At 38.7% G+C, this 72,089-nt stretch overlaps 2 pseudogenes; one reads left to right on the top strand and one right to left on the bottom strand.

Annotated features, from left to right (window-relative positions):
- Window positions 1-23,413: 23,413 nt before the first annotated feature.
- LOC147525565 (uncharacterized) lies at window positions 23,414-59,945 on the top strand (annotated as a pseudogene).
- On the bottom strand, window positions 35,681-35,774 carry LOC147525566 (small nucleolar RNA R71; annotated as a pseudogene).
- Window positions 59,946-72,089: the final 12,144 nt, after the last annotated feature.

The raw sequence follows: 72,089 nt of genomic DNA, 5'->3' as shown, positions 1-72,089 counted from the left end.
GTGTGGACACTCTATAAGGAGATCGGTGAAAACGATTCCATGCCTAAAAATGATTCATGAGGGTTCGGCCGGAAGAAATGAATCTTGGAAAGCATTTCATCCGTCTTTAGGGGTGGGTAAAATGTTCCATAAACAATTTGAACAAGTTTAGCCCACGAAGTCCACGTAATTTCTAGCTTGGGGCAGTTAACCAAGACGCCGCCTTATCGGCTAATGTGAAAGGAAATACCCTTAGTTTAATCTGTTCCGTACCAACCGTAGGGTGGTGGAATGTTGTAAGGACTTGTTCAATCCTACGCATGTGCCGATAGGGTTTTTCATGGTCTAACCCATGAAAAACGGGTAACTGATTAAATATATTTGGGGGGATTCGAAAATCCCGTTGGTCTGCTAGAACGATGCAAGACTTAGGGCTATCATTTCAAAGCTTTGTAGAAGTCGGAGAGAGGAGTCTCTCTTTTCTTCAGCCATTATGTCGGTATGGGTGTGTGTGATAGTAGTTAGAGGTGTCGTGGGTGGTGTACTAGATAGACTTGTTTGTTGTGGTGTAATTACGTTTGTTGTTTTGTTCGACCCGGACCTTAATCTCATGCAAGACTAAGTTAAGCTTAACTAAACATGCAACACTCCAAACAATTCGATATACTAGTAGAAAACCTCTAACCGAAATGCGAGGTATGGAAGAAAGGAATACCCGATAAGCGTCCTTGCTTCGCTTTATGAATAGCGTCTTGTATCGCGTGTTCAAAGTGTAATAAGAGATTAGAACACTGAAAAACTTGACAATTCGAAGTTTAAATCAAACCGTGGAAATCCTGGAATTTCAGAGGAGCTGGCACGCTCTATCCTATCTTGAGCGGCGCGCCAAGGCAAAGTCGAGCTCGAAGAAGATAGCGGGTCGCTCTCTTTGGCGGGCCTTCGATGTATAAACGAAGTCCAAAGAAGATAGCTGGTCGGCTCTCTTTGAAGCTTTGCCTTCAGTCGCGTTTTCTCGCTGAATTTTTCCAAAACTGAAACGTCAACCGGTCATTTAATCAAACAAGGGTGGGTGGGTGAAATGGGACTTAAAAATAACTAATTATATTATGAAAACAATGCTAAAGTGCAACTAAGATGGCAGCGGCGCCATTTGATAATTGTAAAATGACTAGCTTTACCTACGTGATAAACGATGAATTCAAAACGTACGAGATGAACGATGAATCCAAACGTAAGTAAACTAAACTTCTACTTTTAGATACGAGTCTATTATCAAAGCTTCTACTCTCAATGCGAATTGCACTAAATGGAGTACGAAGTTCGTTCCACTCCTAGTTCCCTAGCATGGATTGTTTTCTAAGTCTAACTAGTCACTCTTAAGTCAATGAGAGCTTTACGAAATATTATACTACGATACTTAATTAAGATGATTACTAGAAATTAACTACAAATGCTATGGAAATACTATTGTTTGACTCTAGATAAAGGAATTAGAGGGGAATTGAATCCACCTCGAATCCAACTTAATGACCTAGTACAGATTGTGGTATCTCGATTCTTACGTTTTCACGGCAAGAATTCCGAGTCTAATCCCTAGTGTTCATGGCATTTCTACCAAGTACTAACTAGCATGTGAGGTCGCCCACCCATTCTCATGGCGAAACGCGACCTTCTAGAGTGGAATAGATGCTACAACGTTTCTATACTAAACAACTAAGGTTTCATCAAGGCTTCATCAACCCCTCTAATGGAGGTTTAGCCTTGAGTCATCAATCTAACATTTACCATTGAATCTAAACTAAACATAATGTGAGAAATTGAGAATTACTTAATTTAGCAATAATGAATCTAATTTAATGGCTGGAATAAAACAATGACAAGAATTGAATTTAGATCTAAAATGGAAATGACAAATTCGAACTTGATAAAAAATACTACTTTATTTATCTAATCTATCAAGAACAATGATTCAAGGATTTAATCTAAAACAAGAATTTAAATGGAACTAAAACTTAATTTAATTAATAAAACTAGATCTAGAATTCTATATCTTAATTTAGGTCTAACTAGCTACCATTAACAAAGAGCTAAGCTTTTGTTTTATACATCCAGATCCAAAATTCGTGCATGGGCTTGGAGCCATGGGTTGGGCCAGAGAATCAGGCCCAAAACCCAATTCTTTCAGTCCAAAAAGGCCTCTTCAGCTGCAGTTAGCTTCCACAGACTTTTCGTCCACTTCTGCTCCTCTGATTGGGTCAAGGCTTGGACCATTGCAAAGCTCTTTCCGAGCCGGTCGTTTTGACATAAGGTAGGCCTCAATCCGAGGTCTGAGTCCAAAGATATGGCATTCGGAAGTTCTGCTGACTTTTGCTCCTTTATCTCGCTAAAGTGGCACATTTTAGCAGATAATGGACTTTGAAGCCTGAAATGCATAAAAACACGTAATCAGTATTAACTCTTACTTATTATTCACATAATTGGTCTAACAGTATGATTATTAAGGGGTTAAAACTACAGTTTTGGGCTCTTATCAATAGCCAAAATCTTTATCAGCCATACTCATATGTTTCTGAGAATACGAGGGACACAAGGAGGAAGAAAGACCACAAAAGGAAGAGTACAAGGAAATATCAGAGAGATACAATGAAGTCCATCATTCTGTTCAAAGTGAAAGAAGCTAGTGGAAAACAAGCATATCCAGTACTAATCAAGGATATACCCGAAAAAAAAAAAAAAAAAAAAGAAAAGTTAAACAGAATGGATGGAAAAACTAAGACAAAGGAAGAATTTTCTCTGCAATATAGAATTTGAATAAATCTTCCAAAAAAAGAAGCAAAACCCTTAGTGTTCTCAGAAACAACCTTAGAATCCATTTTACCTTTCCTTCCTAAACCAATATCCAAGCCAAGTTACAACCCATGACTTATCACACAGTATGGTACGAAGTCTAGAATAGGTGACAGGATGCTAAAGTGAAGGACCCGACACTTCATATGTGATTGACATTCTTTCCATGAGACTACTTTTATTGTAAGTCCGCTTTTTCAAGGTAGTATGTGGGATGTTCGTATGCATTATTCTTTTCTCCATATACATGAGGTAAAATAGTAGACCATCTTCTGAAAGATTCTTTGTTAAGAGTATGACTAGTGAGGATTGAAAGTCGAGATTATCTACCTATAGTAAACTAGGGATTCCATTTCTTGGATAGGAGAGTATAGGAGATTGACTAAGTACACACATAAGCCTTGATTGAGAATTTTATCAATTTTTACTATCTCTCATCATAATCTATGAGTCTTTGCAGCAATGTAGTTAGCAATGGAGATTGTCTATTGGAGTAAGCACTAAGTGGGTAAGGAATTTCTCTCTCTGAAAAGTACTATTATTCTTGAAAATGCTATTGATTGATTTTGTGGGTATATCACCTGAAAACCCTTACGAGACTATAACTCGTCCTTTTTGGGAAACTTAAAGGTTTAAAGCCTTGTTGCATATGGTAAATGCAATCGCGATGCCTATGAAAGTGAGTTAGGATTTTATTTTTATTAGGACGTGATTTTGATCACTTATCTATTTTTTATCTTATTTGCTAAGAGATTAGCAAAAGGCTAGTTGGGAGTTGTGATAAGTGCTCAAAAAGTGCTATTTAACCCTCGATTATACCTCTTGTTTAGCCATCTTAGTGGACTAATAGTGTTTAGAAGTTGTGTTTTAAGATTCTATAGGTGAAAAAGAGAGTTTTGTAGAATATTAGAGAAAATGGGGTAAAACGAAGCAATTCGGAGCATTAAGGATCACATGGGAGGCCCGTGGACAATCATGGAGAAGGCCAAGGAATTAGAGCTATTAAAGATGCGACTTGGACCTATTTTAAAGTCTATTTGGAAGCCCAAGGCCAAAGGATTCGTTGCTTGGACCAAAGCCATAAAAAGAGGATAGAAGGATAGAAGCGAGGAAGAGAAAATCGGCTTATCGTGCGGGGACGATGGATCGGCGATCGAGACGCATTGATTAAGTCTAGGATGCATAGATCGAAAGGCCCGTCGACGCATTCATTAAGTCTGGGATGCATGAATAATGTGTTTAGATGCATGAATCGACACTGTAGCCAATTCCTTCTCAGTTTTGAAGATGAAGTCGGACTCTGGAAGAAGTCTATTTGTATTAGGAAACAAATGACGGTTTGGAATGCTTCTAGAGCTCATTGTAACCCCTATAAATAGAGGACCTAAGTGCCTCATGTAAGGGGCCAATTCACTTATATTCTTGTCTCCAGAACTTGAGGGAGAGAGTCTTAATAAATTAGTCTTTCTAGTCTTATGTTTTTCAACTCTTCTTCTTCGTGTTCTTCCTTCTTTATGGAAGGCTAATCTTCTCCTTCAAGGGAGGAGATGAAGCCAGTGCTTAAGGTTTAATGATTCTTCTGGTTCATGGTGTTCTTCAATTAGGTTAGTTCTTTATATTTGTAGTTATTAGTTCCATTGCCCAAACCAGGGGATGGATGTATAGAATAGGGTTTATGTTTTGCAATATTAATATCATGCTAGTGTTCTTTACTTTTCTTCTAGTAGTATAATTCTTTAGAGTTAGAGAAGTAGTCTTTGTGTTGCCTTGGAAGGGGTAGCTCAGGGAGTGGCTGCCTAGGGGAAGTATTCTTTGTGTTTGCCTTAAGTGGTGATTCACTGAATGGCTGCCCTATTAGGAAGTACTCCTTGATGTTGCTCTTGGTAATACATTGAATGGCTGCCCGAGCTTACATAAAAGGAAAGAAGATATTAATAGCATAAACATAGGAACAGCCTTAAGTAAAGTTAATTGTTAACGATGTTTCGTCCAAGAGGGCATCGGCACTTGCTCGATTGCCTAATTGTAGTCTACTTGTAAGAACAACCATGAAGCAGAAGATCATAGATTAAAAGTATTGGTGGATTCTAATCTCTTGAATTCCCTCTTTTATAAATTCCCAATAGTTTAGTTAATTTAGTTTAGTTTAGCATTAGAATCTAAATCTCTATAATCATAGTTTTTAATCCCTTAAACCCCCTTTCCAGTCCTACCCTTCACATAACATACACTTAAAAGTGGAATGATACCCTACTCATCCTTTACTTATTGAGGGATAATTAGGTTTTGATACGCTTCTATTTGTTCAACGACCATCATCTATCTACATCACCCATACAACATCTACATACACAAAAAAGAGATTCGATGTCGAAGATCATACCTTGAGAAGATGAACTTTACATTTCAGGATGAACAACATACTTCTGTCCAGAAAAATCAGTTACTAGAGAATCAGCTTAAAGAAGTTTTGGAAAAACAACAGAATCTAGAAACTGAAATGAGTCTTCTAAAGCAGAAAGTGGACCATATTGATAAGAAGCATTGCACTGTTGAAGCCTCTTCTACACCATCATTGTCTGAACGAGAGAAGTATGTGAAATAGTCTACCACCCACCTTGAGCGTAGTCAGCCAGATATCTATTATCAGTACTGTGGTGGTAAAGGGCACATCAGATATTATTGTCCTATTAAAAAGAATGATTTTCGTCAATCTTCTACACAGAGGAACCACAAGGCCTATCACACAATCATCAGACCTAAAATAGTTCAAGGTAGAGAAACAACTTCACCAGCAATCTTTCCAGCATATCAAGGAGTATTTTTAACAACCTACAAGGTGAGACCTCCTCGTCCTCCAAACATTCGTCAGATTTGGGTAAGAAAATCTGATCTCCTCACTCCAAATTGATAATACATTACGTCTTGGGGATCGGCGTAAAAGGCCTAAAAATTCGACATCAATGGTAATATCCTACCTTTTTTCTCATCCATTTCATTTACTTCTTTATACATTGAGGTCAATGCATGCATGCATAAGTAGGGGAGGGTGTACTTGAGAAATGAATTTGAAAATTAGTTTTCAAAATTTAAATATTTTTTTTTTTTCTATATCAGCAGCATGAGAAAAATGAATTTTAATGATGAGTCTGGGATATAAATTCTATACTGCTTAGTGTCGAGTTTGATAGATAGTTGATATTATTGATTTCATTACCGCTTAGACTATTTATTATGCTCGGACATAGTTCTTGTTGATAGAATTCTTTATCAAGGCACCACCATAGTACTTTGGTGGAGTTTGTGTACTTTTGCTAGAAGAGAGATTTAAACCCTAGTAAATTTGGAAGTAGAATTTTTAAACTTAGCCTGTGAGACTTGAGCTTTATACCCATTTTTTGGAGAGTTCTTACGAGAAAAATCCGAGTCTTAGTGACTCAACATCTTTCAGTTCTTTATGTCGTTGTAATATAGTCTCATTATTTGTTGATTTGGTTAATCATGAAGTGACATCAACTGGGGAGATAGCCATTAGGTCTTGTAGTCTATTGAAGCAGTATCATCTTGATAAGTCAAGTAGTGAACCCATTCAGCCTTTATCCCACCTAGTAGGACTATCATATTAAACCTTTTTGAGCCTTACAATAAGCCATTTTCTTCCAAAACCCTTTATCCTTTACCCAACTCCAGACAAGGAGTATAGCCAAAATCTTTATCAGCCATACCTATATGTTTCTGAGAATACGAGGGGCACAAGGAGGAAGAAAGACCACAAAAGGAAGATTACAAGGAAATATCAGAGAGATACAATGAAGACCATCATTCTATTCAAGGTGAAAGAAGCTAGTGGAAAACAAGCATATCCAGTACTAAAAAAAAAAAAAAAAAAAAAAAAAAAAAAGTTGAACAGAATGGATGGAAAAGCTAAGACAAAGGAAGAATTTTCTCTGCAATACAGAATTTGAATAAATATTCCAAAGAAAGAAGCAAAACCCTTTGTGTTTTCAGAAACAACTTTAAAATCCTTTTTACCTTTCCTTCATAAACCAATAGGTGAGGGGATGCTAAAGTGAAGGAACCGACACTTCATATGTGATTGACATTCTTTCCATGAGACTACTTTCATTCAAAAGTCTGTTTTTCAAGGTAGTATGTGGGATGTTCGTATGCATTATTCTTTTCCCCACATACATGAGGTAAAATAGTAGACCATCTTCTGAGAGATTCTTTGTTGAGAGTATGACCGGTGAGGATTGAAAGTCGAGATTATCTGTCTAAAGGTAAACTAGGGATTCCGTTTCTTGGATAAGAGAGTATAAGAGATTGACTAAGTATAGACATAAGCCTTGATTGAGAATTTTGTCAATTTTTACTATCTCCCATCATAATCTATGAGTCTTTTCAGCAATGTTGTTAGCAATGGATACCGTCTGTTGGAGTAAGCACTAAGTGGGTAAGGAATTTCTCTCTCTGAAAAATACTATCATTCTTGAACATGCTATTGATTGATTTTGTGGGTATATCACCTGAAAACCCTCACGAGACTATAACTCGTCCTTTTTGGGGAACTTAAAGGTTTAAAGCCTTGTTGCATATGGTAAATGCAATCGCGATGCCTGCGAAAGTGAGTTAGGATTTTATTTTTTAGGATGTAATTTTGATCACTTATCTATTTTTTTTATGTTATTTGCTAAGAGACTAGCAAAAGGCTAGTTGGGAGTTGTGATAAGTGCTCAAAAAGTGCAATTTAACACTCGATTATGCCCCTTGTTTAGCCATCTTAGTGGACTAATAGTGTTTGTAAGTTATGTTTTAAGATTCTACAGGTGAAAAAGAGAGTTTTGTAGAATATTAGAGAAAAAGGGGTAAAACAGAGCAATACGGAGCATTAAGGATCACATGGGAAGCCCATGGACAATCTTGGAAAAGGCCAAGGAATTGAAGCTATTAAAGATGCGACTTGGACCTATTTTAAAGCCTATTTGGAAGCCCAAGGCCAAAGGATTTGTTGCTTGGACCAAAACCTGCAAAAGAGGAAAGAAAAAAAGACCAAATTGGAAAAATAGAGTCTCGCGTTTGAGACGCGACTATCGTGCGTCAGACGCGACCCATGTGTTTGGGACGCATAGATCGAGCGTCCAGACGCATTGATTAAGTCTGGGACGCATGAATAGTGGGTCTAGACGCATGAATCGACACTGTAGCCAATTCCTTCTCAGTTTTGGAGATGAAGTTGGACTCTAGAAGAAGTCTATTTGTATTAGGAAACAAATGACAGTTTGGAATGTTTCTAGAGCTCATTGTAACCCCTATAAATAGATGACCTAAGTGCCTCATGTAATAGGCCAATTCACTTATATTCTTGTCTCCAGAACTTGAAGCAGAGAGAGATTAATAATAAAAGATCGTTTTTAACTAGTTGAGTCTCAATAATTAGTCTTTCTAGTCTTATGTTCTTCGACTCTTCTTCTTCTCGTTCTCCGTGTTCTTCCTTCTATATGGAAGGCTAATCTTCTCTTTCAAGGGAGGAGATGAAGCCGGTGCTTAAGGTTTAATGATTCTTCTGGTTTATGGTGTTCTTCAATCAGGTTAGTTCTTTATGTTTTTAGTTATTAGTTCCATTGCCCACACCAGGGGATGGAAGTATAGATTAAGGTTTTTATTTATTACAATTGAATATCATGCTAGCTTAGGATTTTATTTATTGCAATTGAATATTTGATAGTGACATGCTTTTATTTATTGCAATTGAATATAATGCTAGAATAGGGTTTTATTTATTGTAATTGAATATTATACTATTATTCTATACTTTTCTTCTAGTTGTGTACTGTTTTAGAGTAAGGAAAGTATTCCTTGTGTTTGCCTTAGATAGTGATTCATTGAATAGCTGCCCAAGCTCACATAAAAGGAAAGAAGATACTAGTAACATGAACATAGGAACAACCTTAAGTAGAGTTAATTGTTTAACGATGTTTCACCTAAAAAGGCATCGGCACTCGCTTGATTGCCCGATTATAGTCTACTTGGAGAACAGCATGAAGCAAAAAGTCATTGAATCAAAAGCATTGGTGGATTTGAATCTCTTGAATCTATCTCTCTCATATTCTCTCCCTATTTCCAATTCTTAGCTTTAGTATAAGTTTAGTTAGTTTAGTTTAGTTTAGCATTAGAATCTACTATATCTATAATCATAGTTTTAATCCCTCAAACCCCTTTCTAGTCCTATCCTTCATATAAACATACACTTAAAAGTGGAATGATACCCTACTCATCCTTTACTTATTGAGGGATAATTAGGTTTTGATACGCTTCTATTTTGTTCAACAACCATTATCTATCTACATCATCCATATACACATCTCACACACAAAAAGAGAGGTTTCAACGACAGGTGTTGCATACTAGCATGCGTTGCATTTATGCTATTTGTGAAGATGTGCGGGGGTAAGCAAATTATAATTGAAATAAACAAATGAACCTTCAGACTAGTTATGAAAACCTCCAAAACCGTCAGGATGATCTATTTTGTAGCATGGAGACACTCCTTCAGCGTCACAATGCACAATATGTAGAGATGAAAGCAGCAATGGAAGCACAACGCCTGTTCCAAGTAGAGATTCTATGACGCATGCCACCCCTGGAGGGTTTTGTTTCAGATGAGTCTAAGAGGCATGAGCGTCGTCGCCAAAGGACAGATGGCTTGGGGCCTTCTTCATCCCAGGCCCAATCTCCATCTCAGGGTCCATCTTCATCACGTGGCTAGGTGTTTCAAAAAATTTGGTGTTTCGATGTTATTTGGTTATTTTTATTGTTTTTATTAGTTCGGATCTTAAGTTTTTTAAATTTAGTAGTTAAATTTAAAGTCGGTAGTTAAAATGTTGTTTGAATTTCATTTTTTTAGTATAATATAGTTCTTTTCAAATTTTGCATTGTTTTATTGTTAATCCCACCTTCCTGAATTGTTTGGGGGTCGTATTAGTTAGTATAACATGATTTTTATATGATCCACAAATTTATTATATAATTTTGCGATGATTGTTGGGAATATTGCCGATATGGGAATGGCTATGAATAGATATTGTGATATGATAAAATCTCGATGAGTTAGGCAGTTTCTATCCTAAATTCAACCTAAAAGATATTAGGTTTGTTTTGGAATAGAGAATATGGGTTGTTTCCATTTTCGGTTTTGGAAATTTTTTGTTTCCAGTAATTGCCTTAAAACTTTTTGGTAACTTCCCGATTCGTTTTAGCAACTTAAAACCTATAAAAACATCATTCATTCTACACTCACAACCCACACTACACCTCACTTTCATCTCTCACCTTTCACTCCCACGGTTCCCATCTTTCTTATCCATTTTAGCACTATCGGCATTTCGAGGCCACTTCCTGATGGAAGCGCGACTGCGCCTCTAACCGGGCAATCGACAGAATTTCATCGAGGCGCTAACCTGCACCCTACCAAGCCCTGAGCTAAGCACGACCTGCGCCCACAACACTGGAATTCCAGTTTTCATCTTGAGCGCGACCCGCGCCCATCCCAAGCACAAAGTGAGCGTGCCCTGCGCCCAAGTGCCTGGAACTCTAAAATCACGAAGGCGTACCCCGCGCCCAAACCCCCGTGGCCAAGAAAAATTCCAATTTTTTGTGGGTTGTTCCAGGATCCTTCGCAGCTATTCCAGCGAGTTTATTGGGGATGACATTCCCTCATATCATACCGGAAAAGTCTTTTGAAGACTTGTTCGAAAGTGACACCTATGGTGCGTGGTTTCGCGAAGTGATCATTCTAGCAGGATGGGAGCCACTATTGGTAAGTCCTGATGAACTTTATTCTCCGAGACTTCTCCGCGACTTGCATCTTATTTTTATGATAATTGTAAGTTCTTTGATAGACTAGATGGAGAACAAGTGTTCTCCATCACCATCGGGGATGAACCAATGGAAATTTCCAGGTTCTTGATAGCCTTTGTGCTTGGACTTGCTATGCGGTCGAAATACAAGACTCATGGGCCTATTTGGTAAATAATATGTACATGTATAACTATGATGATTTGCATGAACATTACGGGCAAGAATCTTTAGGATAGAGGACCAAGGGGATTAAAGCGTAAGCCCTTGGTAGCATGTCTATGAGCGTGGAGCCTTTGTTATGTTTTGGATCATGCTAAACATTAGAGGGGAATGACGTTATTTTTCTGTGAATGACGAAACTTGTGATATTTTCCTTGCTTTAGCTGGGGGACGTACACTCTATGATATTCCCCAGACCCTAATGTCTAGTTTTGCCCGAGCCCATAGCATGAGGCATGAGTACCTTCTTATGCCTATTTTAATTTGCCGTATAATGCTATGTTTCTTCCCTGTTTTTTGTGCCTATTTCACGGATTGGGTTGGGGTCGACATTGTGAGTCCCACCAATTGTATTATTCGATCATTCCGTGCAATGACTTGGCAAGGGTGGAGGATACAACCTCATCAGGTTGCACTTTACACTCCATCCGACCAAGTGGCGCTTGACAGGTTAGCTATAGTAGACGATAAGTGGCATGAAGCATGGCAAATTACCATGGCGTGGCAGGATGCCAAGGAACCTCATTTCTTCATTAAGGATGAGGAGGAAAATGTTTAAACGGGAGTTAAGGTTACTTTTTATTTCAGTTAGTGTCTGCTTATGTCCCAAGCAATTTATTTCTCATTAACCCCATAATGGGTGGAACCCTTATAGAGTTGCGTCAATTTTTCTTTTCTATATTAGTATGTTTAACCTTATTTTGTAGATGTTCTAGAATTTCACGCGTTTCAATGGTATTTCTCTAACCTATTTATTTAAATACTTTGAGGACAAAACATGCTTCTTGTTTGGGGGGGGGGGGGGCATAGAAACATGTGTAATTAAGGCATCTGTTAGGATATAGATATGTATAATATGCACTTTTTTTCTAGTTAAAAAATTCAAAAATTTTAAAAATATAAATAAAAAGTATGTTATACACTTAGGAATATTGGTATTGTTTTCTTTCTCTATGCTCTCAATAATCTAGAAGTCTCACGTAGCTTTTGCATTAGAATAGTTTTTAGAAACTTAGGCTAATATGTAGATAATAACCCTTGCATCTATCTATAAATATGTTACACGAGTATCTATGATTGTTGGCAGTAATTTTATGAAATCTATGCTAGAGTACTTATTCTACAAATCCTGTGAGAATATAGCCTAAAGCCTTATATGAGTGAACATTTGAGAAATGACACAAGGGAGAAGTAAAATCCGGATAGAGAAATCACACGTCCACTTGCTTGATTACTATACCATATCCTAAGCGAGAATTTAGGCCTTCTTTGGATCGATATAGCCAGAAATTCAAACCTATGAATTATTTTTCCGCTAGTAAGCCCCTCGAGCCTTTCTTTAGCCTTTCATAAACCACAAATCCTTTACCACTGTTACAAAAATAAATAAATAAATAAATAAAATAAAATAAAATAAAAATTAAACTACCCAATTCTTTGAATAAGTCTGAGAATAAAGATGAAGAATAGAAAAGAGAAGAACCTTTGAAATCAAGAATTCATTAGTTGCTTCAGATGAGAAAAGTAAGTTTCCATCCAAATAAAAAAATAATAAAAAAATAAAAGAAAATAAAGAGTTAGAACTCCAAAAATAGAATCAAGGAGTCATAAGCCAAAGAAAAAGAAAAAAGAAAAAAGAAAAAATATATGGCTAAGGATGGAAACAAAGTGTAGAAGCAAAAATAAAGAACAAGGGTTTCTCTAGTTGCATAATATGAAGCCTCTATTATCTCAGACTTGTCCTCTTTGAATATCCATTTCCTTCATTCTTAAACCATCTCCTAATCCCCACAACACCTAATAAAGACCTCTAGCTCAATTAGGAATAGGTTAGTGTGATAGTAAGTGGCAGATGTGTTTGATCGACTCCGGCTTCCTTGTATGTCATTGAGATTGTAAGGTAAAGTGTGCCCACTGCACACTGGAGTAGAGAAACTTGAGCGGAAAAATCAGAGTGGTTTTTGTCTTGACATTTATGTGAGGACCTACTTAAGGACGCTATTCCGAGTTTTCAGAAACTGACCTACTAGTTCATCTCATAATATTATTCATTGTATATATGTTTATTCGTAGATGATTGATTATTATGCATATATTAGCTTAGGTTTTGACTTGATTATTCTGTATTCATTTCTAGTGAGATGTACAGATAATTGAGACATAGATAAGGAAACAATAGTTTTATTTCTGAGTCGTTGTAGTATAGATGAAGTTTGTGAGTACCTTCACTAGAAAACTCTCACGAGGCTATAACTCGTCCACTAGGGAATTTCTAGTGGTTTAAGGCCTTGTTGCATATGGTCAATGCAATGCGACTCGCTTTAAACGAGATTAGTTAGAACTCCATTTTTGGTCACTTATGCTAATTTCTCATATTTACTTGAGGACAAGCAAAATGCTGTTTGGGGGTGGTTTGATAAGAGCCCAAAACTATAGTTTTAACCCCTTAACAATAATACTTTTAGACCAATTATGTGAGTAATAAATAAGAGTTAATGCTAATTACGTGCTTTTATGTATTTTAGGTATTGAAGTCAATTATGTGCAGAAATGTGCCACTTTGGCAATATAAAAGAGCAAGGGTTGGTTGCTAAGAAGTTCTGTGATTAAAGGCCAAGATTCAAGGAGAAAAAGCCTTTGTAAAGCCCGGTCAGAAGCTGAAAAGTCAGAGTCAACGCGGGCAGAAATAGCACACAAAAGTCAATAGAACTTCCAAAGATCATATCTTTGGACTCAGGCCTTGGAATTGGGAGTACCTTATGTCAAAACGACCGGCTCGGAAAGAGGTTTCCAATGGTCTAAACCTTGACCCAATCAAAGGAGTTAAAGTAGACGAAAAGCCTATAAGAGTCAAACCTAGCTGAAAAGGGCCATGTGGACTAAAAAAATTAGGCTTTGGGCTCGATTTTCCGGCCCAAAACATGGACCCTCATCCCATGCACGAAAATGTGGATCTGGTCTCCTCTATTTCCACACACAAGACTTAGCTCTTAAAGAATTAATTAGTTTAGGATTGAAAGTAGCCATTAAAGTAGCCATTAAAGCTTAGTTCTAGATCTAGTTTTTCCATTATTTAATTAGTTGTTATTCTTATTTTAATTTCAGTATTGAATCATTGTTTATCATTCATTAGATAAATAAAATAGTAGTTCTTGTTAAATTCGATCTTTGTTATTTAATGATTGTTTAGATTAATTTCGATTCTTGTTATTTAATAGATTCTTAGTTGTTAATTTAGATTTCAATTATTGTTTAGTTAAATTTAATAAAAGTAGAATCTTTATATTATGTAAGTATTCAATTTTATATGGAAATGATAGTTTGATGAATAAAGGCTAAACCTCCATCGAGGGGTTTAATGAAGCCTTGATGAAAACTTGATTTTGTTAGCTTAGAATCATTGTAAGAGTCTATTTTACTCTAGAAGGTCGTTGATTAGCCATGAGAATGGGAGAACATCCTTACATGCTAGTTATGAATTGGTAGAGATGCCATGTATAATTAGGGATTAGAACGACCAATTCTTACCGTAATAACGTAAGAGTTGGATTACAACAATCTATGCTAGTTTCTTAAGTTGGATTCAAGGTGGATTCAATTCCCCCCTAATTCTTATTCTAGATTCAAACTTAGTATTCCGTAGCATTTCGTAATATAATTTGTAAAACTCTCATTGACTTTGGTAGGATTGATAGTCGTAGGAAACTTGAATGCTAAAGAACTAGGAGTGGAATAAATCTTCTATTCCAACTCTACTTCAATAGTATCGAGAGTAGAAATCTTTGATAATCACTAGTATAGTTCAGTTTTAATTTTACTTTCGTTTAGAGTTTCATCGGTTTATTCATTAGTAAAACTATCAATTTTATTATTATCAGGTATGGACAATTAATGTTCATACCCCAAATGGGTATGAACAATCAATGTTCACATACTGTAGAGGTATTTAGGGGACAACGACCTAATGTTCTGTTTGATAGGGAATGGCTGCACTCTTCTTGGTATAAGAGTTGCCTACGTATCAAGTTTTTTAGGGTAAACTTGAATCCAGCCTCACGTAGTTCATCTCTCTCTACTTATAGATATTTGAGATGACCTTCCATATTTGCTCCAGGCCGTTATTAGGTGTAGATCCACATTGTGTGCTATCTTAATGATTTGACATTACTCCTGATGTTACAAAGTTAATGTCTTCTTGATTGGTGCGTTGACTGAGCTCCAAGATTGCACTAGATAATTTGCTTCCATATATGGTCATGGCGAGATTTGGGACGACACGGGTCCGGTCGATTACGATGTACTAATCGCGTGGTAGTGCGAGCTGATGGAGATCTGACACGGTGTGTGGACACGTGTACTGTAGTGCAGAATGGAGGGTACTTACACAACCCCCTTTATTTTATTCGTTCTTTGGACAGGTGTGGTGTGAAAGAGGAAGGGTAAAATAAAGCTTTAAAACACGTGTCAGACAGCTGGTTGGTTTAATTGGTTTTTTAAAAATGTGTAGGAACTGTTAGGCTGGATTCGTGGGCCCAAAATTACGGCGGTTTGTGGGCGAGTTATGATTGCTTTCATTGGAATACGAAATGATTTTTTTCAATTTTCGAGGTTTGGGCAGCTAAGGGGTTTTGGGTCTCGCGGTGGCTTCTCATTTTCATTCTATCAACATGAGTCAAGAAAAATCGAGGAAGCGAAAGAAAAAAAAAACCCTTCCAACCTTTCGCTCTTGATCTTTTAGGTGCGTTTTTTTATCTAAGAAAAAAGTTTGATCTTTTGTTTATATTTCTATTTAGTAATGTCGATCACTAGTGATAGCTTGAGTGGGGAAGTTGAGGTTGATCAGTGGAGAGAGAGAACTTTGAGTGAGGATGATGATGATGTTAGGGCATGTAGTGGAGGTGAGGCGTCTTCGTCTTCTTCAGTGAAGACGATGACTGAGGTGAGTAGGTCGGTGTTGGATAATTTTGGGGACTTGAGGAGGGAGTTTAGGATTGATTGCCCCGACCTGATGATATATGACCTGAGTGGTGAGCAGAATGTGTTCGGGTCGGATTACGTACCTCGGGATGGTGGGGTTGTCATTACATATGGCCAACTAAAGGTGGGGTTGAGGTCGTCGTTCTCACGTCTGACCTTGGACGTTCTAAACTTCTGTGGTCAACCACCTTTGCAATTTGTGGGAAATAGTTGGAGGGTGTTGCACGTGTTGGATTTGTTGAGACTCAAAGGTTATAACATTTGTTTGTCTGACGTGCTGGAGCATTTCCCTATAAAAATTTCTTCTGCTTTGAATTTTGGTTTTCAAGTGATGAAGGGTAAGTCACCGGTGATTGTTGGTGTGAGTAAAAGGAGTGGTGGCGAAGGCTTCTATTGATTGTGGGGAATTATTGCCCTCCTGGATGTGTGGTGGAGAATCGTAGTGTGAAGACTGATGGTAGGTCATTTATTTGATGTAGGTCGTTCTGTGTTGTGTGTTGTAGGTCGTTTGTTTTGGTTATAAATTTGATCTGATGACGTTCTAATGTTTGTTTCTTTTGCAGAGGTTGTAGTTCGAAATCGTACGTCCTCGGGGGCTATTGAAGAGTTCGCTAGGCTGACCTTGGACGAGAAGGTGTCTTTATTGGGGGAGGTTGCGCACTACTTCAAGAGACGAGGTGGTGCGAAGATTAACAAGAAGAAAGTTGAGCAGAAGAAGAGGGCTCGTAAGCTTGTTCTTGATATCTCTGATTCTAGCTCGGGCACAGAGATGGAAAGGGATAGCCAGAAGGTACGACCTGTTTCTGGAGTGAGAACGGCTGGAGGAGCTGCTGATAGTCATTCTGCTCCTAGACATTCTGAGGGAGGTAATGGTGACCGAGCTGGTCGTGTTGGAGGAAGTGGTAGGGGAGGTGGTGATGCTTCTGTAGCCTTCTGGAGGCCTCAACTAAAGAGGCGCTCTGAGGTGGCTGAATCTTTGGGGCAAAGAGGTCCTGAACTGAGTCGGAGGAACAACCTAGTGCTGGGGAAGGTCGTACTTCATCAGGTCGGGCTCTTTTGAAGAGGATAAATCTGAAGGAGCTTACTGTTGATATGGGGGTTGTTGATATCCGGGGCAAGAAGAAGGCTGGTGAGACTGAGCCAGTTGCCCAAAAGTAGTGCAAGGGGTTGGGGAGTGCGACCCCAAGTGACAAGAGTGGTGAGGACATCCTAGATAGGCTTGTCACCTATGAGGACCCAGTGAGAAGGCTGAGGAAGTTTGTGCTGAATAAGGACTGTATCTTTAAGTCCTCATTAGTTGCTGGAGGGCTGCTGGAGAGCATTGCCTTGGATGGAGATAAGCACTAACTGGAGAACGGGAAGGACTTGGGGGTGAACCTGAGAGATATGGATTGTTCCCTTTGCTTTGTAAGTGTCTCTCCGACCTGAGCCTTGTCTTGTTCTTTGATTTTACTGCTTTGTGATTTATGTTGTTGGTTGTCAAGTCCTGGCTATGTATAGGAAGCTGAAAGAGATGACCCTTATCTTCGACCTATACAAGAAGGAGTTGGATCTTTATAAGGAGGCCTATGACAAAGGCGATCATTTGTTCAAGAAGTGGAATGAGCTGAAGTTTCTGGGTTGAGGTCGCAGGTTAGGGATCTTTCTGGGAAGGTGGCTTTGTTGCAACTATCTCTTGATGCTTCATGGGTGGAGGTTCAGCAGTGGGTCAGTGAGTGCAAGAATGCGCAGGGCGTTGCTGAACGAGCTCAGAAGGAGTACAACGGCCTGGTTGATCTGGTGGAAAGTGGGGATGTCTACGTTCTAGTGGATGACTACCTAGAACTAGAATGTAAGTATAAAACCCTTAAAAGGTCGGTCGAAAGTGGAGCTGCAACAATAGCTGTGGATAGTGTTGTTGTAGATGCTAGTAGACAACCTGATCTACCATCCGACCTTGGTGTTGTTCTAGCTGTTCTGCCAACTGAAGAGGTCTCCACAGAAGTTGTGAATTGCAAGCTGTGATCTAACTAGTGGCCCTGTTGGTGAAGAGGATGGACCACTAGAGCCCTTGAATGTGGAGAATCTTCCTTGTGTTAATTGATCTTCTTGTGCTTGTCAGTTGTTTTGCTCATGGATGAAATGTTTGAACACTATTCTCTTTTGTGATTGATACTAATACTTCTTTTTTTTTTTTTTTTTGGGGATGCTGAGATCATTTTCCTGGGATAACCTGGGGGCCTCTAGTATCTAACCAAACTTGTAAGTAGAAATATTTAAATTACTTACTTGTTGAGATTGTGTTTGAAGTTTGCATGCCTGTGATTTCTTTTATTTGTTGTCGACGACTTGTGTTGCATGGTAGTGGATTCGACGTCTTGTTGAACTATGGTAGAGCGTCTAATGTTTAAAGGTTGTAATTGTTTGGTGCACTACCTGGTAGATGAGCGTAGCAGTCATCTAGGTCTCCTTGTGTGTGTTGATTGAGTCGTTCCTTTTGGGGGAACTTCTTATTGACTGATAACTAGCCTTTGAGTGGTAGTTATAGTTGAGCCAAGCTTTACCCTTTTCAAAGGCCTTAAGTTGACTTTGGGTCCTTTTGGGGGTCCCATATGTTTGTATTTAACTGATAATTGCATAGAATTTACAGTTGAATCATGATTAACTCTGGCGTTGGTGTTAAGTTAATTTAGGTCCTTTTGGGGGACCTTGGGTTGGATTTGGTTGGTAATTAACCACTGTGTGGTAATTATAGTTAAGTCGCTCTTAACTCCGTCTTTGGTGTATGACTTGATATTTTGACTCCACAGATCGGGTAGCTAGTGCAATATGTGTGGTACTCATGTAATGCAAAGATGACATTTGTACGCAAAATACTGATGAAATTTTATTCATGGTGACTGATACATCTAGAGAAAACTTAATGATAAAAACGCTTGAGGAGAGTTGTATTTCAAGGTCGGGGAAGCATATCACTGAGTTGCGTTTTGATCGAGTATGCTCCATTTCCAATGACGTTGTCAACAATGTAGGGGCCTTCCCATGTTGGGTCGAGCTTGGCTGGAGCTAGTGTCTTCTTGAGGACTAGGTCACCATCTTAGAAAGATCTTGGGATGACCTTCTTGTTGTAAAATCGTTGGATTGTTTGGTGGTACCGAGCTAGTGATTTTCTAGGAGGTCGACTTCTTTTGCCAAGATGTTGTCATTTTCTCCTGATTCGACGATGTCAGAACGTGTGGTTGTGATTGTGAGTTCTAATGGTATGACTACTTCTGTTCCAAAGCAAAGTCTGAAAGGAGACTCATTGATATTGGGCTCTGGCTGTTGTTCTGTATGCCCATAGAATGTTCTCGAGTTGTTCTGGCCATTGACTTTTCTTGCTCTCCAACTTCTTTTGTAGATTTTCCTTGATTGCCTGGTTGGTAGCCTCTGCTTGACTATTGCTTTGTGCATATCTAGGTGATAAGCACGTAAACGTTGCATATTTACGCCAAAATTTATATTAGTTAGTCCATTTATTTTATTTATTTGATTTAGTTAGTGTAATTTTGTTGATTCGACAGGAAATTGGTAATTTGGTACTGTGCACAAAATGTTGACTAGGTTGTGGTTTCAAGCTAATTGGAGATTATGCAAAGGTGGTCGTACGGTAGAGAATCAAATATTGGACAGAGGCTTCTCATTAGTCTTGCAACAGGACATAGAAAGTGATTGGGTTATTGGTGGCAGCACATGGCAACAATCACAAGTGCTGGACTGAAGCAGTTAAGACTTGGTCTGTGTAATTCACAAAGGAGTTTTGGGCTGAAGTTAAATGATATATGGGCCTAGGTTGAGTTGGCCCAAGAACTAGGACCAGACCATGTTGGTTAAAGTCTAAAGAAGGTGATAGTGGACTTAATATTGAAGCCCATGTGCTGAATTCTTAGCACTTGATAGACCGGACCAGATCATGTCCACACTTAAAAGCCCACACCACTAACTAATGGCCACACCATTTCCATCCACCTTGATGTACCATAGCAGCCCTTAGTTCCTTCTCCATTTCCAATTCACGAACAGACCCAAAACCCCTCTAATTTAGGTGACAAAATCGAAGCTTCCAAAACCAAACAAGCCATACTCCAGTTACTACCTTGAACCGAAGGCACCCGCACCCACTACCTTCCATCTTATACAAATAGAAACCCATCTCGTAAAGACAGTAATGAAAACCCGACACTCCTCTTTCTAATCAAATTGATCGAATTCGAAACTCTCGTGACCGAATCAGAAGTTTTCTAATTCCATTCCAAATCAAACACTATCCTGACCAAACCTTTATATATACCAGTAAAAACCAAAAGGAGGGGGATATTTGGAGAGCACAAATTGGAGCCAAGAGCAGCAGACGAAGTGGAGAAGAAGATATCAAAGCGGGATTATGGTTTTGTCGATGATTTATTCTTCTTATATTTTTCGTGTTGCAAATTATCATGTCTAGCTAAAATCCAAGCTAGGGCCTAGATGAATCCCTAGACTTGCGTAAGTTTTTCTGTGTTTAATTGGGTTATTGTTCTCTGACTTAAGTTTTACAGTAAATAATTAATTGAATTCTCTTATTTATGTAGAAATTCTATCATTGATTATATCCTGCATGTTTAATCCATGTCTAGACTAGTCAATTGTTAGGTGAAGTTTCTGTTGATATCAAGGCATCGATTCTAATGTATATTTAAACCTGTGAGAAGTTGTGCTGTAAAAAGACAATTTTTTCTAGGGGTTTATATCTATTTGTTGAAATTCAATTAATACGATTTGTTAGAATTGTTTAAGAATTACACGCTCACATCTTTGGGCAAGCAAGGGTTGCCTTCCCTCATGCTACTCGTAATACAAAGAGAACTTTAAAATTAATTAAACTAAGATAATCTACAACGGTCTAGGGTGGATTCGAAAGCCTTAGTGTTTTCTTCATTGATAGTTAATCCATATTTTTATTGCTTTCGTAGTTAATAGTTTAATTACATTGCTTAGTCAATGGTTAGATTAAATCATACATCAAAAATCCGGTAGAATTAGTTAAGTATAATTTTAATACTTGTTTGTCCAAAGTAGCAATCCCTGTACGATCGACCCATTAGCCGCAACTATTTTCAATGATAGTTGTGCGCTTGCGGTTAAATTAGGGTTAGGTTAGTCTATTTAATTAGACTGTTTAATTTCCTATCAAGTTTTTGGTGCCACTGCCAGGGATTGCATTGGTGCAATCGAGTTTTAGGGTCTTACTTAACATAATTCATAGTTTAGTTTTAGTTATAGTTTAGTTTTAATCCATAGTCTAAGTGTTTGCTTTTGATTTTTACAGGTTTAGGTAAAAAAAAAAAAAAAAAAAAAAATCTTTTAGAACGTACAGGTTCCAAGCTTTATAAAGGAGAATCAAAGGAGTTTGTTTGTCATCACGTCGGAGGTACACTTTTAACTTTGTGGGGTTGAACTTGTGTATTTTGTTTGTTTTTGTTTTGTTTCTTGCATTTAGGCTTGGTTAAGTCACCTTTGACCAGCCTTAGACATATTGCATTAGGACAGGTTTTAGCCCGTTCACTAGGAAAGCTCGTTTGACACGTGGATCGAGTGACGGTGTTTTTAGCACAAGAACTGGGAATCATGTTATCCGGGTTTAGGAGCACTTATTTTAAACCTTAATTAAAAATTCAATTTAGTTTGAAATTTGTTTCCTATTTTTTGTGATTGTGCATTATCCCGTTGTCTTTCATTATAGAGTTAGGTTTTCATCATTTAGAGTAAGAGGTTAAGTATGGTAGAAACCCGTTCTGAAAATCTTGATATAACACCTTTTGATCCGAAAATTGAAAGAACATTTCATAAGGGACCTACTAACCCAAACCAAGGCGAGTTAGAAAAGCATTTGTTAGAAATGGCAGCAGAGCCCAAAGTTAAAACCCTTAAGGACTACTATTATCCAGTTCTTAATTCTAATCCTTCTTGCATAGATTTGCATGCGTGTGATGTTAATTTTGAGTTAAGGGCAGCCATCATAAACTTGCTTCCCCAGTTCCATGGTCTTGATTTCGAAGACCCTTCTCTTCACGTTAAGGAGTTCTTAGATATATGTGGTACTCTTAGCTTCCCTAGAGTCCAACCAGAGATTATCAAACTCTGCCTCTTTTCTTTTTCACTAAAGGATAAGGCAAAGTTGTGGTTGAATTCCTTAGAGTCTAAGTCTATCACTACTTGGGATGAGTTGAACATCAAGTTTCTCATTAAATTCTTTCTCATGCACAAGACTACTAGCCTTCGGCTACAGATCATGCATTTTACTCAAAAAGAGGGTGAAAAGTTTTATATATGTTGGGAGAGATTTAAAGATCTTCTTTTGAGGTGTCCTCACCATAATTTTGTGAAATGGCAATTAGTGCAATTTTTCTTTGAGGGGTTGTCGATTTCACACCGTCAGTTTGCTGAGTCCCTAAATGGGGCAGATATCCTCTCTTTGCAGGAGGACGTAGCTTGGAAACTTCTTAAGACAATCTCTGAAAGTTCTCAGCAATGGGAATCTCCCGGGAGGGTCTATGATAGAAGTGTACAAGTAGCTTCTGAACCAAAGGGGGTGGTGTTTGTGAGGTGAGAGGCGATTTTGAGGTGAGTGCCAAACTAGCCAATCTTGCAAGGGAGGTGGAATCCTTGAAGCTAAAAGTAGAGAGTTCTCATGTCAAGTCAGTTATTCAAGTATGTCAGCTATGTGAGAGTCCCGCGCACACAACCCAAACGTGTCTTTCTATCTCTGCGTTCAATGAGTGTATAACTGAACAAGCTAATGCACTCAACACATATAATAAGAAACCATTTGGTGACCCTTACTCTAACACATATAACCCTGGATGGAGGATCATCCTAATTTCTCATGAAAAATGGGCCGCATCAAATTGATCCAAGGGTGTCACCTGTGAATCCTCCTTCCCATTCATATGCTCAAGTTCCTTCCAACCAGTTTCAGCAATACCAGCAACCACCTCCACCATCTAAGAAACCATCTCTTGAGGACACTCTTAGTCTTTTCATGCAGAGTTCCCTTCAATTTCATCAAGACACCCAACGATTTCAAAAGGATACCCAACAGAGTTTGCATTCAAACGCGCAATCTATTACGAAGTTGGAAATTCAAATGGGTCAAATTGCTAATACTTTGAATGAGAGGGAAAATGGTAGGTTTCCTAGTCAACTAGTGGCTAATCCAAAGGGACAGTATGAAATAGGCTCTAACTTGAGCCAAGAGCACCACCAGGAGCAAGCCAAGTCTATTACCGTTCTTAGAAGTGGTAAACATATTGATAATAGGGTTGAGATGCCTAGGGATGTTGAGGTCAGATCTGATCCTATAGAGTGTGAGGGCGAGAAGAGTGATGTAAGTGGTTCTAATAGTAGTGATGCTTCTAAGAAGTGATTAAAGCCTCCTACGTCTTTCGAGTCTAGTCTTGTACCAACTTATATACCAAAAGCTCCTTTTCCTGAGAGGTTAGTTCATGCTAAGAAAGGAAATACTTTTAATGAGATAATGGAGATGTTTAAGCAAGTTCATATTAATATTCCGTTACTTGATGCTATAAAACAAGTTCCTTCTTATGCCAAGTTTCTTAAGGATATGTGTATGCAAAAACGTAAGTTGAATGTGCATAAGAAAGATTTCCTTACTAAGCAAGTGAGTTCAATTATTCAAAACTGCACTCCACCTAAGTTTAGAGATCCAGGATGCCCTACTATTTCTTGTGTTATAGGTGATCATATGATTGAGAAGGCATTACTTTATTTGGGGGCAAGTGTTAATTTGTTACCTTATTCGGTTTACTTACAACTTGGTCTTGGTAATTTGAAACTTACGCCGATTACACTTCAATTGGCGGATAGGTCTGTCAGGGTTCCATGTGGTATTGTTGAAGATGTTTTGATTTAGGTTGATAAATTTTATTTCCCAGTTGATTTTATTGTTCTAGAAACACAACCTGTTCAAGATCTTAAATACCATATTCCTGTCATCTTAGGTCGTCCATTTTTGGCCACATCTAATGCTATCATTAACTGTCGTAATGGAGTGTTGAAGCTTTATTTTGGTAATATGACTACAGAACTTAATGTGTTTAGTGTGAGTCAACAACTTCCTGAACCTGATGATCTTTGGGATGTTAATCTTATTGATAGTGTGGTTCACAAGACTTTCTTGGAAAGTTATTCTGATGACCCTCTTGAGTCTTGTTTAACTCACTTTGGTGGTGATTTTGATGTGGATAATTCTATTTGTGAAGTAAATACTTTGCTTGATGCCACCCCAAACTTAGATACTAATAAGTGGAAAACCAAGGTAGAACCTCTTTCTCCTTCTGAGTCTAAACCAGTTCCTTCCATAGAGAGTCCTCTTAACCTTGAGTTGAAACCATTACCTGATACTCTTAAGTATGTCTTTTTGGGACCTGATGAGACCTTGCTTGTTATTATTGCTTCTAATCTTGATAGTGAACAAGAGAGTAAATTGCTTAGGGTTCTTAGAGACCATAAGACAACTTTAGGGTAGACTATTGCTGATATTAATGGGATAAGCCCCATTGATTGTATGCATCATATTCATCTAGAGGAGAATGCTAAACCAACCCGTGAGTTCCAGAGACGGCTTAATCCTAACATGAGAGAGGTAGTGAGAGCCGAGGTTCTCAAGTTGTTAGATGTGGGTATCATTTATCCCATCTCCAATAGTCAATGGGTGAGTCTAATTCAGGTTGTCCCTAAGAAGTCTGGTATTACGGTAGTTAAGAATGTGAATGGCGAGTTAGTTCCTACCCATATGACTATTGGGTGGCGATTTTGCATTGACTATCGTAAGTTGAATCTAGCCACTAGGAAAGATCACTTTCCTCTTCCTTTTATTGACCAGATGCTTGAATGATTAGCCGATCATAAGTATTATTATTTTCTAGATGGTTATTCCGGTTATTACCAAATACGCATTACATCGGAGGATCAAGAAAAGACAACTTTTACTTGCCCTTTTGGAACTTTTGCCTACCGTCGTATGCCATTCGGGTTATGTAATGCCCCTGGTACCTTCCAGAGATGCATGCTTAGCATTTTTTCTGACATGGTAGAAAGGTTTCTTGAGGTGTTTATGGATGATTTCTCCATATTTGGTGATTCTTTTGATGAGGGTTTGCACCATTTGGAATTAGTGTTAATTAGGTGCAAAGAGAAGAATCTTGTGTTGAATTGGGAGAAGTGTCATTTTATGGTTCAACAGGGTATTGTTCTCGGCCATATTGTTTCTACTGAAGGAATTGAGGTCGATAAGGCCAAGATTGATGTCATTTCTAGTCTTCCACCACCTAAGACTGTGAAAGATATTAGGTTTTTTTTAGGTCATGCTGGATTGTATAGGCAATTCATTAAGGACTTTAGCAAGATTTCTCGTCCCTTATGCAATTTACTTGGTAAGGACGTTGATTTTGTCTTTGATGATGATTGTTTGAAAGCTTTTGAGAAACTTAAACATTTATTGACTACCTCTCCTATCATATAACCACTTGATTGGAGTGTGCCTTTTGAGTTAATGTGTGATGCGTCGGACTATGCTATTGGGGTTGTTTTAGGTCAACGGTTTGACAAGTTGCCCCATGTAATTTATTATGCAAGTCAAACTCTTAATGATGCCCAAATGAATTACACTACAATCGAGAAGGAGTTGTTAGCTATTGTGTATGCTTTAGACAAGTTTAGGTCTTATCTCATAGGGTCTAAGGTTGTCGTGTTTACTGATCATTCAGCTTTAAAGTACCTTCTTTCTAAGAAAGATGCTAAAGCGCGTCTTATTCATTGGGTCCTCTTATTACAAGAGTTTGACATTGAGATTAGGGATAAAAATGGTATAGAGAACGTGGTCGCTGACCACTTGTCTAGGCTTATAGTAGAGTCTTCTACTAATATTTTTCCTTTGAATGAGTCCTTCCCTGATAAGCAACTTTTTGCTGTCTCCCAGTTGCCTTGGTATGCAGATATTGTTAATTATCTTGTTACAGGTCAGTTTCCTTCTCATTGGAGAAAATAAGATAAATCTAAGTTTCTTGCTGAGGTCAAGTATTTTTTCTAGGATGACCCATACTTGTTTAAGTCATGCCCTGATCAAATTGTTAGGAGATGTGTTCCTAAGAGTGAGTTTCGTAGTATTCTCTCCTTTTGCCATGACCATGCATGTGGTGGTCACTTTGGTCCTAAGAAGACGGCTGCTAAGGTTTTGCAGTGTGGTTTTTATTGGCCTACTCTCTTTAGAGATGCACATGAATTTTGTTTAGGATGTGATCGATGCCAGCATACAGGTAATATTTCCCATAGGAACATGATGCCTCTTTCCCCTATTTTGGTTGTTGAGCTTTTTGATGTGTGGGGTATAGACTTCATGGGTCCTTTTCCTCTTTCCTTTGGTTATCTTTATATCCTCGTCGTGGTAGATTATGTTTCTAAGTGGGTTGAGGCAGTGCCAAAACGAATGATCACAAGGTTGTAGTTAACTTTTTGAAATATAATATATTTTCTCGTTTTGGTACTCCTCGTGCAATTATAAGTGATAATGGTACTCATTTTACACATCGAGCGTTTGAATCTTTAATGAAAAAGTACTATATTACTCATAAACTTGCTACCCCTTACCATACTAAGACTCCCATTAGTATGTCTCCTTCTAGGCTTGTGTTTGGGAAGACATGTCATTTGCCTATGGAATTGGAACATCGTGCTTTTTGGGCCATTAAAACTTTTAACTTTGACATGCGTAGAGCAGGTTCATAATGTAAGCTTCAATTGAATGAGTTAGTTGAGTTAAGGAATGAGGCATATGAGAATGCCAAGATTTACAAAGAGCGGACTAAGATTTTTCATGATAAATCTATTCTTCACAAGTCCTTTGAACCTAATAAAAAAGTTTTGCTATATAATTCTCGTTTGCGTCTTTTTCCTGGTAAATTACGTTCTAGGTGGACTGGTCCTTTCATTGTTAAAACAATTTTTCCTCATGGTGCTGTTGAGATAGAGGATCCAACGGATGGTCGTGTGTTTAAGGTTAATGGTGAACGATGAAACCATATCTTGATGGTTTTGCTAATAAGGATGTGGAAGAGGTGGATCTTATTGATCATGTTTATCATAACTAAATGAGTATGCTTGTTGTATTTTAGTAGTTTAGGTTTTATGTTTTCTTTTGTTAGAGTCATTTTTCATTGTTCCCCTATATTCCATTACATCCCCTAGTCTTCTCTATTCACTCTCATGTGTTCAGTTGGTAGACATAGCGTTAATCCAAGGATTGGGTGTGTGAAGCATTCGTCTGCAGACGTTAACTGTAGCGCTTATGGGAGGCAACCCATGTTTTTATTTTTGTTGAGTCTTGTGCACGTGTATCATGCATTCCCCTCTAGCACCTTTTCTCCGCCTTTTTGGAGACGTGTAACTCTATGGGATGAGACACGTGACACATTTTAGTCATTGTAGTAACATTGGTTCCTCTTTTATATTATCATTGTTATATCTTTTGTGAGGTATTAATTTCTACAGGTGACTCAAAGATATTATTTTTCATTCTTGGAACTCTTGGTAACCTCTTTCCTTATATACTATTACTTGTCCATGTTGTTATCTTTTAAATTATGTATCTATGTTAACATTGAGGACAATGTCTATGATAAGTTTGCGGGTGGGAACAAAATGTTTGTTTAGCGAAAAATAAATGTCCAACATGGTATGATTAATGGTGATTTTCTATGATGAGAAATTTAAAAATTTTGATCTCAAAAGGCACTGATTTTCAAGGAATCTATGAAGTTAAGAGTCACTTTTGAAGTTGTTGTCGCTTAGACTATTTTCTACCTCTAGAAATAGATTTTATTGATGAAAGTCTAAGCCAAAGTGAAATTTGCACTATTAGCCACCTGATACACGTCAAATTGAAGAGTAATTTAATCTCCTAGTGAACTAGAAGAGGAATATAGAGACTTAACCCGTGAGACTTGAGCCTTTGAATTTTTTGGAGAGTCTTTAAGTAAATTTAGAGTCCAAGTTGACTCATTCATTCTTCTGTGCTTAAATTCGTTTATAGTCTCATTTTTTTTCTTGTTTTGGTCGATCACGAAGTGACATCAACTGGGGAGATAGCCATTAAGTCTTGTAGTCTATTCGAAGTAGAATATCATACTGATAAGTCAAGTAGTAAGCCAATTAGCATTTATCCCACCTAGTAGGATCATCATGTTAACCCATTTTGAGCTTTATATATTAAACCTTTTCTTCTTAAACCAATTATCCTTAACCCAACTCCTAATAAGGAGTGTAAACCCATATTATTAACCTTACCTATATTTCTGAGGATCTCTAATGACTAAGGAGAAAGCTGTAAGAAAGAAGATTCAGAAGGAAAATTTACTAAAGTCAAATGAAGAAAATCATTCTTTTTGCTCAAAGTGATTCAATAGAAAAAAAAATAAAGAAAGAAATATATATATAAAAGAAAAAGAAAAAGAAAGAGAAATCATTAAGCAGAAGTAGTGAGAAAGTCAAGTAATGTGATCTACAAAGTGAAGAAATTTTCCATGAAGGTCAAGTACAAGATGGTCTTTAGTTATTCTCAAAAAAAAATTATTCCTTTTTACCCTTTTCTTGGTAGCCTATCTTAAGCCCCGTCTTAATACCTAGACTTATCACAAAAGTATGATATGAAGTATAGAATAGGTGAGAGGATGCTAAAGTGAAGGACCCGACACTTCACATGTGATTGACATTCTTTCCATGAGGCTAATTTGTTTTTGAAATTTCATAAGTCCGTCTTTCTGGCTAAGTATGTGGGATGTTCTATTATTTTACTCATTCCCCTACATACAGAGGTAAAATTGAAAACTTATCTGAGAGAGAGACTTTCTTGTGAGTGTATGAATGGTGAGGATTGAAGTTGATATATTCTTTGGAAAAGTAAGTTAGGAATTCCGTTACTTGGATATGAGAATGTATTAGTTTGGCTAAACACACACACGCTTTGGTTTGGAGTAGTAGTCAGTGTTTTCTATCTTTGAAAGTAGTGATGCGTCTTGGTGATAATGATGGAAACTGTGATAATCAATAATTTTTTAACTTGTTTATCAGTTGGCAAAAGATTTTATCTCTGAGAAAATTATATCACCATTGGTTATACTATGTTAATGCTTGTGGGTACCATTTTTGAAAACCCTCACGAGACTAAACTCGTCCACTGGGGGTAACCTAGGGGTTTAAAAGGCTTGTTACACATGCTAAGTGTAACCGTGATTCCTACGAAAGTGAGTTAGGATTTTTGTTTTTCTTATTAGTTTAGTTTTAATTTTGCTCGAGGACTAGCAAAATATAAGTTTGGGGGTATTTGATAAGCACGTAAACGTTGCATATTTACGCCAAAATTTATATTAGTTAGTCCATTTATTTTATTTATTTGATTTAGTTAGTGTAATTTTGGTGATTTGGCAGGAAATTGGTAGTGTGCACAAAATGTTGACTAGGTTGTGGTTTCAAGCTAATTGGAGATTATGTAAAGGTGGTCGTGCAGTAGAGAATCAAATATTTGACAGAGGCTTCTCATTGGTCTTGCAACAGGACATAGAAAGTGACTGGGTTATTGGTGGCAGCACATGGCAACAAGCACAAGTCTTTGGATCAAGCATTAAGACTTGGTCTGTGTAATTCACAAAGGAGTTTTTGGGCTGAAGTTAAATGATATATGGGCCTAGGTTGAGTTGGCCCAAAAACTAGGACCAGAACCATGTCGGTTAAAGTCTAAAGAAGGTGATAGTGGACTAAATATGGAAGCCCATGTGCTGAATTCTTAGCACTTGATAGACCGGACCAGATCATGTCCACACTTAAAAGCCCACACCCACTAACTAATGGCCACACCATTTCCTATCCACCTTGATGTACCATAGCAGCCTTTAGTTCTTTCTCCATTTCCAATTCGCGAATAGACCCAAAACCCCTCTAATTCCAGTGATTAAATCGAAGCTTCCAAAACCAAACAAGCCATACACCACCTACTACCTTGAAGCGAAGGCACCCACACCCACTACCTTCCATCTTATACAAACAGAAACCCATCTCGTAAAGACAGTAATGAAAACCCGACATTCCATTTTCCAATCAAATTGATCGAATTCGAAACTCTCGCGACCGAATCAGAAGTTTTCTAATTCCATTCCAAATCAAAAACTACCCTGACCAAACCTCTATATATACCAGTAAAAACCAAAGGGAGGGGGATCTTTGGAGAGCACAAATTGGAGCCAAGAGCAACAGACAAAGTGGAGAAGAAGATATCAAAGCAGGATTACGGTTTTGTATATGATTTATTCTTCTTATATTTTCGTGTTGCAAATTATCATGTCTAGCTAAAATCCAAGCTAGGGCCTAAATGAAGCCCTAGACTTGCGTAGGTTTTTCTATGTTTAATTGGGTTATATATTGTTCTCTGATTTAAGTTTTATAGTAAATAATTAATTGAATTCTCTTATCTCTATATAAATTCTATCATTGATTATATCCTACATGTTTAATCCATGTCTAGACTAGTCAATTGTTGGGTTAAGTTTATGTTGATATCAAGGCATCGGTTCTAAAGTATATTTAAACCTGTGAGAAGTTGTGCTGTAAAAAGACAATTTTTGCTAGGGGTTTATATCTATTTTCTGAAATTCAATTAATACGATTTGTTAGAATTGTTTAAGAATTACACGCTCACATCTTCAAGCAAGCAAGGTTGCCTTTCCCTCATGCTACTCGTAATAAAAAAAGAACTTTAAAATTAATTAAACTAAGATAATCTACAATGGTCTAGGGTGGATTCGAAAGCCTTAGTGTTTTCTTCATTGATAGTTAATCCATATTTTTATTGCTTTCGTAGTTAATAGTTTAATTGCATTGCTTAGTCAATAGTTAGATTAAATCATACATCAAAAATCTGATAGAATTACTTAAGTATAATTTTATTACTTGTTTGTCTGAAGTAGAAATCCCTGTGGGATTGACCCGTTAGCCGCAACTATTTTCAACGATACCTGTGCGCTTGCGATTTAATTTGGGTTAGATTAGTTTATTTAATTAGACTGTCTAATTTCCTATCACTAGGTGTAGAAAATGCTTGAATGATGCATTATTTTTGTAGAAATGCCTTGACTTGTGAGCCAGCAAATTGAGTTCCGTTGTCCATGACAAGGGTGTGGGGTAGACCAAATCTTGTGATGATATTGGTCCATATGAAGTTGATGACATGGACTTCTTTGACTTGAACTAGTGGGATTGCTTCAACCCACTTGGTGAAGTAATCTGTGGCTGGTAGGACATATTTGAGTCATGTTTTCTTTTGTGGGATGAATGGTCTCATGATGTCTAGCCCCCACATGTGAAAGGGCCATGGGATGGCTATGTTGATCAATTCTCATGCCAGACTTAGATGGTTGTGTCCAAATAGTTGACATTGGTGGTATCTGAGCACGTACTTCTTTGCCTCGATGTGCATGCCTAGCCAGTAATACCCTTAGGCGATTTCTTTATGAGCCAGAGATCTTGCTCCTGCATGGTTACCATATTCACCTTTGTGAATTTCGTCGAAGATGAGTTGGCCTTCGCGTGGAGTTATACACCTTAGGTGGGGTCCTCCTGCGAATTTACAGAACAATCGTCCGTTGATTACGGTGTATCTGGGAGCTCAAAATTTGATGGCACGAGCATTCTTTGCTTCTACTGGGAGCTTACCATGTAAGAGAAATTTCATAAATGGACCTATCCAAGATTGAGTGATCGCTTCTTCGGATGAGGGCTGAAAATCTGTGAGGCTGTTGACATTTTCTTGCTGGTATGCGGGCCTCTCCAGGATGTCAATGTAGATTGTGGTTGGACATGTCTCTTGGGTCTTCGAGGCAAAGGAAGCCAGGCTCTCTGCATGTTTGTTATCCTCTTGAGGAATATGTTCCAAGGAGAATTTTTGAATGAGCTAATGATGTCATTGATGACCTGAGCGTATTTGGCCAGGTTTGCTCCGTTTGTTACATACTCTTTGTTGATCTGCTTGACGATTAGCTATGAGTCACTATGAGCTTTGAGTTTCTGGACTTGTAGCTATTGTGCCATGCGGAGGCTTGTGATTAATGCTTCATATTCCGCTTCATTGTTGGATGTTGCAAAATCGATTTTTTTTTACTTTTGTAGCTGTGTTCTTTCTAGTGAAATTAACACAGCCCCTAGTCCACTACCGCTATTGTTGCATGCTCCATCTACATAGAGGTGCCATGTGTCTGGGGTGGATGGTTAATGAAATGAAGTGATTGGCTTGGGTTCCCAGTTGATATCTTCGATGGGGAAGTCTGCCAAAAAATCATTGACGACCTGACCATTACGAGACGTTCTGGGAATGAAGTATATGTGATACTCTCTGAGTTCTTCAGCCCATTTGGCCATGCGGGCTATTTTTTTGCTAGAACTTAAGACCTATTTGATGGGTACATCTGTGATGACTTTGATGCTGTGAGCATGGAAGTAAGGTCGGAACTTTCTAGCAGAGTACAGCAAAGACAACATCGTTTTCTCTATCGGAGAGTAATGTTTTTCTAAATCTGCCAATGTCTTGCTGGTGAAGTAGACTGGCTTTTCGATACCCTTGTTCTCGCGAAAGAGAACCGAGCTGATAGCAAAGTCAGTAGTTGAAAAGTAAAGCCCTAGTGTCTCTCCTTCAGTTGGTTTGGATAGGACGGGTGGAGTTGATAGGTAAGCTTTCAAGTAGTTGAAAGCTTTGTGGCATTCGTCTATCTATGTGAATGTTGCACCCTTCTTCAATATTTGCAGGAATGGTCTGCACTTGTCAGATGCACGTGAGATGAATCTATTGAGGGCAGAAACCATGCCAGATAACTTGTAGATTTGTTGCTTTGAAGTTGGTTCTGGCATCTCAAGGAGAGCTCGTATCTGTTCTGGGTTTGCTTCGATGCACCTTTGTGAAACGAGGTAGCCTAGGAATTTCCTTGAAGCTACCCCAAATACACATTTTGCTGGGTTGAGCTTCATTTTGTTTTGGCGCAGTCTTTCAAAGGCATCTTGTAGGTGAGAAATGTGATCTTTAGTCTTTTCGCTTTTGACTACCATGTCGTCTATGTAGACTTCCATAGTGTCGCCCAGCAAGTCTTTGCACATCTTTGTGACAAGTCTTTGGTAGGTCGCGCCTGCGTTCTTCAAGTCGAATGGTAGGAAATTATAGCAGAACGTTCCTTGTTCGGTTATGAAGGACGTTGATAAGAGCCCAAAACTGTAGTTTTAACCCCTTAACAGTCATACTTTTAGACCAATTATGTGAGTAATAATTAAGAGTTAACACGATTCGTGTTTTATGCATTTCGGGCTTCAAAGTCCATTATGTGCAGAAATGTGCCACTTTAGCGAGATAAAGGAGCAAAGGTCGGTTACTAAGGAGTTCCGTGATTAAAGGCCAAGTTTCGAGAAGACAAAGCCTTTCTAAAAGCCGGTCAAAAGCTGAAAAGTCGACAGCGGGCGAAAAGACACAAAGTCGTGAGAACTTCCGAAGGACATATCTTTGGACTCAGACCTCGGAATGGGGCCTACCTTATGTCAAAACCACCGGCTCGGAAAGAGCTTTCTAATGGTCTAAGCCTTGACCCAATCAGAGGAGCACAAGTGGACAGAAAGTGTGTTGAAGCCAACTGCAGCTGAAAAGGCCTTTTGGATGAAAGAATTGGGTTTTGGGCCTGATTCTCTGGCCCAAAACATGGCTCCAAGCCCATGCACGATTTTTGGATCTGAATGTATAAAAACAAAAGCTTAGCTCTTTGTTAATGGTAGATAGTTAATGGTAGATAGTTAGACCTAGAAATAGATTAGATTAGTAGCCTCCATTAATGAATTCTAGATCTAGTTTTTCATGTAGATTAATTAAGTTTAGTTCCATTTCAATTATTGTATTAGATTAAAACTTTGAATCTTGTTCTTCATTTTGATTAGATCAATAAAGTAGTATTTTTATCAATTTCGATTTTGTCATTTCCATTCCTAAATCTAATTTCAATTCCTGTCTTTATTTCATTTGTTCATTAAATTAGATTTCATTATTGTTTAATTAAGTAAATTTCAATTCTTTATATCATGTTTAGTTTAAATGTAATCGGAAATTATTGCGTAATGATTCTCGGCTAAACCTCCATTAGAAGGGGTTGAGAAGCCTTGATGAAAGCTTGATTCCGAATATCGTAGAATCGTCGTAATTTCCTTTCCACTCTAGAAACGATTAGTTCACCATGAGAATGGGTTTAATCGTTCACATCCTAGTTATGAATTGGTAGGAATGCCATGTGTAATTAGGGATTAGGAAGAACCAATTGTTCTGCGGGCGATTCAATTCGGATTGACGATTAAATGCGTTAATAGGATTAAGTCGAAGTTAAGGTGGAATCAATTCCCCTAACTCCTTATCATCGAATCAGCGTAGCATTCCCTTAGTTATTCCCCCGTCGACTAGTTGCATTTAGGTGGGTAGTTACATCGTGAAGTCTAGTTGCCTTTTTTCATAAATCTCTCATTAGACTTTAAGTTTAGAGTACTTACACTTGAGAACATAGCATGGGAAAGACTAAGAGTGGAGCGAATCACTCTACTCCACTATATCTCATAGACTTGAGAGTAGAATCTTTGATAAATATAGGCATTTAAGATAGTTTTAGTTTACTTACGTTTTGATTTCATCGTTCATTTAGGTGAGTAGACTATTTATTTTACTTATATCAAATGGCGCTGCCATCTTAGTTTCACTTTCATTATTGTTTTCGTAGTGTTAGTGTAAAGTCCCATTCTTAAACCCATGTTTGATTCATCCCACGGTTGTCCATGTTTGATTGAAAAATTCGGGTAAAAATTATAATGTCCTTCTTTTGACCGACCGACCGCCCTATACGGAGCAAGAATGGCGACCTGCCCTAAAAACACGTAATTTGAAAATTACCCGAAGCGACCGCTTCTACCCGACCAGCGCCATAACAAAATTTTTCGGATTTCGACAGTTTTGATTCGACTTTGATCTTTCATATTTTTCAGTGTTCTAACCTGCTATATACACTGAACAAGCGTAAACAAGACGCTATTCATAAGCGAAGCAAGGACGCAATCAGGTATTTCTTTCTTCCACACCTCGCATCTCCTGTTAGAGGTTTATACTAGTATATCAGAATTGTTTGGAGTGTTGATGTGTTTAGCTAAGTTTGGTTTTATCCTTGTATGAGATTAAGGTGCGGCGAACAAAAAACACCGAGCGTAATTACACAACAACGTCAACAAACAAGTCTATCTAGTATACCACCCACTACACCTCTAGCTACTATTTCACACACATCATCACATGACACAATGCCCGACGAAGAAGAGGCCTCTCTCGACTTCTACAAAGCCTTGGCGATAGCCCCAAATCGTGCATCGTTCTAGCGGACCCACCGGGGATTTCGAATCCCCAAATATTTTAATTTGTTACCCGTTTTTCATGGATTAGACCATGAAAAACCTTATCGGCTACACGCGTAGGATTGAACAAGTCCTAACAACATTCCACCATCCTACGGTTGGTGCGGAACAAATTAAATTAAGGGTATTCCCTTTCACCTTAGCCGATAAAGGCGTCTTGGTTAAGCTGCCCAAAGCGCCTAATTCGTGGACTCGTGGGCTAAACTTATTCAATTTGTTTATGGAACATTTTACCCACCCCTAAAAGCGGATGAGATGCTTTCCAAGATTCATTTCTTTCGACAAAATCCTCATGAAACATTTTCAGAGGCTTGGAATCGTTTCACCGATCTCCTTATAGAGTGTCCACATCATAACTTAGCGAAAGACACATTAGTTCGTGCCTTTTTCAAATGACTTCTACACCACCAAAAAGAAGTCTTTGACATAATGAATGGGGGTAGTTTCTTAAGCAAAGGAGCTTCGGAGGCTTATAAATTTTTAGAGGACCAAACTAAGCGAAATAACAACTGGGGGGGTAGTGACGCGATTACTCCGCTCCGCTAGTTCTTCTTCAATTAAAGGCTACCAAGTATGTTTGAGGTTAAATCAGATCCCGAGCTTAAAAACTCTAATTGAATCCCTCACAAAAAGGTAGAGGCCATTTTCTGTACAACAAAAGCCAATCCCGTCATGAATGTAAATTCAAATCCATGTAGTTTTCATTTGGAGCCCCGAGCATCCGACTCCCATCGCCCTATAGCCTATGAGCAGGCTTGTTCCATTAATAGTGAACCTAACGCCCTTGGAGACAAAATCCCAACCCGGTTGGAGAAATAACCAAAAGCGTCACACCTCAAGGGTACAAGAACCAATATGTTAGGCCTATGACGGCTTTAACTAAGCCCCACTCACGAAAAGGCGGTGGTCGGGGAATTTTAATAATTATAACAACCAAGTGCAACCTTGACAAGGTCAAGCACAAGGTCAAAGTAGTTATAATAATTATAATGCTAGTAGAGGTATCGTTCGATAAATAATAACTACCAAAATCCACCCATAAATAATTCCGTGAAATAGTTCGGTCCACACCACCCGTGACTACTACACCCACACAACCGGATCGTCTTGACACCTTCATACAAGTGAGCCAAAACTTTTCCAAACCATGGCTCAATCTAACCAACGGCTTCTACAATCCGTTAATAATTTAACCAAACGGTTGGCTCAAGATAAAGCCCAACCCAAAGCGTGTTTCCAGTCACAAAATACCTAATCTTAAAACAACAAATACAGCCTTTGAGGTAACCAATAATACTAGTAACGAGTATGAAAATGTAGGTGAGCTAAAGGCCATCACCACTCTCCCGTCTTGTAAAGTGGTTGATAACAAAGTAACTATGCCTATAGTTACCCGCCAAGATAACCCTACACTTGCTATATTACTAGATGCGAAATAGAAACTGAAGAGCCTACTTTGTAGAGGTACCGGTTACAACACAACCTAAAAAGGGAAGCCACGGTTAAACACCGGGTAATACCATTGCTAAAATATAGACGAAACCACCGTTTTCCACAAAAATTAGCCATGTTAACTAGGGATACAAATTACGAGGAGATTAGGAATGTTTTTAAGAATCTAACTATAAACCTTCCCTTCCTCGAAGCTATAAAAAAGCTACCACACCATGCTAAGTTTCTTAAGGAATTGTGTACTACTAGGCGTAAGACCAATATACCAAAAGACGCCTTTTTAACAGAACAATTCTCAACTCTATCTGAACATAATGGAATTGTTAAGAACAAGGACCACTCGGTAGATCCCACGCATACAATGCACCTTAGGAGATTCCTATATGACGACCGCGTTATTAGACTTGGGGGCTAGTGTAAACTTACTCCCGTTTTATTTGTATAGACAAATAGGTCTAGACGAGATGCAACCCACTAGAATGGCGTTGCAATTAGTCGATCGGTCTATTAAGTATCCTAAGGGTTTTTCCGAAATGTTCGGTAAAAATTCAGGATTTTTACTATCCGCCGATTTTGTCATCCTCGACCGCGAAGTGGATTAACGACTCTGTCCGATCATCTTAGGGCGTCCTTTTTCGGCAACCGCCACGCGCTCATTAATTGCGTGATGGTTCAATGTCCATGTCTTTTGGCCATCTTTCTCATTTGAAGTCAATGTTTTTAAAACAAAACCACAGTTACCCGATTCGTCTATGGATGGAGAGGTTAGCATGATCGAGAGCGTTGCTCGAGATTATTTCAACAACACGTTCTTTGATAATCATATGCCCAAATTTCTTTCCTTTGGAAGTTCAGACTCCAACATTTCCATCCCTACACTAGTCGATACACATATTACGGATGCGGATGAGATAGATGACTTTCTCAAAGATGTAGAGGACTATCATAGTAACGAGGATATGACCAATCTAGATGAGCAATTCGATGAGTTTCTTCGAGCAAGTGATGAATCACCCTATCAAGAACTACTTTGCACAACATCCACCTCGATTCCCCTCCTTCCACCCTTTCAAAGGAATCTCGAGTTTGCACTCGATCCTTTTGTTTCTCCCGTGCTCCATAATTTTTTAAATCCACCTAGTAAACAAATACTACAGAAGGACAAACCACTTGACACCTTCATTTTCAGAATTGAGACAGTCCCTACACACATAATGAATGAGTTTTGTGCTAAAACCACATCCTCATTGTTTACAGGCTGTCTTTCTACAACTTATCCATATCCACCATATTCTTCACAACCATTCACTTTTCCACCCTTATTTACTAGAACACCCACTCATTCAAAAATGAAAAACAAGGTGCAAGATAGGTTACATAATAGGGTTATCCGACTTCGCTTTCATTTCACTAGGTTGAGTCATGGGAAATCTTGGTGCTTGATTGTGTTTGGATATATTTTCTGGGATATTTATTTATAGAATGATCCACAATTATTTCGGTTGTTGATATATGATAAACTGCATGTTCATACATACGTCTAGATAAAGTCTCGAGTATCTGACTATAAACGACTCAACTTTTGTGGTTGGTGCATTTCCTTTCATTTCCATATATTGGTGAGTACACCATTAAGGTAACCGGGCCCTCCCTATGGAGTGTGTAGCTGTAAGTACCGGATCCTAAGTCCACGTTTAAACATAATTCACGTTTTCCACTCTTGCATGTTTTCTCGGATTTTTTTGAGTCATGTTTCTCTATGGGGTGAATTATGTCTTTATTGTTTATTGTTTTTATTTTTAAAATAAAAAAAAAAAAAAAAAATATATATATATATATATATATGAATAAGCATAGTAACCTAGGAAGTCTCGAATCGACTTTTAAAAGACCCTATTGCTAAAACAAATTTTCTAAGCTTCGTTGTAAAAATTTGTTTGGGGGTGAAGTGTTAAATGTTCCGTACTAAATATTTATGTCCCATTAGAGTTGCTTAGGCCGTTTTATTGTATTACGATTCGGGTTGACATAATCCATGAATTTAGAGTTCAATTGTTCGTGATAACGTCGTCATGCACGCACTTCAAGGCATTTTCCACTATCTTATATGTCATCCACGGTCGAATGGAGTGTTTTATGGATCATTGGATTGAAAATTCTCTCTTAATCATTTCCATATCTCATTCGCAAAAATCGGACCGGTAACGAAGCGGCAATTTTGATTTGAAATTTTGCGAAAAATCGGAAAAAAAAAAACACAATTTCGATTTTGGGCTTGGGCCCAACCAGCCACCGACGTAGCGACCGTGCCTTACCTTAACCAACGGTCGATCTTCTTTCTCCATTCCGCCATTAACGCCAAGCTCCAAAACCTAAAAACAAAATCAAAATAAAAAAAACGAGAATTAACCCCGCCCAAAATCAAATCCCAACCCAAATCGACTCCAAACACCACCGACTACCACTCCCACCGATTTACATCACTAAAACCACCAAAAATTCAAAATTTTGGTGCTTTGCGCCGCCACCACTCCACCACCACCACTGTTGCTTCAACCGGTCGATTAAAATCCCACCACTACATCACATTTAAACCCCACTACATTCCAAACTTCCAATGGCTCAACAACGCCAAATTTTGCGGAGCAAGCTTTTACGCCCGACCGGCGTTTTTTTATGATAGCGAGATGATCGGTCGAGATCTGGAGTAGCTTGTGGTACTTTCGACTAAAGCCTATTACCACGAGGACTTAGTCCGGCGGTTCTACGATCTGAGGGAGTTGGAAGGGACGAGGATTTTGTTGTTGTGGTTAAGAGGCGGAAGGAAGTGACGACTGGGTTGTTGTTGAGATTCTAGGCATTCGCCTAGAATCCATCCGATGTCACCCTGCAGGAGTCCCAGCATAATGGGGTAGAACCATTGATGCACGAGACAGTTATTGGAGGGACTACAATGCAAGATCGCATTGTGTTCGACAGGCTTCCCTTAGGACCAACCAGCTGGCTACTGACCCGGTGGATTGGATCGGGAGAACGATCAAGGGAAGGGGAAGGTCGGCGATATCGGCTGAAGCTGCCTCCATATCTTATGGATACTCCAGAGCGGAAGTATGACTTACGCATCTTAGAGTTTTTCTTGAGCATGATTAGGGGAGTAGGGAGGTATGTTGCCCTCTCCCGTGTTGATAACAAAGATCATGCTCAAGTTGAGAGAAGAGCAGCGGCAGCGGTATTGATCGGACATACATCACTCTCCACTGTAACCCTCGCATCTATAAGGAGTGTGTCCAACGGGTTTGGAGATTGGCTGAGGATAGAGAAGAAGAAAAAGAGGATGGAGGAGCTGAGAATGCCGAGGAGGCTGGGGGACATCAGGATGCCTCCGAGGATGAGGAGGACTTGACCTGTTTTGACGCGGATGCCTTGGAGAGGTGCTGGACAGATGCAGAACGCATGGTTGTGATCCATCGAGGCATCGCGTTAAGCTTAACACTATCTGTGAAGACCTCCGGACTCGACAGCAACGATGCATCACAACCGAGCTCCCGTACCGAGAGAGAGGGCGAGAGGTGGGAACAAATGGAGCCGAGCTAGAAGCTTCGGCGCCGGTTCGGGACGAGATTCGCGACACGATTCCCACCTCACGGGGACTCTCTTCGAGGACACACCATCGAGGGCACGACCGTCGTCGCCCGAAGGGCGAATAGTGGTTGGCTCTTGGGGAGCTTCGGGGAGCGATCTCGGAGCATGTTCCCTCCGGCACCAGTTCCGGAGTAGCTAGGGATAGTATAGTTTTATGTTTTATGTTTTATTTGTAATTTCATTATTGTTATTTATTTTAATGCAAGTTTATTTCCATAAGTTGAATTTTGTAGTGAAATGTACTCCGCATGAATTATTTTTAATATAATGGGTCATTTTCATTATGCGTGGTTGTTTAATATTGACCCCACCTTCCCAACTTGTTTGGGGGTGGTTTTATCAATTCAAGCATCATTTTTATAACCCTCGTGTTAGAATTTATTGCGGAGTTAAGGTGAAAATTTGGCCGTTTCGGCATATTTATGATTGAGTATCATTGTAGGATGAAATCTAGATTAAATAGGTACATTCTATCATAAAATCAACCTAAAAGATACTGGGTTTAAATTAGAATCAAGGATATGAGTTGTTTCCGTTTTCGGGTTTGGAAATTTTAGGATTTAAAAGCTGCCGTAATTAGTTTTGGCAACTTCGATCCATTTTAGCAACTTTAAACCTATATAAACTTGATACAATCTATCCTCACAACTCACACTACACCTAAACTCCATCACTCACCTTTCACTCCCGATGATTCCCTCGTTTGGCTCATTTTCGAGTTTACGCAACTCAGAGCACTTTCGCCTACATGGCCTTTTTTCGCTCTGTATATTTTTTGAGTTTTTGTCGAGGCTCGGCCCAAACTGAAGCGCGACCGGCTCAAACACCGGAAATTTCAATTTCTTGAGGCGACCGGCATACGACTTCCGTGGACCAGAAAATTTCCAGTTTTTCGCGCGTAGTATCCGGATCATTCGCAGCTATTCCAAAGCATAATTTTGAGATGACATCTCCAACATTGATACCGGAACAGTCTTTCGAAGATTTGTTCCAAAGCACTACTTATGGTGCTTGGTTTCGCGAAGCGATCACATTCGTTGGTTGGGAGCCGCTTATGGTAAGATCGGATGCACTTTATTCTCCAACACTAGCATCTTATTTTTACGATAACTGCATTTTCTTTGAAAGACCAGATGGAGAACAAGTGTTCTCCATCAACATTGATAATGAACCAATGGAAATTACCAGGTTCTTGCTAGCATTTGTTCTTGATCTGGCTATGCCATTTGAAATACAAGACCCATGGTGCTATTAGGTCGATAATATGTATGTCTACATTTACGAGTTTTGCATGAGTCGTATAAGCGGGCATTTTTATTATTATTGAGGACCAAGGGGAATATAACGTCGCTATGGTAGCCTTGTCCATGAACATAGGAACTGTTATGTTTTGGATCATGCTAAACATTTTAGGGAATGGCGTTTTCTTACGTGAATGATACCACTTGCGGCGTCTTCCTTGCTTTAGCCACGGGACGTATGTGTCATGACCTTCCCGAACCTTGATGTCTAGTTTAGCTTCGATCCCATAGCATGAGGCATAAGTACCTTCTTATGCCCGTTCTAGTTTCTCGTATTATGCTATGTTTCTTTTCTGTTTTTTTGTACACGCTTCACGCGGATTGGATTACGGCCGACAATCGCATCGACCCACCAATAGTATTATTCGATCTTTCCGGTGCAATGACTTGGCAAGGGTGGAGGATACAACCTCATCTGGGTTGCACCCTACACCCCGTCGGACCAAGTGGCTCTTAATAGGTTAGCAATCATAGATGATAAATGGCGGGAAGCTGGCAAATTATCATGGCATGGCAGCCGCGAAGGAACCTCACTTCTTTATGGAAGAAAAGAATGAGGAAGATGATGGCCAGTAATCGCGGGGGATAAGGTAAGTTTTCATTCTAGTTAGTTGTGCGCTTATGTCCCAAGCAATTTCATTCTTGTTAACCCCATAATGGGTAGAACTCGTATAGAGTTGTGTCAGTTTTTATTTCCTATATTAATACGTTCTAACCTTGTTTTACAGATATTCCTGAATTTCACGCGCTTCAATGCTATTTTTCCTGCCCTCTTTATTTAAATGCTTTGAGGACAACACATGCTTCTTGTTTGGGGGGGGGGGGCATAGAAACACGTGTAATTAAGGCATCTGTTAGGATATAGATAGAGTTAATATGCATTTGTTTTCTAGTTAAAATTTTAAAAATTCAAAAATATAAATAAATAAGTTCATGCTATACACTTAGGAATATTGGTATTGTTTCTTTCTCCATGCTCTTAACAATCTAGAAGTCTCACGTAGCTGTTGCATCAGAATAATTGTTAGAAACTTAGGTTAATATATAGGTAATACTCTTTGCATCTATCTATAAATATATTGCATGAGTATCTATGATTGTTAGCAGTAAGTTTCTGAAATCTAGGCTAGAGTACTTATTCTACAAATCCTGTGAGAATATAGCCTAAAGCCTTATATGAGCAAAACATTTGAGAAATGACACAAGGGAGAAGTAAAATCCGGATAGAGATATCACACGTCCACTTGCTTGATCACTATGCCATATCCTAAAGAGAATTTAGGCCATCTTTGGATCGATATAGCCAGAAATTCAAACCTATGAATTATTTTCCGCTAGTCGCCCCTCTGAGCCTTTCTTTAGCCTTCCATAAACCACAAATCCTTTACCCTGTTACAAAAATAAAACAAAAAAAAAAAAATAATAATAATAATTCAACCCACCCAATTTAGAATAAGTCTGAGAATAGAATGAGGAAGAAAGAAGAAGAGAAAAACTTGTGTAAACAAAAGTTAGTTAATTGCTTCAGAAAATAAAGAAAAGAAGTTTCCATCCAAGGAAAAGAAAAATAAAAATAGAAATAAAATAAAAACTCCAAAAATAGAATAAAAGGGTCAAAAAGCAAAAAAAAAAAAAAAAAAAAAAAAAAAAAAAATATGGCTAAGGATGGAAACAAAGTGTAGAAGCAAAAGTAAATAACAAGGTTTTCTCTAGTTACATAATATGAAGACTCTATTATCTCGGACTTGTCCTTTTGAATATCCATTTCCTTCCTTCTTAAACCATCTCCTAATCCCCGCAACACCTAATAAAGACCTCTAGCTCAATTAGGAATAGGCTAGTGTGATAGTAAGTGGCAGATGTGTTTGATCGACTCCGGCTTCCTTGTTGTCATTGAGATTGTAAGGTAAAGTGTGCCCACTGCGCACTAGAGTAGCTAAACTTGAGTGGAAAAATCAGAGTGTTGTATCTTGACTATTATTGTGAGAACCTACTTAAGGACGCTATTCCGAGTTTCAGAAACGGACCTGCTAGACATTTCATAGTATTACTCATTGTATATATGTTTATTATAGATGATTGATTATTATGCATATATTAGCTTAGGTTTTTGACTTGGTTATTCTTGTTCATAGCTAGTGAGATGTATAGATAGTTTGGAGCATTAATAAGGAAACAATAGTTTTATTTCTTAGTCGTTGTAGTATAGATGAAGTTTGTGAGTACCTTCACTGGAAAACTCTCACGAGGCTATAACTCGTCCACTAGGGAATTCCTAGTGGTTTAAGGCCTTGTTGCATATGGTCAATGCAATCGCACTCGGCGAAACGAGAAGTAGATAGAACTCCATTTTTGGTCACTTATGTTAATTTCTCATCTTTGCTTGAGGACAAGCAAAATGCTGTTTGGGGTGGTTTGATAAGAGCCCAAAATGTAGTTTTAACCCTTTAACATCATACTTTTTAGACCAATTATGTGAGTAATAATTAAGAGTTAACACCGATTCACGTGTTTTTATGCATTTCAGGCTTCAAAGTCCATTATGTGCAGAAATGTGCCATTTTAGTGAGATAAAGGAGCAAATGTCAGTTACTAAGGAGTTCCGTAATTAAAGGCCAAGTTTCGAGAAGACAAAGCCTTTCTAAAAGCCCGGTCAAAAGCTGAAAAGTCGACGGGCGAAACAAAGACACAAAAAGTCGAGAACTTCGAAGGACATATCTTTGGACTCAGACCTCGGAATGGGGTCTACCTTATGTCAAAACGACCGGCTCGGAAAGAGCTTTCTAATGGTCTAAGCCTTGACCCAATCAGAAGAGCAAAAGTGGACAAAAAGTCTGTTGAAGCCAACTGCAGCTGAAGAGGCCTTTTTGGACTGAAAGAATTGGGTTTTGGGCCTGATTCTCTGGCCCAAAACATGGCTCCAAGCCCATGCACGATATTTGGATCTGAATGTATAAAAACAAAAGTTTAACTCTTTGTTAATGGTAGATAGTTAATGGTAGATAGTTAGACCTAGAAATAGATTAGATTAGTAGCCTCCATTAATGAATTCTAGATCTAGTTTTTCATGTAGATTAATTAAGTTTAGTTCCATTTCAATTATTGTATTAGATTAAACCTTTGAATCTTGTTCTTCATTTTGATTAGATCAATAAAGTAGTATTTTTATCAATTTCGATTTTGTCATTTCCATTCCTAGATCTAATTTCAATTCCTGTCTTTATTTCATTTGAGTCATTAAATTAGATTTCATTATTGTTTAATTAAGTAAATTTCAATTCTTTATATCATGTTTAGTTTAAATGTAATTGGAAATGATTGCGTAATGATTCTCGGCTAAACCTCCATTAGAGGGGTTGAGAAGCCTTGATGAAAGCTTGATTCCGAATATCGTAGAATCGTCGTAATTTCCTTTCCACTCTAGAAACGATTAGTTCACCATGAGAATGGGTTTAATCGTTCACATGCTAGTTATGAATTGGTAGGAATGCCATGTGTAATTAGGGATTAGGAAGAACCAATTGTTCTCTGCGAAGCGATTCAATTCGATTACTGACGATTAAATTGGTTAATAGGATTAAGTCGAAGTTAAGGTGGAATCAATTCCCTCTAACTCCTTATCATCGAATCAACATAGCATTCCCTTAGTTATTCCCATCGTCGACTAGTTGCATTTAGGTGGGTAGTTGCATCGTAGTCTATTTGCCTTTTTCGTAAATCTCTCATTAGACTTTAAGTTTAGAGTACTTACACTTGAGAACATAGCATGCAGAAGGACTAAGAGTGGAACGAATCACTCTACTCCACTATATCTCATAGACTTGAGAGTAGAATCTTTGATAAATATAGGCATTTAAGATAGTTTTAGTTTACTTACGTTTTGATTTCATCGTTCATTTCGTGAGTAGACTATTTATTTCACTTATATCAGACGTCTTTTCCTGGTCTTCCTCTGCAAGTGGTATTTGATTGTACCCACTGTATGCATCCATGAATGATAGGAGTTCATTTCCACAAGTTTGATCTACCAGTACGTCGATCCTTGGTATTGGGAAGTTGTCCTTGGGGGTAATATTTGTTGACGTTGGTGAAGTCGATACGGAGTCGTACCTGGCCATTTTTCTTAGGAGCGGCTACGATGTTAGCTAGCCAAGTCGGGTATTCGACTTCTCTTATGAATCCAATATTTTTGAGCTTTTCTATCTCTTCGTTGATGGCTTTTTGAAATTTGAGTGCAAGCTTCCTAGGTCATTACTTGATAGGCTTTACATTTGGATTGACATTTAATTTGTGGCAAGTAACCTGAGGGTCGATTCCTGGCATATCGATATACGACCAAGCAAAAACATCTTTATTGAGAGACAAAATTTGACAAGTTGCTCCTTGAGCTTGGGGTCTAAATCGACCCCTACATAAACAATTTTTGGGTCATCATCTGTGCCTAAATTCACTTTTTCTCCTGGTTCTATTTGTGCTTGCTTCCCGTTGAGCTTGTCTTCTACTGATGTTGGAGGGTTGGAAGCTTGAAGATCTTGCTTCTTTGGGACATCTTTTCCTTTGACGATCTGAGGTTTGGCCGCGGTTGTTGTGCTGACGTGATTGCATCGGTAAACTTCTAGTTGGTTGCTTCTGTGCTCCATGATGCCTCGGGGTCCGGGGAACCGCAGGACTTGGTGTAGGGTTGATGGAATTGCTTGGATCTTGTGAATCCATTGGCATCCTAAAATGGCAGTGTAGAATGACTTGACATCGATCACACTGAAGCGTGTTGAAGTTTTGACCGTGTCCTCTTTTTCTCCAATGGAGACTAGTAGGATGACATCTCCAATGGCATATGTGCGGTCACCATTGAACCCATAGAGTGGTGCATTTGATTCTATCATCACCTTGTCTAGCAGGTGCATGTCTTTGTATGTTTGATAGAAGAGGATGTCGCAGGAGCTGCCTGGATCGATAAGGACTTTTTTTACTGTCCAGCCGTTGATTTTGACATGCACTACCAGGGCATCATTGTGAGGTAGGCACACCTTGTCTAGATCGTCCTCGGTGAATGAAATTGATGTTGTTGTTTGAGGGTTGGTAAGATTGATCACCTCAGCTTTGTGGGAGAGGTGGTAGATTTCTTGAAGCGCTCCTACTGATAAACGTAAAAAGAATAGTTTTACTAATAAATAAAACGATGAAACTCTAAACGTAAGTAAAACTAAACGATAGTTTACGTGCCTAATTTATCAAAGATTTCTACTCTCAATCCTATTGAAATATAGTGGAGTAGATGATTCGTTCCACTCCTAGTTCTTCCGCATGGTAATGTTCTCTACGTATAAATAATCTTAACTAAAGTCTAATGAGAGATTTACGAATTATAAACTAGACTATGATGCAACTACCCACAAGATGCAACTAGTCAACTAAATAAATAACTATGGAAATACTACGTCGATTCTATTATAAGGAATTAGGGGGGATTAATTCCACCTTAACTCAACTTAACTTGCTAATCCATTTAATCGTCAGAATCTGAATTGAATCGCTACGTGAGAACAATTGGTTCTTCCTAATCCCTAATTACACATGGCATTTCTACCAATTCATAACTAGTATGTGAACGATTAAACCCATTCTCATGGTGAACTAATCGTTTCTAGAGTGGAATAGAAATTACGACTATCCTACGCTAACACAAATCAAGCTTTCATCAAGGCTTCTCAACCCCCTCTAATGGAGGTTTAGCCGAGAATCATTACGCAATCATTTCCGATTAAATTAAAACTAAGCATACTATAAAGAATTGAAATTTACTAATATAAATTAAACAATAATTAAAATCTAATTAATAATTAAGAATGATATCAACAAGATTTTAAACTAGATCTATAAATGTAATGACAGAAAATAAATTGAATAATAATAAACTATTTTATTAATCTAATCAATTGAATACAATATTTTAAAGGTTTAATCTAAAACAAGGAATGAAAATGAAACTAAACTTAATTAAAAACATTTAAAACTAGATCTAAAAGCTATTCTAATGGATACTTTCTATTCTAAGCTACTTTTATTTTCAAACCTAACTATCTATCTTTTTCAAAGAGTCAAGCTTTTGTTTTTATACTTTCAGATCCAAAAATCGTGCATGGGCTTGGAGCCATGTTTTAGGCCAGAAAATCGGGCCCAAAACCCAATTCTTTCAGTCCGGAAAGGGCTCTTCAGTTAGATTTGGCTTCAATAGACTTTTCGTCCACTTTTGCTCCTCTGATTGGATCAAGTCTTGGACCATTAGAAAGCTCTTTCCGAGTCGGTCGTTTTGAATAAGGTAGGCCCAATTCCGAGGTCTGAGTCCAAAGATATGGTCTTCGGAAATTCTCACTTGACTTGTCAATCGTTTACGCGTGTTGACTTTTCAGCTTTTGACCGGGCTTTACAAAGGCTTTGTCTCCTTGAATCTTGGCCTTTATTCACAGAACTCCTTAGCAACCGACCTTTGCTCCTTTATCTCGCTAAAGTGGCACATTTCTGCACATAATGGGCTTTGAAGCCAGAAATGCATAAAAACACGTAATCAGTATTAACTCTTACTTATTATTCACATAATTGGTCTAAAAGTACGATTGTTAAGGGGTTAAAACTACAGTTTTGGGCTCTTATCAAACCACCCCCAAACAGCATTATGCTTGTCCTCAAGCAAATATGAGAAATTAGAATAAGTGACCAAAAATGGAGTTCTAACTAATCTCGTTTCGCTGAGTGCGATTGCATTGACCATATGCAACAAGGCCTTAAACCACTAGGAATTCCCTAGTGGATGAGTTGTAGCCTTGTGAGAGTTTTCCAGTGAAGGTACTCACAAACTTCATCTATACTACAACGACTAAAAAATAAAACTATTGTTTCCTTATCCATGCTCTAAATTAACTATACATCTCACTAGCAATGAATATAGAACAATCAAGTCGAAACACCTAAGCTAATATATGCATAATAATCAATCATCTATGATGCAAATATATATACTATGAGTAATACTATGAAATGCCTAGCAGGTTCATTTCTGAAACTCGGAATAGCATCCTTAAGTAGGTTCTCACAATAATAGTCAAGATACAACACTCTGATTTTTCCACTCAAGTTTCACTACTCCAGTGAACAGTGCAGAGGTGGGCACACTTTACCTTACAATCTCAATGACACACAAGGAAGCCGGAGTCGATCAAACACATCTGCCACTTACTATCATAGTAACATATTCTTAATTGAGCTAGAGGTCTTTATTAGGTGTTGCGGGGATTAGGAGATGGTTTAAGAAGGACGGAAATGGATATTCAAAAGGACAAGTCTGAGATAATAGAGTCTTCATATTATGTAACTTAGAGAAAACCTTGTTATTTTATTTTGCTTCTATACTTTGTTCCATCCTTAGCCATATTTTTCTTTTTCTTTTCTTTGGCTTTTGACTCCCTTTTATTCTATTTTTGGAGTTTTTATTTCTATTTTTCTTTTTCTTTTCCTTGGATGGAAACTTCTTTTCTTTTTCTGAAGCAACTAACTAATTTTTTGTTTACATGGTTTTCTCTTCTTCTTTTCTTCACTCATTCTATTCTCGGACTTATTATAGATTGGGTAAATTGAATTTTTTATTTTGTTTTGTTTTTGTAACAGGGTAAAGGAATTGTGGTTTATGGAAGGCTAAAGAAAAGGCTCGAGGGGCTTACTAGCGGAAAATAATTCATAGGTTTGAATTTCTGGCTATATCGATCCAAAAAGAGGGCCTAAATTCTCGCTTAGGATATGGCATAGTGATCAAGCAAGTGGACGTGTGATTTCTCTATCTGGATTTTACTTCTCCCTTGTGTCATTTCTCAAATGTTTCGCTCATATAAGGCTTTAGGCTATATTCTCACAGGATTTGTAGAATAAGTACTCTAGCCTAGATTTCAGAAACTTACTGCTAACAATCATAGATACTCATGTAATATATTTATAAATAGATGCAAAGATTATTACCTACATATTAACCTAAGTTTCTAACAATTATTCTGATGCAAAAGCTACGTGAGACTTCTAGATTGTTAAGAGCATAGAGAAATAAAACAATACCAATATTCCTAAGTGTATAACATAAACTTATTTATTTATATTTTTAAAAATTTTAACTTGAAAACAAATGCATATTATACATATCTATATCCTAACAGATGCCTTAATTACACGTGTTTCTATGCCCCCCCCCCCCCCCAAACAAGAAACATGTTTTGTCCTCAAAGCATTTAAATAAATAGGGTAGGAAAAATACCATGGAAACGCGTGAAATTCTGGAACATCTGCAAAACAAGGTTAGAACATACTAATATAGGAAATAAAAAATAAAAATAAAAAATAAAAAATAAAAAATAAAAAAAACTGACGCAACTCTGTAAGAGTTCCACCCATTATGGGGTTAACAGAATAAAATTGCTTGGGACATAAGCAGACACTAACTGGAATTAAAAACTGACCTTATCTCCCGCTTTTATTCTTCATCCTCCTCATCCTCTTCTTCTATAAAGAAGTGAGGTTCCTTCGCATCTTGCCATGCCATTATAATTTGCCAAGCTTACCACCATTTATCATCTACGGATGATAACCTGTTAAGCGCCACTTGGTCGGATGGGGTGTAAGGTGCAACCTGATGAGGTTGTATCCTCCACCCTTGCCAAGTCATTGCACGGAAAGATCGAATAATAGAATTGGTGGGTCTCACAATGTCGACCCCAACCCAGTCCATGAAACGTGTACAAAAAACAGGAAAGAAACATAGCATAATACGGGAAATTAGAACAGGCATAAGAAGGTACTTATGCCTCATGCTATGGGCTCGTGCTAAACTAGACATCAAGGTTCTGAGAAGGTCATGGCACATACGTCCCTGGGCTAAAGCAAGGAAGACGCTGCAAGTGGCATCATTCACAGAAGAAAAACATCATTCCCCTAAAATGTTTAGCATGATCCAAAACATAACAGTTCCTATGTTCATGGACAGGCTACCAAAGGCGACGTTATATTCCCCTTGGTCCTCGATACGGAAAATGCCTGCCCCATACGACTCATGCAAAAACTCATAAGTGTAGACATGCATATTATCTACCCAATAGCACCATAGGTCTTGTATTTCAGCGGGCATAGCAAGTCCAAGAACAAATGCTAGCAAGAACCTGGTAATTTCCATTGGTTCATCATTAATGTTGATGGAGAACACTTGTTCTCCATCCGGTCTCTCAAAGAAAATACAGTTATTATAAAAATAAGATGTAAGTGCTGGAGAATAAAGTTCATCAGGTCTTATCATAAGCGGTTCCTAGCCTACGTATGTGATCACCTCGCGAAACCAAGCACCATAAGTAGTGCTTTGGAACAAATCTTCGAAAGACTGTTCCGGTATTATTGTAAGAGATGTCATCTCAAACGACCCTCTGGGAAGTACGCGAATCGATCCGGGGAACAACCCTGTAAGACTGGAAATTTATGGTCTACTTGAGGGTCGTGAGTGCTTTCGGTGCTTTTGGATTTACAGTGTTTTGGGCGCAGGTGCGCTCCTCTTGGGCACAGGTGTGCTCAGTGTAAAATTTCTGAAAATGGCTTATTAGAGTGCGCTCCATTTGAAGCGCTTGAGCTCCGAGGTGCTGATTTGTGAAAATGATGAAGAACAACGGGAAACGTGGGAGTGAAAGGTGAGAGATGGAAGTTAGGTGTAGTGTGGGTTGTGAGTGTATAATGAATGAAGTTTTTATAGGTTTTAAGTTGCTAAAATGAATCGGGAAGTTGCCAAAAAGTTTTTACGGCAATTTCCGGAAATACTAAAATTTTCAAACCCGTAACGGAAACAACTCATATTCTTGATTCTAAAACAATCCTAGTATCTGTTAGGTTGAATTTAGGATAAAACTACTTAACTTATCGAGATTTCATCCTTACCAATATTTATTCATAGATATGCCCAGATCGGCAATATTCTCGCCCTAACTCCGAAATAACTTCTAAAAACGAGGGTCATATAAAAATCATGCTGGAATAGATAATACCACCCCCAAACAATTTGGGAAGGTAGGATAAATATTAAACAACCACGCACAATGAAAATAACCGCATTATATTAATTTTTTCATTCAAAGTACATTTCACTAGAAAATTCAAATTACCGAATTAAAACTGACATTAAAATAACTAACAATAATAAAGCTACAAATAAAAATCATCAAGCTATACTATCCCTAAACACGTCGGTACTGGTAGCGGAGGGCACACGCCGGAGATGGCTCCCCGAGCTCGATGGGCGACACCATTCGTCTTTCGGCGATGATGCTCGTGCCTCGATGATGTATCCTCAGAAGGAGAATCCCCGTGAGGTGGAAAGCGTGCAAGCATATCGGCTCGGAACTGGCGCTGAGCTTCTAGCTCAGCCCTCATCTGTTCCCACCGCTCATCCTCTCGCTGGGTACGAATCTTGAAGTTATGGTGGATAGTAGCATGTCAGGTCCTCCTCGTCCTCCGAGTCATTCTCATTTCCGACGTCCTCCTCGTCGACTACCCTATCCTCAGGCAACCTCCAAACTTGTTGGATACACTCCTTATAAATCCGAGGATTTCGGTGTAGGGTGAGGCAAATCCTATCAGACATCGGAGTCGCTCTCAACTTCAGCATGATCTTGGTTATCAAAACAGGGAGAGGTGCAATAGACTTCCCTACTCCCCTAATCATGTTAAGCAAAAACTCTAAGATACATAACTCATACTTCTGCTCCTGGAGTATTCATAGAATGTGAAGGCAGTTCAGACCGATATCGCTAACCTTCTCCTTCCCTATGACATTCCTACCAATCCATCGAAGCTGCGGCCGGTGGTTGGTTCGAGGATGCTGGCGAACACAATGCGAGCTCACATTGTAGTTCCTTTCGGTAACAGTCGCGTTCATCAACGGCTCGACCCCAGTATATTGGGACTCCTGTAACGTGGCATCAAGATGGATTCTAGGCAGACTGCCTAGAATCTCAGCCAACAACCCAGTAGTTACTTAATTCCTCCTCTTTGCCACCGTAACAAAAATTCGATTCCCCTCCAACTCCCTCGTGTTGTAAAACCGTCGGACTAACTCTTCGTGGTAAAAGGCGTCGGTCGAGTACCACAAGTTATTCCAATCTCTACTAATCATTTTGTCACCGTAAAACAGCACGAAGTGGTCGCCAGTAAATGCTTGCTCTGGCAAAATCCGGCGTTGTTGAGCCATTAGAAGTTTTGATAAGGTTAGGGGGTTTGAATAAGGTAGGGGGAAGCAATGAGGGACAATCTCACTAAAAAAACGATGGTGGTGGTGGTGTGGTGGCGCGGCAGTTCTAAGATTTGGATTTTTCGGTGGTTTTTGGTTTTGTAAATTGATGGAGGTGGTGGTGGAAAGGTTTTTAAGAAGATTTGAAATTGATTTGGATGTTTGGCGTGGGTGTAGTTAGGTTTCTTTTTAATTTTATTGTTTGTTAGGGTTTGAAGCTTGGAAGTTTGTCAATAGCGGTTTGGAAGATGAAAATGCACGACTGTTGGTGGAAACATAAGGGCGCAGGTGCGTGAGTTGGGCCCAAGCCCAATTCGAATTTTTGTAGATTTTTAGCGCGACTTCAAACTAACATTGCCGCTTCGTTACCGGGCCGATTTTTGCGAATGAGATATGGAAATGATCAGGAGAGAATTTTCAATCCAATTATCCATAAAACACTCTATTCTGATTGTGGATTACATATAAGATAGTAGAAAATGCCTCGAAGTGCGTGCATGACGTAAGTTATGCGAAGGAATGAACTCTAAATTCATAGATTATGTCAACCCGAATCAGAATACAATTAAACAGCCTAAGCAACTCTAATGGGACATAAAACATTCTAGGACGGAAACACGAACACCCTACCCCCAAACAAATTTTTTACAACAGAGTTTAGAAAAAAAAAAAATTTTTTTTTTTTAAAGTGGGTCTTTTAAAGTCAGATTCCCGAGACTTCCTAGATTACTATGTTTATTATTTAATATTTTTTTACTTTTATAAGGAAAAACAATAAGCAATAAGGACATAATTCACCCCATAGAGAAACATGACTCAAAAATCCGAGAAAACATGCAAGAGTGGAAAATGTGAATTATGTTAAACGTGGACTTAGGATCCGGTACTTACAGCCACACACTCCATAGGGAGGGCCTGGTTACCTTAATGGTGCACTCACCAATATCTGGAAATGAAAGAAAATGCACCAAACACAAAAACTGAGTTGTTTATAGTCAGATACTCAAGACTTTATCTAAACATATGTATGAACATGCAGTTTATCATATATCAACAACCGAAATAGTTGTGGATCATTCCATAAATAAATATCACAAGCAACATACCCAAACACAACCAAGCACCAAGATTTCCTATAACGCAACCTAGTGAAATGAAAACGAAGTCGGATAGACCTATATCGTAACCTAGCATGCACCTTCTTTTTTATCTTTGAACGAGAGGGTGTCCTAGTGAATAAGTGTGGAAAAGTGAATGGTTGTGGAAGATATGGTAGATATGGATAAGTTGTAGAAGGAAAGCATGGAAAAACTGAGGATATGGGTTTAGCACAAAACTCATTCATGGTGTAGGTAGGGACTGTCTCAATTCTGAAAATGAAGGTGTCAAATGGTTTGTCCTTCTGAAGTATTTGTTTGCTAGGAGGATTTAAAAAATTATGAAGCATAGGAGAAACAAAAGGATCGAGTGCAAACTCAAGATTCCTTTGAAAGGGTGGAAGGAGGGGAGTCGAGGCGTATGTTGTGCAAAGTAGTTCTTGATAGGGTGACTCATCACCTGCTCTAAGAAACTCATCTAATTCCTCATCTAGCTTGGTCATATCCACAATACTATGGAATTCCTCTATATCTTTGAGAAAGTCATCTATCTGGTCTTCATCCATAATATGTGTATCGACTAGTGTAGGGATAAAAACGTTAGAGTCTGAACCTTCAAAGGAAAGAAATTTGGGCATCTGATTATCAGGGAACGTGTTGTTAAAATAATCTCGAGCGAAGTTCTCGATCATGCTAACCTCTCCATCCATAGGCTAATCGGGATGGCGTGTCTTTGTTTTAAAAACAATTACTTCAACAGAAAGATGGCCAAAAGACATGGACATCGAACCATCGCGGCAATTTATGAGCGCATTGGCAGTTACCAAGAAAGGACGCCCTAAGATGATCGGGATAGAGTCGTTAGTGACTTTTGTATCGAGGATGACGAAATCAGTCGGATAGTAGAAATCTTGAACCTTTACCAGCACGTTTTCAACCACACTTTTAGGATACTTAATAGACCGATCAGCTAATTGCAACGTCATTTTAGTGGGTTACATCTCCTCTAGACCTATTTGTCTATACAAATAAAATGGGAGTAAGTTAACACTAGCCCCCAGGTCTAATAACGCGATCGTCGTATAGGAATCTCCTAAGGTGCATTATACAGTAGGACGACCACGGTCCTTGTACTTAACAATTCCGTTATGTTCAGATAGAGTTGGGAATTGTCCTGTTAAAAAGGCGTCTTTTGGTATATTGGTCTTACACCTAGTAGTACACAACTCCTTAAGAAACTTAGCATGGTGTGGTAGATTTTTAATAGCGTCGAGGAAGGGAAGGTTTATAGTTAGATTCTTGAAAACGTCCCTAATCTCCTCATAATTTGTATCCCTAGTTAACATGGCTAATTTTTGTGGAAACGATGGTTTCTCTCTATATTTAGCATATGTATCACCTGGATGTTTAACCTTGGCTTTCTGTTTCTTAAGTTGTGTTTAACCGGTACCTCTACACGGTGGTAGGCTCTTGGTTTCTATTTAGATTATCTAGTAAAAAGTAGCATGTGTAGGGTTACTCTTGATGGGGTAACTATAGGCATAGTTACTTTGTTATCAACCACTCTGCCGTAAGCGAGAGAGTGGTGATGGCATTTAGTTCACCTACGTTTTCATTTTCATTACTAGTATTACGGTTACCCTCAAAGGCGCGTTTGTTGTTTTAGGATTAGGTATCGCGTGACCTGGAAACACACCTTTGGGTTGGGCTTTATCTTGGGCCAACTGTTGGCTTAAATTATTAACGGATTGTAGAAGCTGTTGGTTAGATTGAGCCATGGTTTGGAAGAGTTGTTGGCTCACCTGTATGAAGGTGTCAAGACGATCCGGTTGGGTGGGTGTAGTGGTCACGGGTGGTGTGACTGGAACTATGTCGTGTTGATTATTTATGGGCGGATTGTGATAGTTATTATTTACCGGAACGATACCTCTATTAGGATTATAATTATTATAACTACCTTGACTTTGTGCTTGACCTTGTCGAGGTTGTGCTTGGTTGTTATAATTATTATAATTACCCTGACCCAGTCCTTGTCGTGGTGGAGCTTGGTTATAACTGTGCGTTGGCCTAACATATTGATTATTGTACCCTGGAGGTGTGACTTGTTGGTTATTTCTCCAACCGAAGTTAGGATTTTGTCTCCAAGGGGCGTTAGGTTCACTATTAATGGAACAAGCATGTTCATAGGCTATAGAACAGTGGGAGTCGGGATGCTCAGGACTCCAACAGAAACTACATGGATTGGAACTTACATTCATGACGGGGATAGGCTTTTGTTGTACAGAAATGGCCTCTACTTTTTTAGTTAGTGATTCGATTAGAGTTTTAAGCTCGGGATCGTGTTTCATCTCAAACATACCGGCGGCCTTAACTGTATTAGAAAAACTAGCGGAGCGGTGGATATCGTCACTACCCCCTTAGTTGTTATTTCGCTTAGTTTGATCCTCTAAAAATTTATAAGCCTCCGAGGCTCCTTTACTTAGGAAACTACCCCCATTCATTATGTCAAGGACTTCTTTATGGTGGTGTAGAAGTCCTTTGAAAAAGGCACGAACTAACGTGTCTTTCGCTAGGTTATGATGTGGACACTCTATAAGGAGATCGGTGAAACCGATTCCAAGCCTCGAAAATGATTCATGAGGATTTTGTCAAAAGAAATGAATATTGGAAAGCATCTCATCCGTCTTTAGGGGTGGGTAAAATGTTCCATAAACAATTTGAACAAGTTTAGCCCACGAGTCCACGAATTAGGCGCTTTGGGCAGTTAACCAAAGCGCGCTTTATCGGCTAAAGTGAAGGGAAATACCCTTAGTTTAATTTGTTCAGCACTCACCGTAGGATGGTGGAATGTTGTAAGAACTTGTTCAATCCAACGCATGTGCTGATAAGGTTTTTCATGGTCTAAACCATGGAAAATGGGTAACAAATTAAAAATATTTGGGTGGATTTGGAAATCCCCCACTGGGTCTGCAAGAACGATGCAAGATTTGGGGCTATCGCTCAAGGCTTTATAAAAGTCCGAGAGAGGAGTCTCTCCTTCGTCGGGCATTGTGTCAGGTAGAGTATGTGGAATAGTAGCTAGAGGTGCAATGAGTGGTATACTAGATAGGCGTGCTTGTTGATGTTGCCGTGTAATTACGTTAGGTGTTTTTTTTCGACCAGACCTTAATCTCATACAAGGTTAAGACCAAACTTAACTAAACACGGCAACCTCCAAACAATCCTGATATTCTAGTATAAACCTCTAACAGTTGATGCGAGGTGTGGAAGAAAGAAATACCTGATTGCGTCCTTGCTTCGCTAATGAATAGCATCTTGTTTACGCGTGTTTAGTGTATATAACAAGTTAGAACACTAAAAAACTTGAAAAATCAAAGTTCGAAACAAAGTTGTGGAAATCCGGCAAAAATCAGCTGAGGGCGCAGGTGCGCTCCGTGTAAGTTCAAGTTACAGTGTTTGAGCGCGGGTCGTGCTAGGTTTGGGCGCGGGTAGCGCTCAACTTCTAGTACTTTAGCGCAGGTCGCGCTCCTTTGGGGCGCAGGTGCGCTCCGTGCAATTTTTGCGAGGAAGTTTAATGCTGAAAAAGACAACCACAGTTAGAATTGAACAAGGGTGGATGGGTGAAATGGGACTTTAAGAAGAGTACTTATACTACGAAAACAATGCAAAAGTGAAACTAAGATGGCAGCGTCGCCATTTGATAAACGTAAAAAGAATAGTTTTACTAATGAATAAAGCGATGAAACTCTAAACGTAAGTAAAACTAAACGATAATTTACGTGCCTAATTTATCAAAGATTTCTACTCCCAATCCTATTGAGATATAGTGGAGTAGATGATTCGTTCCACTCCTAGTTCTTCCGCATGGTAATGTTCTCTACGTATAAATAATCTTAACTAAAGTCTAATGAGAGATTTACGAATTATAAACTAGACTACGATGCAACTACCCACAAGATGCAACTAGTCAACTAAATAAACAGCTATGGAAATACTACGTTGATTCTATGATAAGGAATTAGGGGGGATTGATTCCACCTTAACTCAACTTAACATGCTAACGACGAATTGTCATAATCCGAATTGAACTGCTACGCAGAACAATTGGTTCTTCCTAATCCCTAATTACACATGGAATTTCTACCAATTCATAATTAGTATGTGAACGATTAAACCCATTCTCATGGTGAACTAATCGTTTCAAGAGTGGAATAGAAATTACAACTATCCTACGCTAACACAAATCAAGCTTTCATCAAGGCTTCTCAACCCCCTCTAATGGAGGTTTAGCCGAGAATCATTATGCAATCATTTCCGATTAAATTAAAACTAAACATACTATAAAGAATTGAAATTTACTAATCTAAATTAAACAGTAATTAAAATCTAATTAATAATTAAGAATGATATCAACAAGAATTTAAACTATATCTATAAATGTAATGACAGAAAACGAATTGAATAATAATAAACTATTTTATTAATCTAATCAAATGAATACAATATTTTAAAGGTTTAATCTAAAACAAGGAATGAAAATGAAACTAAACTTAATTAAAAACAATTAAAACTAGATCTAAAAGCTATTCTAATGGCTACTTTCTATTATAAGCTACTTTTATTTTCTAACCTAACTATCTATCTTTTTCAAAGAGTCAAGCTTTTGTTTTTATACTTTCAGATCCAAAAATTATGTATGGGCTTGGAGCCATGTTTTGGGCCAGAAAATCGGGCCCAAAACCTAATTCTTTCAGTCCGAAAAGGGCTCTTCAGCTGGATTTGGATTCAATAGACTTTTCGTCCACTTTTGCTCCTTTGATTGGGTCAAGGCTTCGACCATTGGAAAGCTCTTTCTGAGCCGGTCGTTTTGACATAAGGTATGCCCAATTCCGAGGTCTGAGTCCAAAGATATGGTCTTCGGAAATTCTGCTGACTTGTGCACTTTTTTGCCCGTGTTGACTTTTCAGCTTTTGACTGGGCTTTACAAAGGCTTTGTCTCCTTGAATCTTGGCCTTTATTCAACTCCTTAGCAACCGACCTTTGCTCCTTTATCTCGCTAAAGTGGCACATTTCTGCACATAATAGGCTTTGAAGCCTGAAATGCATAAAAACATGTAATCAATATTAACTCTTACTTATTATTCACATAATTGGTCTAAAAGTACGATTTTTAAGGGATTAAAACTACAGTTTTGGGCTCTTATCACCTACCCGTCAGCGCTTTTCCTGACCTGAGGTTTCGTCATTGGTGGTATCTGTAATCATGTTGATTACCTTTTCCTCATCGTGGTCGGAGGAGTGATGTCTCCTATTGTTCCTCGACCGACCTAGAGATTTAGATCGTTGGGCTGTTCTGCTCCTGCTTCTATTGTTGGTAGGTCGTTCATGGCTTTGGCTCCTGCTTCCGCGACGGTTGGCATCCAGCTTATGCCTTAGGTCGCTTTTTGGCAAGAACTCTTTCAGTTTGCCCTCTTCGACTAAGTCTTGGAGGTAGTGATTGAAGCTCCAACATTCATTGGTGTCATGGTGGTGGAGTTTGTGAAAATGGTAGTATAGACATTCTGGTATGGCAATCACCTTGTTGATGTTGGGCTTGAAGTATGGTGCTGTATATATCTTTTTCAGGATCTGGCTTGGCGTCCTGGAGAAGTTGGAGAATTCTCTTTTTATGTAGAAAGGCTTGTGGGAGTTGGAGCCCTTGTTGTTGTTGGTGGTGGTGCTGCTGCTGCTGCCTGAGTAGTGATTATTTTCTTTGGGTCCTCACTTGTCGCTTACTGCAAGGACTTATTTTCCCTTGCGGTGGGCCAGCCATTCTTCGTACTTGATGTACTTGTCAATTCTGTGGTACAGGTTGTCTAAGCGTTCTGGCTTGTTGCGCATGAGAGACCCTGCTAGGTCGGAGTCGTCCAGGAGAGCATTAAGTGAATGCAGAAGTTGCAAAGTTGTCCTTTAGACCTGGCTCCATTGAGGGAGTTCTTTCTTGAAACGTCCTAGGAAAACACGGATCATCTCGCCATGTGCTTGCTTGAGTTGAAACAAGGAGTCCAGGTCGGCTTGCTTCTTCCTGTTGTGGACGAAATCTGCTGCGAACGTCTCAGCTAGCTTGTCGAAGTTGCTGATTGAATCAGGAGTGAGTGTGTAGAACCATTCTAAAGCTCCATCCTTCAGGCTAACTGGAAAGGGCTTGCACTTCAGGTAGTCATACTCTGGAGCGCTGTAGAGTATGAGAGTATGGCTGAAACAAGCTACTTGCTAGCCTGGACATGAGCTACCATCGTACAGAGGGAACTTTGGTTGGATGAATTCTGAGGGAGGCTGTTTGTCCCTAATTTCAGTGGTGAATGGTGACGCCTTGTACGTCTGGAGTATCTTCTGAGCGATCTAGATCGCGCTAGTCTTGTCGTTCGACTTCTCCAAGCTTTGGGCGAAGTCTTCTAACCTTTGATTGGTGGTGGTGGTGAGGGCTATGACGGCGTTGTTCTCCACTGCGTCTGGAGTGCCGTTGTTGGCGTTGGAGGTGGCATGGTCGCGCATCGTTTGGTTTTCTTGTTGCAATGTGATGAAGGCCTCCTGGAGAGTTTTCATCTGATCTACTAACATTTGAAGTGAGGGGTCCATGGTGGTTTTTCTCAAAGACCAAAATATCGATATCGGTTAATATATTGGTGTACCTAAAAACCGATATATATCGGATATATCGGATATATCCATTTTTTTTGTGACCAGTCCAAACTATTTAAAATATCAAAAATATCAGATATATCGGAAATATAATATCGGAAATATATTGGAAATATATTGGAAATATCGGATTTATATTAAAAAATGGTCAAAAAGTCAAACGATATATATCTTAAATATCGGATATATCGATTATCTCGGCGATATAAAGTTTTATATCGGAAATTCCGATATATATCGGAAAAAAAGGGTTATATATTCGGTGGATATATATCAGAAATATCGATGTCGGTGTACCAAAATACCGATATATGTCAGCGATATTTTGGTCCATGGTTTTTCTGAGCAGCTTCGTGGGCTTGAGAAAAGAGTGTGTGTTCTTTTTTAAGGAAACGAACCGGCAGACGGCGCCAATGTAGAGGTTTGGTGTTTAGGGGGTTGATAGGGAATGGTTGCACTCTTCTTGGGATAAGAGTTGCCTACGTATCAAGTTTCTTGTGGTAAACTTGAATCCAACCTCACGTAGTTCATCTCTCTCTACTTATAAATATTTGAGCTGACCTTCCATATTATCTCCAGGTCGTTATCAGGTGTAGATCCACATTGTGTGCTATCTTGATGATTCGCCATTACTCTTGATGTTACAAAGTTAATGTCTCCTTGATTAGTGCGTGGACTGAGCTCCAGGATTGCACTAGATGATTTGCTTCCATATCACGGTATGGCGAGATTTGGGACGATCCGGGTGCGGGTCGATTCTGACGCATCGCACCGTGGTAACGAGCTGATGGAGATACGACCTGGTGTGTGGACACGTGTACTGTAGTACAGAACGGAGGGTACTTACACATACCTATTTGGGGTAATTGTTCATACATCAACATGAGCTATGAACAATCATTGTTCATACCTATTTGGGGTATGAACAATCACTGTTTATACAACAACATGATCTATGAACAATGATTGTTCATACTTATTTGGGTATGAACAATCATTGTTCATAAATCATGTTGTTGTATAAACAGTGATTGTTCATACCCCAAATAGGTATGAACATGAGCTATGAACAATCATTATCCATACCTATTTGGGGTATGAACAATCAATGTTCATACCTAAACATAGTGTATGATCAATAAAAACACTAATTGGAGTATGAACAATAATTGTTCATATATGAAAAATAATTATTATTCATACTTATTTGGGATATGAACAATCAATGTTCATACCTCAATATAATGTATGATCAATAAGAACACTTATTGGAGTATAAACAATCAACAATCATTGTTCATACCTATTTCGGGTATGAACAATAATTGTTCTTATTGTTGATACCTATTTGGGGTATGAACAATCAATGTTCATATCTTAACATAATATATGATCAATAAGAACACCTATTGGTGTATGAACAATCGATCACTGTTTATACCTCAACATGAGCTATGAACAATTGTTGTTTATACCTTAATATATTATATAAGGTATCGTTCACCTATTTAGGTATGAACAATCATTGTTCATATATCATTATAAGGTATGAACACTCATTGTTTATAGTAAAACGACAGAAAGGATAAAATCGGAAAATATTTATTCAGTTTTCTAGCTTTACCCCCCCCCCCCCCCACAAGATCACCCCACATCCAAGTCAACTGTTATCTTTTTGGTCAATGCATGTAAAAAGACTTCATTGCCCTTTGCCCTTTTAATAGTTTTCTAGCTTTATCCCCCTTAAAACTTAGGCCAATTAGCTTTATCCCCCCAGTCCTTTCATCTAGAGGTTTGAACTTAAGCCAATTAGCTTTATCCCCCTAGTTCTTTCATTTAGAGGTTTACCCCAAGACCACAACACATCCAAGTCAACTGAGTTTGACCGTAATGTTTTTGGTCAAGACAAATGAAAAGACTCTAATGCCCTTTTCTAGGTATAATTACATAAATACCCTGTGACTTTGGCAAATACAAAATTAGAATTCAAATCATCTATGACACATGTCATGATCATGTGAACTCTATCCGACAGTCATACACCATTCTAAGGGTGTGGATGTCATTTGATAAGGATTGGTATATAACAAAATATATAAAATATATCATTTATTTATTATTATTTTTTTCTTGTATAAAATATTATATAAAATCATAAACTAATAATATAAAGGGTTAGTTAGACTTACCCCCCCCCCCATTAATAGTTGCAATTAGTGTTACCCCCCTATTTTCAAAAATATTAGTGATACCCCCCCAATTGCAAGATCCAACGGCTACGAGATGATTTTTTTTTTCAGATGAAGAAATATGACCGTTGGATCTTACAAATGGGGGGGTATCACTAATATTTTTGAAAATGGGGGGGTAACACTAATTGGTAACTAGTAATGGGGGGTAAGTCTATCTAACCCTAATATAAAATTGTAATAACAAAATAATAATAATAAATGATAAATATATATATACTAGTTTTTATAGTGGTAATAAAATGAATTATTCAAAGCAAATAAAATTTTAATTAATTTTAATTTTCGGATCGGATATTATCCGATATCCGATTCGAATATCCGAAATTGGATTTGGATAAATTTTTTAATATTTGCCAGATTCGGATATGGGTTCAGATATCGGTATAAATTTTTGGATTCAGATTCGGATACAGCCATATCCGAATTTGAACATATCCGTTTGCACCCTTAGATGGTAGTGATGGTGTATAGCCGTCGGATATAGTTCATAAGATCATAACATTTGTCCTAGATGATTTGAATTCCAATTTTGTATTTGCCAAAGTCACAGGGTATTTATGTAATTATACCTAGAAAAGGGCATTAGAGTCTTTTCATTTGTCTTGACCAAAAATATTACGGTTAAACTCAGTTGATTTGATTTGGATGTGTCAGGTTCTCAGTAAACCTCTAAATGAAAGAACTAGGGGGTAAAGCTAATTGGCCTAAGTTCGGGGGTAACCTCTAGATGAAAAAACTGAGGGGATAAAGCTAATTGGCCTAAGTTATGGGGAGAAAGCTAGAAAACTATTAAAATGACAAAGGGCAATGAAGTCTTTTTACATGCATTGACCAAAAAGATAACAGTTGACTTGGATGTGGTGTGATCTTGGAGAGTAAACCTCTAGATGAAAGAGCTGGGGGGTAAAGGTAATTGGCTTAAGTTATGGAGGGTAAAGCTAGAAAATTGATATTTATTTCAAATTAGGGCCATTTGTTTTTTAGGGTTACTTTCACTCGAAAATTGGTTTTTAGGGTTATTTTCACCCGATATTTGTCGTTGTGAGTGATTATAAAAAAAAACTCTGTCATCGAAATTGGGCCTCGGGACCAATTTCTTGAAACCGCAAAACTAGCGAGAAACTGGCGTGTCTGCATACTTTGTTTTCTTGGTGTTCAAGGTACGTCTTGATAAGAGCCCAAAACTGTAGTTTTAACCCCTTAATAATCATACTGTTAGACCAATTATGTGAATAATAAGTAAGAGTTAATACTGATTACGTGTTTTTATGCATTTCGGGCTTCAAAGTCCATTATAATGCGAGAAATGTGCCACTTTTAGCGAGATAAAGGAGCAAAAGTCGTGAGAACTTCCAAATGCCATATCTTTGGACTCAGACCGGATTGAGGCCTACCTTATGTCAAACCGACCGGCTCGGAAAGAGCTTTGCAATGGTCTAAGCCTTGGCCCAATCAGAGGAGCAGAAGTGGACGAAAAGTCTGTGGAAGCCAACTGCAGCTGAAGAGGCCTTTTGAATTTGAAAGATTGGGTTTTGGGCGATTCTCTCGGCCCAAAACATGGTTCCAAGCCCATGCACGATTTTGGATCTGGATGTATAAAACAAAAGCTTGACTCAGTGTTAATGGCAGTCAATGGTAGATGGTTAGGTTAGAAAATAGAGGTAGCTTAGAATAGAAAGTAGCCATTAAAAAAATAGCTTCTAGATCTAGTTTTATTTAAGAGTTTTAATTAAGTTTAGTTCCATTTAAATTATTGTATTAGATTAAACATTTGAATCTTGCTCTTAAATTTGATTAGATCAATAAAGTAGTGTTCTTTATCAATTTCGTTTTTGTCATTTTACAATTTATTAGATCTAAATTCAATTCTTGTTACCATTCAATTCTTAGTTATTAATTAGATTCCATTATTGTTTAATTAAGTAAATTTCAATGCTTTATATTATGTTTAGTTTTAATCTAAATGGAAATGATTATGAATGATTCAAGGCTAAACCTCCATTAGAGGGGTTGAGAAGCCTTGATGAAAGCTTGATTCCGTTTAACGTAGAGTCGTCGTGATTTCTATTCCACTTGAAATAATTAGTTCACCATGAGAATGGGTTTAATTGTTCACATGCTAGTTATAAATTGGTAGAAATGCCATGTGTAATTAGGGATTAGGAAGAACCGATTGTTCTGTGTAGCAGTTCAATTCGGATTACGACGACTCGTCGTTAGTGGATTAAGTTGAGTTAAGGTGGAATCAATCCCCCTCTAACTCCTTATCATAGAATCACCGTAGCATTCCCATAGTTGTCTGATAATCGACTAGTTGCATCTTGTGGGTAGTTGCACCATAGTTTAGTTGCCCCTTCGTAAAGCTCTCATTGGCTTTAAGTAGAGTATTGAGACTAGAAAACAAGCATACGGAAGGACTAAGAGTGGAACGAATCACCCTACTCCACTTTATCTCATAGGATTGAGAGTAGAAGAAAACTTTGATAAATAAGCAACAAAAGTCCAGTTTTAGTTTACTTACGGATTAAATTCATCGTTCATTTCGTAGGTAGACTATACATTTTTACGGTTATCAAATGGCGCCGCTGCCATCTTAGTTCACTTTCGTATTGTTTTCATAGTGTTAGTACTGTTTTTAAACTCCCATTTCACCCACCCACCCTTGGTTGAATCATCTTGTGGTCGTCCATTTTAGAGTTGAAAAATTCGAGCAAAATTTTTACAGTGGCCTCCTCCCTTGAGCGACCAGCCCTATGTTATGGACATCGAGCCGACCGCCCCATGTGGGTGAGCGACCCCCTAAAACACTGTAGAATTGAAAATAGCTCGGCCTTGGAGCCTCGTGTTAAATTTTTGGATTTCGGCGGTTTTGATTCGAACTTTGATCTTCCATATTTTTGGTGTTCTAACCTCGCTATATACACGAACAAAGCGTAAACAAGACGCTATTTATAAGCGAAGCAAGGGCCTAATCAATGTATTCCTTTCTTCCAAACCTCATTATTCTCTGTTAGAGGTTTTATACTAGTATATCAGAATTGTTAGGAGTGTTGCATGTTTAGTTAAGCTCGACTTAGTCTTGCATGAGATTAAGGTCTGGTAGAACAAAAACACCAAACGTAAATACACAACAACACCAACAAACAAATCTATCTAGTATACCACACACTACACCTCTAGCTACTATTTTACACACACCACCTGATATAATGGGGGAAGAAAGAGAGACTCCTCTCTCGGACTTCTACAAAGCCTTGGCGATAGCCCCAAATCTTGCATCGTTCTAGCAGACCCAGCGGGGGATTTCAGAATCCCTCCAAATATTTTTAATTTGTTACCCGTTTTTCATGGTTTAGACCATGAAAAACCTTATCAGCACATGCGTAGGATTGAACAAGTCTTAACAACATTCCACCATCCTACGGTTGGTACGGAACAAATTAAATTAAGGGTATTCCCTTTCACCTTAGCTGATAAAAGGCGTCTTGGTTAAGCGCCCAAAAGCCTAATTAGTGCGTGGACTTCGTGGGCTAAACTTGTTCAATTTGTTTATGGAACATTTTTACCCACCCCTAAAGACGGATGAGATGCTTTCCAAGATTCATTTCTTTCGACAAAATCCTCATGAATCATTTTGAGGAGGCTTGGAATCGTTTCACCGACTGCTTATAGAGTGTCCACACCATAACCTAGCAAAAGACACGTTAGTTCGTGCCTTTTTCAAAGGACTTCAACATCACCATAAAGAAGTCCTTGACATTATGAATGGGGGTAGTTTCTTAAGTAAAGGAGCCTGGGAGGCTTATAAATTTTTAGAGGACCAAACTAAAGCGAAATAATAATTGGGGGTAGTGATGATATCCCCGGCTCGCTAGTTCTACTAATACTGAGTTAAGGCGCCCGGTATGTTTGAAATTAAAACGATTCGAGCTTAAAACTCTAATCGAATCACTCACTAAAAGGTAGAGGCCATTTCACGTACAACAAAAGCCTATCCCCGTCATGAATGTAAATTCAAATCCATGTAGTTTCATTTGGAGTCCCCGAGCATCCCGACTCCCCATCGGCTACATAGCCTATGAGCAGGTTTCTTCCATTAATAGTGAACCTAACGCCCTTTGGAGACAAAATCCCAACTTCGGTTGGAGAAATAACCAACAAGTCACACCTCGAGGGTACAATAATCAATATGTTAGGCCAACGCGGCTTTAACCAAGCTCCACTCACGACAAGGGCAGGGTCGAGGGGTAATTTTAATAATTATAACAACCAAGTGCAACCTCGACAAGGTCAAGCACAAGGTCAAGGTAATTATAATAATTATAATGCTAATAGAGGTATCGTTAGGTCAATAATAATTATCAGAATCCACCTATAAATAATTCGCGTGAAATAGTTCAAATCACACCACCCGTGACTACTACACCCACACAACCGGATCGCCTTGACACCTTCATACAAGTGAGCCAAAACTTTTCCAAACTATGGCTCAATCTAACCAAAGCTTCTACAATCCGTTAATAATTTAACCCAACGGTTGGCTCAAGATAAAGCCCAAACCAAAGGTGTGTTGCCAAGTCACGCAATACATAATCCTAAAACAACAAACCACGACCTTTGAGGTAGCGGATAATACTAGTAATGAATTTGAAAAAGTAGGTGAGATAAATGCCATCACCACTCCGGATTCGGCAGAGTGGTTGATAACAAGGTAACTATGCCTATAGTTACCCCACCAAGAACCCTACACCTACTATTTTACTAGATGCGAAATAGAAACTGAAGAGCCTACCTTCGTAGAGGTACCGATTTACAACACAACCTAAGAAACAGAAAAGCCACGGTTAAACATCCGGTGATACCATAGCTAAATATAGCCGAAACCACCGTTTCCACAAAAATTAGCCATGTTAACTAGGGATACAAATTACGAGGAGATTAGGGGCGTTTTCAAGAATCTAACTATAAACCTTCCCTTCCTCGAAGCTATTAAAAGCTACCACATCATGCTAAGTTTCTTAAGGAATTGTGTACTACTAGGCGCGAAGACAAATATACCAAAAGGCCTTTTAGCGGAACAATTCCCAACCTTATCCGAACATAATGGAATTGTTAAGTACAAGGACCCGGTCGATCCTATCGTGTAAAAATGCACCTTAGGAGATTCCTATATCGACGACCGGCGTTATTAGACACGGGGGCTAGTGTTAACTTACTCCCATTTTATTTGTATAGACAAATAGGTCTAGACAAGATGCAACCCACTAAAATAGCGTTGCAATTAGCTAATCGGTCTATTAAGTATCCTAAGGGTGTAGTCGAAAATGTCTTTGGTAAAAGTTCGGGATTTCTACTATCCGGCTGATTTTGTAGTCCTCGATCTGAAAGTCGCTAACGACTCTGTCCGATCATTTTAGGGCGTCCTTTCCGGCATTTGCCAATGCGCTCATTAATTGCGTGATGGTTCAATGTCCATGTCTTTTGGACATCTTCTAACATTGAAGTCAATGTTTTTAAAACAAGGACACAGCATTACCCGATTCGATTCTATGGATGGAGAGGTTAGCATGATCGAGCTTTGCTCGAGATTATTTCAACAACACGTTCCACGATAGTCATATGCCCAAAATTCTTTCCTTTGGAAAGTCGGACTCAACATTTTCATCCCTACACTAGTCGATACACATACTATTGATGAGGGCCGGGATAAATGACTTTCTCAAAGATGTAGAGGACTACCATAGTAATGTGGATATGACCAATCTAGATGAGGAATTCGATGAATTTTTTCGGTAGGTGACAATTCACCCTATCAAGAACTAACTTGCACAACATCCACCTCGATTCCCCTCCTTCCACCCTTTCAAAGGAATCTCGAGTTTGCACTCGATCCTTTTGTTTCTCCGTGCTTCATAATTTTTTAAATCCTCCTAGCAAACAGATAATTGAGGAAGGACAAACTATTTGACACCTTCATTTTCAGAATTGAGGCAGTCCTACACACACAATGAATGAGTTCGGTGCTAAAACCACATCCCCATTGTGTAATGCTGTCTGTTTCTACAACTTATCCATATCCACCACATTCTCCACAACCATTCACTCTTCCACACTTATTTACTAGAACACCCACTCATTCAAAATGAAAAATAAGGTGCATGATAGGTTACACAATAGGGTTATCCGACTTTCGTTTTCATTCCACTAGGCGTCGTCGTAGGAAATCTTGGTGCTTGATTGTGTTTGGATATGTTTTCTGTGATATTTATATATGGAATGATCCATAACTATTTAGGTTGTTGATATATGATCAACTGCATGTCCATAGATATGTTTTAGATAAAGTCTCGAGTATCGACTATAAAGCGACTCAATTTCGTGTTTGGTGCACTTCCTTTCACTCTAATATATTGGTGAGTGCACCATTAAGGTAACGGGCCCTCCCTATGGAGTGTGTGGTGTAAGTACGGATCCTAAGTCCACGGTTCATATAGTTCACGTTTTCCAATCTTGCATGTTTTTTTCGGATTTTTGAGTCATGTTTCTCTATGGTGTGAATTATGTCTTTATTGCTTATTGTTTTTCTTCTAAAAATAAAATAAAAATAAAAATAAAATATAATAATAAATAAAATAAACATAGTAATCTAGGAAGTCTCGAATCGACTTTAAAAGACCCCATTACTAAAAACAAATTTTCTAAGCCGTTGTAAAAATTTGTTTGGGGGGTAAGTGTTCGTGTTTCCGTAATAAATGTTTTATGTCCCATTAGAGTTGCTTAGGGCGTTTTATTGTATTACGATTCGGATTGACATAATCTATTAATTTAGAGTTCATTTCGTTCGATAACTTACGTCATGCACGCACTTCGAGGCGTTTTCCACTATCTCGTATGTCATCCGAAGTCGGAATAGAGTGTTTTATGGATCATTGGATAGGAAATTCCCTCCTGATCATTTCCATATCTCATTCGCAAAAATCGGACCCGTAAGCGGCGGCAATTTTGATTTGAAATTAGAAAAAAATCAAAAAATCAAAATTTCGATTTTGGGCTTGGGCCCAACCAGCATACGACGGTCGCTCGCGGCCCTTACCTTCTTCTTCAACAGGTTCATCGTTTTTTTTTCATCTTCCACCGCCATTAACAAAGCTCCAAACCTAGAAAAATAAAAATTAAAAGAAATACCATAAACCCCAGCAAAAATCAAATCCTAAACCCAAATCGTCTCTAAAACCAAACCACCCACAACCCCACCGATTTAAATAACAAAACCCACCGAAAATTCAAAATTTGGTGCTTTAGCGCCACCACGCCACCACCACCACTGTTCTTTCAGTCGGTCAAGCTAAACCACCACCACCACATCATATTTAAACCCTCACTCCATTCCAAACACTAGATGGCTCGGCGCCAAATTATACCGGAGCAAGTTTTCATCTGCGGACCATTTCGCTACCGTTTTTACGGTGACGAAATGGCTAGTAGAGACTGGAATAGTCTCGGTACTTTCGAAGCCTTCTACCACGAAGACTTGGTCCGGCGTTTTCTACAACACCGGGGAGTTGGAGGGGAGTAGGATTTTTGATGGTAAGTAAGGAAGAAGAAGGGAGTTGACTCATCGATTGTTGGGTGAGATTCTAGGCATTCGCCTAGAATCCATCCGATGTCACTTTACGGGAACCCAAGTTTGACGGGGTGGAGCCATTGATGGCGTTTCTTGTCATCAATGGGAGCTACAATACAAACTCCCCATTGTGTTCGCCCGGGCATCCCTCGGGACCGACCCGGGCTCTGACCCGATGGATTGGTCGGAATGTCCTAGGGAAGGACAAGGTCGGCGACATCGGTCGACCTGCCTCCACGCACTATATGGGTACTTTCGAGGAGCGAAGCACGATTCTGTATCCGGAGTTTTTCTTTGAGCATGATTAGGGGGTCGGAAGGTCTTTGGCACCTCTTCTGTGTTAATCACCAAGATCATCTTTGAAGATGAAAGCGACTCGATTAATGCGAGGATTTATATTACCCCGCGACCGTAACACGCAGCGTATCTATAGGGAGTGTGTCCAACAAGTTTGGAGGAGGGCTGAGGATAGAGAAGAAGAAGAAGAGGATGGAGGAGCTGAGAATGAAGAGGAGGAGGATGAGGATGCCTCAGAGGGATGAGGGAGGGCGTGACTGCTTTGATGCGGATGCCTTCGAGGTGTTGGTTCGACGCCTTAACGCATGGCTATGCTTCATAGGGGCATGCGTTCACTAAACACTATCTGCACAGACCTCCGGACTCGACAGGCGACTATTCATCACAACTTCGAGATCCGCACCCACAGAGAGGATGAGAGATGGGAGCAGGCGGTGAGATGGAAGCCCAAAGACCGGTTTAGAGTGGATATGCTTGCACGCTTCCCACCTCATCTGACTTCGGCTTCGAGGAGGACACGAGGCATGGCGTCGTCGGCGAAGGACGACTGCTGCTGGACCTTCGAGCCCAGGAGAGCCACCACTAGAGTGTGCCCTCGCCACCGGTGGCATTATTTGTTTAGAGTCCGAGGATTGATAGTACTTGTTGTTTTATTTATTTTTGTTGTTTTATTGTAATGTAACTTTTATTTCCGTAAATTTGAATTTTGTAGCGGTACTCCGAATGAAATTTTAATATAAGGGCCTATTTTCATGATGCATGGTTGTTTCATATTGACCCCACCTTCCCAACTTGTTTGGGGGTGGTTTTATCAATTCAAGCATGATTTTTGTATAACCCTCGTATTAGAATTAATTGCGGAGTCAAGGTGAAAATATGGTTGTTTAGGCAGAAATATGATCAAGTATCATTGTAGGATGAAATCTAGATTAAATAGGTACATTCTATCATAAAATCAACCTAAAAGATACTGGGTTTGAATTAGAATCCAGGTTATGAGTTGTTTCCGTTTTCGAGTTTGGAAAT

This window comes from Coptis chinensis, chromosome 1, assembly GCF_015680905.1.
Source record: "Coptis chinensis isolate HL-2020 chromosome 1, ASM1568090v1, whole genome shotgun sequence".
NCBI classification, from domain to species: Eukaryota; Viridiplantae; Streptophyta; class Magnoliopsida; order Ranunculales; family Ranunculaceae; genus Coptis; species Coptis chinensis.
This window is presented reverse-complemented; position numbering and strand designations above follow the sequence as displayed.